This window comes from Alosa pseudoharengus, unplaced genomic scaffold (genome assembly GCF_046254945.1).
Source record: "Alosa pseudoharengus isolate Yale_2024_CS ecotype anadromous, Long Island Sound unplaced genomic scaffold, YU_APseudo_1.1 YU_APseudo_1.1_scf_1, whole genome shotgun sequence".
NCBI classification, from domain to species: domain Eukaryota; kingdom Metazoa; phylum Chordata; class Actinopteri; order Clupeiformes; family Clupeidae; genus Alosa; species Alosa pseudoharengus.
In genome coordinates, this window is record NW_027468564.1 from 52341737 (window position 1) to 52413825 (window position 72089).

The 72089-nt window shown below is 41.4% G+C and overlaps 2 protein-coding genes across 2 annotated transcripts; one reads left to right on the forward strand and one right to left on the reverse strand.

Moving 5' to 3' along the window:
- Positions 1–9260: 9260 nt before the first annotated feature.
- On the reverse strand, positions 9261–29643 carry ppp1r12c (protein phosphatase 1, regulatory subunit 12C). Its single transcript, XM_076292586.1, has 19 exons — positions 29007–29643; positions 28120–28294; positions 27386–27516; positions 26650–26768; positions 24113–24272; positions 20193–20337; positions 19126–19200; positions 18115–18316; positions 17332–17399; positions 15752–15882; positions 15085–15172; positions 14845–14962; positions 14250–14368; positions 13073–13122; positions 12938–12977; positions 11763–11867; positions 11132–11182; positions 10738–10788; positions 9261–10625 (listed from the first exon to the last, which is right to left on the reverse strand). Exons 1-19 carry the CDS (start codon positions 29234–29236, stop codon positions 10539–10541), a joined length of 2145 nt encoding a protein of 714 aa, XP_076148701.1. The 5' UTR covers positions 29237–29643; the 3' UTR covers positions 9261–10538.
- A 205-nt stretch (positions 29644–29848) lies between these two features.
- On the forward strand, positions 29849–34804 carry psmd12 (proteasome 26S subunit, non-ATPase 12). The gene is made up of 11 exons (XM_076292598.1): positions 29849–30060; positions 30717–30776; positions 30899–31027; positions 31360–31467; positions 31585–31689; positions 32019–32168; positions 32301–32435; positions 32571–32683; positions 32893–33067; positions 33638–33715; positions 34134–34804. Exons 1-11 carry the CDS (start codon positions 29953–29955, stop codon positions 34341–34343), a joined length of 1371 nt encoding a protein of 456 aa, XP_076148713.1. The 5' UTR covers positions 29849–29952; the 3' UTR covers positions 34344–34804.
- The last annotated feature ends 37285 nt before the right edge of the window (positions 34805–72089 follow it).

Here is a 72089-nt window from a genome sequence, read left to right on the forward strand (position 1 = left end):
AGAATATGAGACTGGTAACACACCATTTGGATTTGATTATGGGGCGTGTTTTAATCTAGCCTGAAGGCCAGCCTGCCTTTACCCCACCCACAACATTTTAGGATATCAAATGCCTTAATCGTTTTCTGTCTGTCATGTCCCTTCTCCAGCGGCAGTAAACAAAATCGCACTCAGATGCTGTGGATGACTACTTCACTGTAGTTCATCTGTCCATCATTGTATAAAGTCCGCCCAAATTATTTGATTGGCCCAAACACATCTTAATCAGGCATGTAGACTTCTCATTGGAACAACTCCAGAAAAAAAATCCTGACCTCAAGTTTTGTTGGTGGGGTGGCTTCTATTCTAGTCTTTATGCTTTGAATGCATTTGAAACCCAGAAGAATGGATATCATATTTGTATAGTGCGACCAGAATACATTTATTACATTTCCATTTGACATAATGGATAAATCCAGACATACATAACATCTAAATATGTACAATATAAACAGAATACAAATTTACAGTGCTCAGGTTTGACGTGTCCAGATCTCTTGTCTCATTCATCAGCCTCCATCTCCTCTTCCACTGCTCCCAGCGACAGGCCCTGGAATGATTCTACCAAGCCACAGCTGGCATCTTCTGGCATCTGTGAACAAATGTCAACATGAAGGACTGAGTAGTGGAGGGATGGTCCATTAAACATATGGCATTGAATAAAGGGCTGTTTTAAAGTCTGCATACCCAGTCCATCGTCTCTTCCTGGGGAGCCAAGCACAGACTCTGTAATGATCGGGTGACCTCATCAACAGGACCCATCTGAGGTGTCTGAGAAATGTACAAGAGGAACAAACACCTGACTGAATTGTTGACTGATGGCGTATAACTGGGAGCTGAAGTCCTATTGATATGGAACTTGATTCAATAATGTGTTTGGTCTTTTTTGCATTTACACAACACAGATACACATCTTATCACAGGAGGATTTTAGCCATGATTACTATGATTCAAAGTCATGATTATCTAACAGACTAGGTTCCTTGATCTCAAACATACCCACTCCATCTCCTCACTCAGATGCAGTCCCTCCAGCATGTTGGTGATATCATCATGTCCATCCCTAGTTGCCTGCTTTAGTATGGGAATGTAATTGGGCACTCAGATTCAAACATTTTGAAAAGTGGGAACTATTTTATCTGACAGATCTCTGGTCAAACTGGGGTGTGTGCGTTATGCAGGTGAACATACCCATTCCATCTCATTGCTTGAGTCCTCTGATGCAGGGGACTGTCTAAACCCTCTGAGTTTATCCTGGCATTAGAGATAGGGTACATTATACCCTCCTCTAATTTAATAATCTGATAACTCAGATACATTTTATATAGGCCTATTTTAAATATTGTATGACACTAAAAAACAAATGAAAAGGAGACAGAGAGGGAGGACTTAGGCATCACTTCTCAGTCAGGTTGTCTTGGAGAACATGTCAAATGACCACCTGGTACAATTCCTTGTCCAGGTAGGTTCATAATGACTTCCCAAGACAACCGACCAACCAGACCTCCCACTGACACTTGACCCCCAAAGGACGGCTTCTTTAGCAGCAGAGCTCATTGTGAATCTGACTGCCTTGGTACACTGGTCAGACATGCTCTTGGTGTGTGTGTTCCTCTGTCAAGAGGGCTGCTGTCCAGACCAGAGACCAGGTCAGATCCCTGACTGCTGCTGGTGACCTAAAGAGTGGTCCTTGGTTTGCAAAGCTCAGTCTTGATGGTCTGACTGACTAAAACGAAGAAAAGGGTGAGAGGGAGATATGAAGGGAAACAGTCAGTCACAACAGAATAATTAGAAATGCATTTGATCTCATTTGAATTCCTGTTGAATCTTGTACTGGGTAAATGATATAGCATAACTCTAAAATGGATTCCTTCTTACATTCAGACGTTCCACATGCAACAACTTTCTCTCTCTCTCTCTCTCCCACTCACTCACTTTTTCACACACACACACACAAAGATATGTAAAAAATGTAAGTCATTAATATGTAAATGTTCCCAATTCCCACTGCCAGAGCAATGGTAGATCATCACCATCAGAGTGTTTTCCCCCTTAGATGGTTGAGTAGACAGCTGATTCAGACCTGGCCAAATTGAAAGACAGTCAGTGACAGTGTTCTCCATATCGAAACATGAAATGTAATCACATAGAAGACAAACTAAGAACCTTAAGGCAGGGATCACATTAGTCAGCGGCAAGAGTAATGCAACGCTCAGACCATAATAAGTTCTATCTTGTTCCTATGGTAACACAACACGGTTTGCCTTAATCTGACAATTGAATACGCTTGTGTTGCACTTTGAAAGTTGAACCAAGTCCAACGCTCAGCTTGTTCAATGCTAGCATTACGCCAGCGTTGCCACCGTTCCGCTGCCGAACCATAGAGAACAATAGGAAACCTGCCGCTTGCTAATGTGATCCCTGCCTAACCCTAACAATGTTGAGCTGTGTAAAACTGTTACAGATGGAAAGACCAAATATAAATGCTGTTGCAAGTAACTTGCAGCCGAACATAGTTTTCATGTGTGATACATTATAGAAATGCGTAACATTACATATTCAAATTTTGGCAACAATTTGTTTCAGGATTTACAGTAAACTATATTAAACTACATTAAACATTCTCCCACCCAACAGATTTCACTTTTATTTCTTAAAAATAAATCTCACACTTACTTGTGTGTGGGTGGTTGTTGATTTGATGTTGCTGACCCTCACACTTGTACACACAGAGGAGGACACGCTGGCAAGTGGCACTGGTGCTCATAGGCAAATCTATTACAGTAAGTCTTACCAAACTGAATCGAAAGTGAATCTTATTGCTATTGCTCCTGTGCCAGGTATTTCTTTAGACACACCCAGGTACACCACACGGTAACAGATGTTTGTTTTAGGAACCAGACCTGGCAAAGCATGTGAACATGCAGTTATCTCTCGCTCTCTCTCCTTTGGATAATTGAAAAAAGCCAAAACCCAAAATAAAAAAATCTCAATTGTGAAGGTACTCTAAGAAACAATGATCTGCAACTTATTGTGCTCGTTAGGCTTTCATGACACCACACTCACCATGAACTTCATTTACTTCACACTTATTACTAACTTCCTTGATTACTTCTTCTGGTTATCACTTACACCTCTGCACTACCATGCCCATTTGTCCTGTTCTGTGTGTAAAGGTAGTGTTTATTGTTCTGTGTGTAAAGGTAGTATTTATTGTTCTATATAAATGTAGTATTTATCGTTCTGTGTGTAAAGGTATTTATTGTTCTGTATAAAGTATTTATTGTTCTGTATCAAGGTAGCATTTATTGTTCTGTGTGCAAAGGTAGTATTTATTGTTCTGTATAAAGGTAGTATTTATTGTTCTGTGTGTAAAGGTAGTATTTATTGTTCTGTGTATAAAGGTAATATTTATTGTTCTGTGTATAAAGGTAGTATTTATTGTTCTGTGTAAAGGTAGTATTTATTGTTCTGTATAAAGGTAGTATTTATTTGTCTGTGTGTAAAGGTAGTATTGTTCTGTGTGTAAAGGTAGTATTTATTTTTCTGTGTGTAAAGGTAGTATTTATTGTTCTGTGTGTAAAGGTAGTATTTACTGTTCCTTTAAGATCTGCTGTTTACACTGTGGCTTTAATATCAGTCCTCATTTGTAAGTTGCTTTGGATAAAAGCATCAGTGAATAATATGCATGAAAATGTGACACCATTTGCACGTCTGCATTGACTGATTTTTCCACTCTTGTCTACTGGGAGATGTCTCTCCAATATAGACAGACAGAGTCAGTGTCTTTTAAAACATAAGGTGCTACCAGTTTATTCATCTGCGTAAGGGAATCAAAAAATTCTACACCACCATGAAGCTTTGCAGTTCAAGCTGTGTTTTGTAGCTTGTATAATCTTAATGCATTTATGTAAGGGATAATGTATAGAACGCCGGTCATTATTGGGAAAATAAGTCCCGACAGGGTGAACCGCCCTGAAGGGACTTATTTTCCCAATAATGACCGGCGTTCTATACATTATCCCGCTTATTACACGGCTACTTGCTAAAACTAAATAATAAACTCCCCACGATATGACTTTAGCCTACATAGCCTAGCCTATTTGTTACCGTTCATCGTGAAATTTGCTGAGAAACAAATAGTTCGCAACAACACACGCTGAACTTGAATCAAACATTCTTTAGAACACAGCTGATCAACCGTCTGCTTTCACTTTTGATTGAAGTTCCAGTCCTTGATATGAAAGACGTATCAGAAGCACAAAACCCGTTGCCATTGACAGCGGTAATTATATGTTTGCAGCGGTAATTACATGAAAATATTTTACCGTAGAACTTTGGGAAATCCCATTCAAGCCAATGGAGCGTTCTACTTGCCTTGTGAAGAGCCGTGTAATATAAAATGGATAACACATAATTTGACCATTTAATTTCATCCTTTTTTTTGACCCACCACCTCCCCCCCTCTTCGGAGGTCGTCTTTGTTATTGTTAATTTAATATGAGCGCATATATGCAGACATACAAAACATTTAAATATATACAATAATTTACACATTTACAGTTTGACAAAAGTAATCGAATGTCTCATTCATCAGCCTCCATCTCCTCTTCAACTGCTCCCAGCGACAGGCCCTGGAGTGATTCTACCAAGCCACAGCTGGCATCTTCTGGCATCTGTAAACAAATGTCAACATGAAGGACTGAGTAGTGGAGGGATGGTCCATTAAACGTATGCCATTGAATAAAGGGCTGTTTTAAAGTCTGCATACCCAGTTCATCTGCTCTTCCTGGGGAGCCAAGCACAGACTCTGTAATGATCGGGTGACCTCATCAACAGGACCCATCTGAGGTGTCTGCATCATATATTTAAGAAGATGTAATAGAATACAAAGCTGCTTGAGCTGACCTATACCAACAAAATTGCTGGGTTTGTCACCAAAATAACACCGTATCTTTATGGAAATAATGTGACGCTAGTTTGATGACAGTTTCAGTGGACAGGTGCTTTAGTGTGCATGTGGTTGTAACATCAGAGGCATAAACTGTAAACTGAGGGACTCTAAGATGGCCGACACACACGTACCCAGTCCATCTCCTCACTCAGGCACATCCTCTGGATCATGTTGATGATGTCATCCAGATCACCCACAGCCTCCTGTTTTAAAGATTGACACTGTCAATATACTCATGTTTTGCTGAAACAAATTATATGCCCTCTCTATAAACAGAAAATGTGAATGTCGGCACCCTTTGTCCAGTATCACGGGCTGTGCCTATTACAGTAAGCACTGCTGTGGATGTGTAGCTTACCCATTCCATCTCATGGTGGGAACCATCATCTGACCTCTGGCTGCCTGAGAACCCCCTGGACTTTTTCTGTCCAGACAGCAAGAAGACATAGATAAACTACTACCGCTACTACTACCGCTAGTCTAAATATCTACATAAAATATCTGTAATGCAAATTATTTACTTAATTTAATATTACATAACAGTGCAGATATGTCATAACAAACACAATATGTAAAGAAATGAGAGAAAGAGGACTTAGCCAAAGGCTCCTTTAGAGGTCATCGTGGCACTTGGGTCAAGTTGTTTCTCAGAGGCCCCAGTGACTGAGAAGACTGGTATGTCAGGCTTTTTACCATAGTAACTCACAAGGATTTTAGTGAGATCATTTTTACCATAGTAACTCACAAGGATTTTAGTGAGACATCATTTTGCCTCATGGCAAAGTCAGAAAGAGAGAGAGAGAGAGAGAGAGAGAGAGAGAGAGATAGAGAGAGGATTCACAAGGTTTTTTGACTTTGTGAGAGTCATTTTGCATTGCCCAAAGGCAAATTCAGAGTGACTGGTAGTCATTCACAAGGTTTTTTGACTTTGTGAGAGTCATCATTTCGCCCAAAGGCAAAGTCAGAGAGAGAGCAAAGAGAGAGAGAGAGAGAGAGAGGTGTAGGATACAAGAGGGAGAGAGAGAGGTACACAAAAATGGTCAGTTGCTGTATGCATTAATCCATTTAGACTCCACATGATAATTACATCAGACATTGTTCATTGTCACACTACTCCCTTTCACACACACACACACATGCACACACGCATGTACACACACACACACACACACGCGCACGCACGCACGCACACACACACACACACACATATATACAGAGTACAATATTAATTCCAAACCATCACAATTCCAGTGACCTTGCTGAGACAGATCTTGCACATAATTGAGACCTGAAAAAAAGTGTGCACAGGTATCCTAAATGTGTCCTAAAAGCATAGAAATAATATTCCTTATGTAAACCATAGCCAATATGTTCATTTAAATGAATTCTGGTGCAAAGTAAGTGCTAGCCGAACAGAGAGAATTTCAAATCACATTTTTTTTAGGTTAATTAACAAATACAAGTGGCAAAATGAACTGATCATGATTAGCCTAAAAAATACAGCAGACTAGGCTATTTCTGCAGTCCATCCTCCCGCAAGATATGGCTAATAATTAAAATCAAGTCAATAATTAATAATCTTATATAATCACCCCACTGTACCTACCTTAAAGTTATCAGTCGACTGTAAGAAGCCTTTAAACATGCCTATTCGTTTGCACCTCTCAAATGGTGTAGGCTAGTGTGTGCACACCAATAACATTAGGCTACCGCCTATGCATCATGACGTATTGGTTCTTCAAAAACGAAACAGAAAGTAGGCTAAATAGCAACATTTCTCCACAGAAGGCGTGACATCCATCTGACTTATTTTCCTATAACAAATACTTATGGAATGCCATAAGAAACAATAACACAAAAATGGGAAAAACCATGTTGTGTTGGAAAAACAGGAATGGAGAATGTAAATAGTGTTGACTGGCTATGGCCTTTAGAACCTCTACGTTACGTCACCGCCACTATTATGTTTGGCAAATAAAAATAAAAATGGGTCTGCTCCTGTCAGTTAGTTTCCATTTCCTAGGCAAGGGATGTAACCTTTCTTTTACAGTCTATGGATGTCACGCCTTCTGTGGAGAAATGTTGCTATTTAGCCTACTTTCTGTTTCGTTTTTGAAGAACCAATACGTCATGATGCATAGGCCGCCTAATGTTATTGGTGTGCAAGTTGTATTTTTTAAAATTATTATTTTAAATCTTGGACGTGCATTATTTGCATGTTTGCTCTGCTTTCTTCTATTTTTGCCCTTTTTATTGATTCAATGTGATATCAGACCTAACAGTATTGAAGCCACAACTGCACCCTAAACTAAGCTACTAAGACACCTTTTTTGCATGCAGTGACCAATTGCGCAGGAAGTCGTATTCGTAGTAGTAGCCTACCATTCAGGCTATTAAAAATGCACGCATGTTTTCGTTTGTTTGGGGGACAGACCTTCGTTTCCAGTTTTCGGAGCCTGCTGTCTACAGAGACGGGATTTGTTCTGTTTGTTTTACAGGCCTACGGAATGGGTGATGAAATGATTGCTGAATGTGACAAAAATGTTATTTGCTTGAAATTGCGTACGATCGCTGATTGTAGGCTACCTTATGTTCTTATTTCCCCAGTTGCTCCTTTCCTCATTCAACCATGCCACCTTCTCCCTGCCCAATTGGGATCATTGCGTGCTCTCCCTCACCCATCGGATAATGCACCAAAAAATTCGAAACATTACCAGTAAAAAATAAAAAAAAACTTGCATGAACTAGTTATACTAGAAACTAGAACTAGACAAATCACTTGTAAACCCTGCTGTAGGCCTAGGCTACACAGTGCAGTGTTCTGCAGACTGACTCGCTGTCACCAAAAATGTTTATTTCGTCTCGGCTGTAAACATAATATAGCCTACATAGGTGAACATGTTGGGCTCTTACCAGAATTACACAATATGTTTTTCCACATCTCTGAGACCAGTTGAAGCAGTTTCATGTCTCTGTTGCTAAGTTTCGGGGGGTCAGGCAAGATTACCTGAAGCTAATTGAACAGGAAAAATCTTCCTTAAATGACAAAAAAAACATCATCTTGTTCACATCTTTCACATGCCTCTTTGTTTTGCAGGTGCAAGGAAATAAATATGATCCTTATGGAATATGATCTCCCACTTCCTCTAATTACCTCATGGCCTCTCCTCTGTCATGTTCTCCATTCTCATCTCATCTCACAACTGCACTGTCACCTCTGCTCTTTCCTTCTATCTATAGTAAATGGATATTATGGTCAATCAGTCTACAGTTGTGAAAATGCCGATATACGGCGTGTCATGAGTTTGGCACCCATTAGGCTGAGTTTGGTGACTGTCTGCTCTCTCCCTTCACTACGCAGTTGGTGGTGCCTTCACAGTTTTCTCTTTATATGGGACTAGGAGTGTGTTTGTCAGGGCATGAATGTCAGTGTGAGAAATATTCAAAATATCATTTTTGTGACACCTGACCTGACACCCAATATCACGCCACGTGTAGGCTACCTTAAGTAAGAGGAAAAACCTTCCATAAATGACAAACCATCATTTAGTTCACACCTTTCAAATGCCTCCTTGTTTTGCAAGGAAATAAATCCTCATAAAATATTATCGCCCTCTTGAAAGAGAATGCTGCTTTTCATGTGCAGAGGTTCTCAAACTCTTTTGAGCTAAGGTACACCAAAGGTCAAACCAACACACGCAGGCAGACTTCTGGTCATTGATTATTGAAGTGTATGTCACATACATTATTGAGGCTAAAACAGGAGTGTTCAGTCTTATGCCCATACTTGTTCCATAAACATACAGTGTTCATGAGCAGAGACCACATATGCATATGATGACTTTGCTGGTTATAGATCTGAAGCCTATTGGGCTGAAACAACCCCTTTATGACTACCTACTATAACCATGTCATTGATGCGTTTCAAAATACCCCTCTAGCCTACTCCAGAAGCTAGTACAAAATTCCATGGCACACCAGTTGAGAACCACTGGCCTGGTGCAACAAAACTACATAAAATATAGTTTGTTACGCTCGATAGCCTATCCCGAATGTATTTGGGGGAAATTCAAACTGACAGCATGCATAAATGTAATGAAATTGCGGCTTAGTAGGTGATGCTCATTTATAGAGCCTTTCATGGAATTGTCATGCGTTCTATTACTGACATCAAAGGTGTGCCTAAAATAGGCCTATGTCTGAGAATTAGTAAAGTAGCAGTCCAGACTCATTTAAATTTGAAATGAAGGTTTGTTTAACAGAACAGTTTACACAGATATTTTTTTTTTATTTTGCATCTTCAAAATGTTCACGTTTCATATATGGGAATGAGATGACTGAGAAACTGACACATTTCTGTTATAGCACTATCCTGTCCTTTGACAGTCTTTCTTTATCTAAGCAAAATAGAAATATTAAAACAGATATGTAGAAAGGCACATTTCGTTTTTTTTTTCTTTCAAAATACATTTTGGCATGCATTCGCTTAAAAATAACAACAAAAGAAAAGGGCGGTAAACGTTCAGATCGACTCGACCCATTGTGTGTGGAGCGCCACATGAGCCATAGTCACAGTATTAGCACTCTGTTCTCCTCCTGAAGGGGAAAAAATCAAATAAAAACATGAGACCACTAAACCGTTGGCAGAGAACAAGTCCCCTCTGAGAGATTATATACACAACATAAATAACATTCACCGACAGAGTGGAGAAACCATGCAACGTGCCAGTTTGGTCCAGCTGACGACGGACGCGGTCAGCTTGGGCACAGTGTTGACCTAAACTTGTCTCCTGAGAATCACCCTGGCGACACTCCCCACCTTTTCCCCATGGAGACACGCTGAAGTACACAGGAATGGGCGTACATTGTTTTTGGCACATGTAAGTTTTTTGTTTGTTTTTTTTTTTGTCTTTTTGTTTTTACACAATGATAATATCGCAACCATGTCTCCTTGTCATTTGTTTTCTCTTTCAGTGCTAAAAAACCTGACATCATCCAGGAAGGACCATCAAGGTACAGTAGGTAGGCTGACTTGAGCATACACTTTTGTGGTAATCGAAGAAGAGCCGGTGGCAAGACGACCTAAAAGCAATTTATACCAGTACAAAAATAAGCCGTAACCTTAAACTTAACCAGGGCTACTCCCATCAAGAAGTTAGGAAAACATCTGAAGCACAGTGCATTTAAAAGCAGAAAAAACAAAACAAAAATAAAATAAAAACATAAACAGCAAAAACAGAACAAAAGCACCCTGCAAATTCCAAATTGTGCCCTACTGCACAGAGGAGGCTGTGCAGCTTATAGCTTGGATAACAGTAGTTTTTTTTTTCCATATAACTTTTCCCCACATTAAGGGATTGAGAGAAACTTAACCGAGATCGAGATTATGTGCTATGATGTCAGTGCGTGTACAGAGAGAGAGAGATGGGCATTGTCGCTGGGGTCACAGAGGTCATCTGCCCCTTGCCCCCGCATGCAGATGAGGGGCATGCTGGCTCTCATTGCTCACAGCAGAAAAAAAAACCCAACCCTAACGTGGGTGGGCTCATCTGGAGAGCTTGCTGATGACGCGGATGAGCGCTGCGTTCTCGTCTTTCAGTCTCTGGTTGTCTGAACGGAGATCCACCAGGACCTGTGGGATGGGGGGGGGGGGGGGAGTAGGCAGCGCATCAGAAAGACCTGTGGTGTATTTTCCCATAAGCAATACAAATAAATGAAATCAGACTCAAACATCAGCTAGATACCTTTAGCTCATCCTCCAGCTCTGCTGCCTTCCTCTGCAGGACTTTCTTCTCCTGAAATGACGAGAGAGAGAGAGAGAGAGAGAGAGAGAGAGAGAGAGAGAGAGAGAGAGAGAGAGAAAAAGAGAGAGGGGGGAGAGACAGACAGACAGACAGACAGACAGAGAGAGGGGGGGGGAGAGGGGAGGAGAGAAAAAGAGAGAGCGAGAGAGGGGGGGTGGGGGACAGACAGAGAGACAGACAGACAGAGAGAGAGAGAGAAAAGAAGAACACAACATTAGATACAGGGCCCACAGCTCTGGCTCCTACTGGCCCGGTGACATGACACCTGCAGCTCAGGGGCGGGGAGAGGGGGGGGTCAGTGGGAGGAGGGACGAGGTCAAAAGTGGGAACTCACAAACTGCTCCAGCTCCAGCAGGGCAGGCCGTTCAGAACCGTTCTCTTGACTCTGGCATGGACACACGGACCGACGGACACACGGACACACACACACAAACACAACACCGATGATGTTAATATCGTGCACCACAGATGAACACCGATCAGCATTCTCTCTGCACGCACGGGGAGAGAACGCTGCCTGGTGCAGGCACATGCAACAGCTGACCAGAGGTTGCATGACCATGCGTGACCCGTCATGTGTGATTCATCATCTCAGAGGGATCCCTTTCATGCACTTAGGTCATGAGGACAGAGCTGCGGGTGGAGAGGAGAGACGGACTTGGGTGTCCCACGGCCCTAGACCAGACTAGACTAATGACTAATGACTAGTGCTCCTAGAAAACCCACACCTTGGAAACACTGAAAATTCTCTCCCTTTCGTCCTCATTCACCTGTTTTACCAGCTGCAGCTGCGCTTTCATTTGCACCCCCGCCCCCCTCCAATCTCCCTCTTCTTACATCCTGCCCTCTGTCATACACCCCCCCCCCCAGCTCATCTTCCTCTCCCTTCTCCTCTTCCTCTTGACATCTTTCAAACCTCACCCCTCGCTCATCTCCCCTCTCCTCCTCCTCCTCCTCCTCCTCACCTGTCGCAGTCGCTCCAGCTCCACCTTGCTCTCGCTGAGCCGCAGCTGCGTCTCCTGCAGCTTGTCACGCAGCAGCGCGTTCTCCTCCAGCACCTCCGAGTACAGCTAGCAGGACACAGGAAGCAACACACACACACACACACACACACACACACACACACAGTTTCACAAGTGTTGCCTAGATCCAGCTTCTCACTTAAGCAATAGCTGACACAGATAAAAAGGTGTTGGGTTTTCTTGTGAAATCACCCTTGATCTTGTGAAGACACCAAGTAATAAAAAGCCCCTTTCCCCAACTGAACCGGAGCAGGGCTGCCAAATGGCAGCGCAGAATGTCTATGCGCTCATTAAAGGAGAACTACTTATTAATTACTTATTAATTAATACACCGGCCCACTGGCTCATTTGCGTGGGTTTGTGTGCTGGACCCCAGCATGTTGAAGCAGAGGGCAGTCATTTGAGCTTTCAGGAGTATCTCTGGGATGAAAAACGGGGACAACGCAGAGATCTGTGGATGTATGAGTGAGGGAGAATGAAGACTCCTACGTGTATGAGAGGACAGCCCTGAGACTGGTGCGTGTATGAGTGGACAGCCCTGAGACTGTTGTTTATGAGTGGACAGCCCTGAGACTGCTGTTTATGAGTGGACAGCCCTGAGACTGCTGTTTATGAGTGGACAGCCCTGAGACTGTTGTTTATGAGTGGACATCCCTGAGACTGCTGTTTATGAGTGGACAGCCCTGAGACTGTTGTTTATGAGTGGACAGCCCTGAGACTGTTGTTTATGAGAGGACAGCCCTGAGACTGTTGTTTATGACTGGACAGCCCTGAGACTGTTGGGTGCCTGAGTGGACAGCCCTGAGACTGTTGTTTATGAGTGGACAGCCCTGAGACTGCTGTTTATGAGAGGACAGCCCTGAGACTGCTGTTTATGAGAGGACAGCCCTGAGACTGTTGGGTGCCTGAGGGGACAGTCCTGAGACCAGTATGTATATGATGGGACAGCCCTGAGACCGTTGGGTGTATTAGTGGACAGCCCTGAGACCGTTGGGTGTATTAGTGGACAGCCCTGAGAGCGTTGGGTGTATGAGTGGACAGCCCTGAGACTGTTGGGTGTATTAGTAGACAGCCCTGAGACTGTACGGTCTGTATCAGCGAAGGCGAGGGACACTCACCACCCTGTAGTCCGTCGAGGAGTCCTCTGACTGCGGCTCACTGTAGAGGAGACCACAGAGTGACCCATTAGCACACACACACACACACACAGTCATGGCACAAGACCTCACAGAGAAATAAACCAATAGACTTACAGGGCTGTATGGCCTGGGAGGGTATCTTCACTGGGATCAGCATCTTCTGTCTGTAAACACACAAGCCGAACAATGAGCGGGTAGTTCCTTTAAAGGAAAAGTTTGGTGTGATATTGAAACATGATACCGAGTGTGAACCTTTGTCTCATAGCTCATCTCAGCTTTTCCCCTGCACTCCGAAATCTGGCGCTAGTTAGCCGATGCTACCAACAGGTTTTCAATGGGGGTGCCTCGGGCATCGGGCTAGCCATGCAAATAAATCACTGTTTTACACCGTTTACGAGGCTCAAAGTATCTCCACACTTCAGTGGTAGACTTCCGAGGGCCGTGAGGCCCGTGACATTTAAAACGAGACATTGAGAAAAACCACTGGCAGTTTATTTACGCCGCCATCTTGAATTTAGTTACGTTAAGTCGAGCGACGAGTACGAATGAACAGGTATGATAAGGGATCAGATTCCAAAAATAATTCCGTGGAAATGCATGGATTCCAGTTGCTTCCAGAGGAATGTCATGTGTGGGCTGATTGTCCTCGAGGGGACAATGCGTGGGTTGGTCCGGGACACGGAGGTTAACTGGTATCCTCTTGCATTTCATCCAATATTAGGCACATACCTAGGTTAGGGACTCTGGTGTGGGCAGCATGTAATTTCATCCAATATTAGGCACATACCTAGGTTAGGGACTCTGGTCTGGGCAGCTGGTCTGGGCAGCATGTAATTTCATCCAATATTAGGCACATACCTAGGTTAGGGACTCTGGTCTGGGCAGCATGTAATTTCATCCAATATTAGGCACATACCTAGGTTAGGGACTCTGGTCTGGGCAGCATATAATTTCCCTAAACTTGTTTTGAGCTTGTTGCCAGGCTATGACTTCCTAACAGTGACCTTACCCTGTAAGTTCGTAGCATCGACAACTGGCAGCTTAGGACATGTCCACAAACTGACTGTCAGTGGGCTACGGCTAGCAGGGCTATCAAAAAGAAAATCTAAACAGCTGTCAAAATTCTGCTCCACATCAGCTGTGATAGGCTTGCTGTGTGGTGTAGGAGATGCTTTATGTACCCTTGAGTGTCAAAGCTGTATTATCACTGAGAATATCTGAATCCATCCTGTAAGAAATTTGTCAATTCAAATAAAGAATTCAAGTGTGTATGTGTATGTGTGTGCATCACCTCTCCAGTGAGCTGGACCACTCCGGTGGAGCGTCTCTCCCTCCTCTCCCTTTTCCTGCGCTCCCTGGAGGCCAGGCGGTTATCTCCCTCTGGCGCCCCCTGGTTGACTGAGTCTGTGTCTGCAGCAGAGGCAACAACAGAGCCAGACATCACCAGCCGGACGTCAGAACTCCCCACAGGGAGACGGTCATCCGCTCATATGCTAAAAAATATGCTGCGGTGTTTCAATATTATTTTCATTAGAATAACCTTGCCATTTTGTATGTTAGGAGACGTTCATTCTTTTATCCAACCAACATTAACTGTATCTCTGATAGCAATGAACCGTCACGCTGGGTCTTCAAATTATATGTCACCAATGAATAACTGAGTAATCAGAAAAATAAGAATATTTTATAAATGCTGAGATATGACTGGACAGACACCATCTTAAATCCTCCCTTCCTGTCTAAGACATGCTGTTGTGTGAGGAGCCCGTTTGTGTGGAAACACTGCCACCTATCCACTGAGCAGAGACACTACAGAACCCTATTCACAGGCACTGAAGCAATCACTTGACATCAGTCAGTTTGGAGTGGAGACCCTCTCTCCTCACCTCTCTCTGCCGGCGTCACCGTGACGATGGGGCTGACCGGCTGGACGCTGCGGGGGGGTTCTGAGCTGCGGGGAACGATGGTCCGCTCTGCCTCCTTCAGGTCGGTGAGCGTCACCCCCTGTTAATCAGACCACAAACAACGGCAATTGAGTTTAACCCTACCCAGCGCGATATGGATATAAAATAACTGGTACTTCATAGTACATTTAAAAAGTAAACAAACTAAAAAAACAACTGGACCTGTGTGGAGCGCCTGGACTGGCGCATGAGGCGGGAGCGGGCCTTCCTCTGGGACTCGGACTCCTCGTCACGGGCCGGCGCCTGGAACCTGGACAGAGGACGACACCACACACACCCTCCGTCTGACATCGGTCTGGTAGCTCAGCACTGAAGTCTCTCACAGTATACAGTGGGCCTCATTAGCTCTGTATCACTGGACCGTTACAACTACAACAGTAACCTGGACTGGAGCACACAGTGCAAAGGAGCTACCGTGTCTCATGTGTGAATCCCCACCAGATAGATTAGGTTGTCTACTGTTCATTTAGCTCATTTAACTAATGCTGATAGCTTGTAACACTCTAGATGCCACAGTCTGTATATTACTTAACACATTAAGATGTGCCTCATATGTCACATTGTGGAAGTGCTTGCAGGTAAGTTGTGTGGCATTTCATAGCATTTTTTGGGAGTGTATCTAAATTCTTCTGCTTGCCATTTTTTTGTTTTTGTTCTTTATTTCACTAATTATTTGCTTCCTGTTTTGCCTGCACATAACTATTCTGCACCCTCCAACCCTGGACAGGGAAGCATAGGCCCACTAGTCAACGCACAATGAGGATATTCCAACACATATTTATCTCTTTATTATTCTCTAAGGGTCCACTGGGTGGCGCTGGTGTCTTACTTGCGGCCTTCGGCTACGGCGTTGCTGGGGCTCTCGGCGGGAGACTCTCGCTTCTGCGGGGTGGGCTGAACCCGCGCCGTCCGGCTGGACAAGTCCTGGTCCTTCTCATCCGACTCCTTCTCGTCGGCCGTCTGCACAGCAACAAGAAGAGCAAGAAAAACAACAGGACGCATTCAGTGAGGTTCGGCTTCAGGGAAAGTCGTCATTTCTTTTTTTCTTCCTAAAGAATTTCCTTTACTGCAGTAGCTCATTTTGCCAGAGCCAGAGGTGTCTCTGACAAGCCTGCCACTGAAAAGCAGTCCAGGACAAACCGTTAAAAAGTAAACATATCTCTTTAGAAATAAGATACCGTACAGGGCTCCAGACTAACTTGTTGCATTGGTTGCACTGGTGCGCCTAACTTTTTTATTTAGGTGCACCAGCACAAAATTTAGGTGCACCCAAATTTTTCATCGCGGCACCTTTAAAATCACAATTTCAAGGTCCCCTTTTTATTGCTCTCCATATACATTCCGTGTCTGAGCTGTTGTCAGAGCATGGACCAGGAATGACAGTATTGATTTGATTTGGGGCCTCCACCACCTTGACGACATCAGTAATATTGAATACTGTGATCATTCACATCAGTGTCAATGTTATTACAGTGGTGGTGTGTAGGTCGAATTGAGTGCCTGTCACTTTAAGAGGAACGCCAAAGTAGCTTTCATTCTCATGGTTTTAGGCTAGAGGAAAATAGTCGTGCATCATCCAAAGATATATGGATGCAATTCATTATGTTTTCTATGTCATTTGATAAAATAAATGTTCAAAAAACTAACAAGTCAAAGAAAATATTTATGGGATTATAGAAGAGATAAGTGTCTTGCAATGTTAATTTCTATGATTTTGTTGAAATCATCACTACATTAATGATAGACATGACACGTGTCGTGAGCTAACAGTTACCTAGAAGGAACTATCAAGATGTAAACGTTTGCCAATAGGTTGTGTTGCTTATTTCGGAAAACTCAACAGTAGGCCTAAATTAACTAAATTCCATAGCCTAGGCAACACAAACTTGAGGTGTAGGTCAAAATCAACATCGCTACGACAACGACAGCTGTGTGCGTGTGAGGAGAAAAGACACATAGGCTACGGGAAAAGCACGACTGTCATTCTTAAATGTAGGCTATATCGATACTAATACAATTAGGTATTGTGAGGTTTCTAATTTCAGGGTATTGCGATACTTTTGCAGTATTGGTGCACCATGCACCACTAGTCAAAGTAGAACAACCGCTTAGTTCGTGGAGAGACAGCAGATGCGAGTAAAGTCTAGGCGCTCAACCTTATGACATTAGGTGCTCCAGTGCGACCCAGGAAAATTTTTAGTCACACCCTTAAAGATTTTGGTCGCATTTGCGACCAAATTGGTTGCAATCTGGAGCCCTGCCGTATGTTTCATGAATACATCTGCCAGCTGTGACTAAAACCTGACTGCCAGGAACACTACAGAGAGTGTTGAATTCAACACAGGTGAAAAGCTCTGTGGCACTCCGTGGTCTGGTGTGTGCGTGTGTAATGTGCGCATGGTGCCTCACCTTTTCAGCAGGGCTAGTGGTAGAGGTAGTAATACTTTCACTGTCTGGACTGGACACAGTGGAACTCTCTGCAACACACAAATATCACACGTCACAATATTTTACATCCACATTCACACTGATCGGATGTTGCACATGTGCTTAGAAACAGAAAACAAACAAACAAAAACATTTAATCATATAAACAAGACAAAAAAAAGGGATACGATAATCCTCTATTCTTTGGTTTATGGAAGTATTCTACTGTATTTGTTTACACAAATACCTTTAACCCCAAGTATTCTTGGACCCCTATGAACTTAAAGCATTTGTATACCACTGTAATGAAATGGCTGTGGTTTTCGGCATGACTGAGTATTAGTGAGTGGTTGTGGTAAAGCTGTATGATTCAAGGCAAATGTTTTGAGAGGACTGTGTGATCACAGTTAGTAGAGAGAGGGACAATTTCACAGTTGTTTGGGGTGATCCGTCTGTTTTGAGTGCTGCTGACTATGCTGAATACCTTCACAAAATGGGGTGGGGGGTGAGAAGATCTGCTCAAGCAGAGGACAGACACCCTTCGGCTATTTACAAGGGCATTTATACTTTAATTAAAAAGGAGGCTTCTAGGGAAAAAAAAAAAAAAAAAACCTCTGAAAATTCCAGTTAACTCAACTCAACACTTGAACTCAGAGCAACAGAACACGTGTGCCATTCGCATGCATGTGTACAAAACACTGTGTTTTGGGGGTGAGGAAGAGTGAGGAAGACTCTGAAGGAGCGGAGGGTGGGACTGAGTGCTACCTGGGCTGCTCTCGCGCTCCTCGTTCATGTCCAGGCCTCCAGAGATGCCCCTCTCTTTCGACAGGTCCTGCACGTTTATCTTATCCCTGCTGCTCATCCTGCACACAGACGTCCTGCGTCCAGACGTCTTTTTGCCCCCAGCGTTGGCAGCCGTTGACCCTGGGGGATTCTGTGAGTCATTGTTGGACCTCTCCTCTCGCCACTAGAAAGAGTAAAAAAAAAAAGCATGTGTTATGTACGTATGTTGTGTACACATCACACTGTGTCATTGTTGTGCACACCTGATAAATACACCCACCAAAGAAACACTATGCCAACAAGTGGGGATGATCAATAACCCTTATAAGCCCAGGACAGACACACTGTATAATGTTAATGCAAAAAAAAGAGTGGAAAAAACTAAAAGTTTCACAAGACTGCCAAAATTCAGGAGAGTCAGTTTCTTATTTGTTGTGTCTTTAGAATTAAATCACAATTGTAGGGAGTTTTGTTTCACAACAGAGAACATGTGATACTCCACCTTTAAATTCCATCCTAACCACTAATAGAATTTTGAGGCCATTTTATCCAACTGAATTTGAGTCATCCTGGGACACTAGAGAGGAGCTTTACAATTCATTTGCATCAAAGTATCAGCTCACATCGACTACTTCCTGAAAACAGTGGCCAGCACATCAAAGTATCAGCTCACATCGACTACTTCCTGAAAACAGTGGCCAGCACATCAAAGTATCAGCTCACATCGACTACTTCCTGAAAACAGTGGCCAGCACATTTCCTTGCAACAGTGGACTTGCTAAAAATAGCGTGTTGTCACATGTTAGCCACAGCGGAGGGCGGGCAAAAACACCAAAAGAAAAGAGCAACCGTTAGAGAGAAGTGAAGAAGCGGAAGAGAGAGAGAGAGAGAGAGAGAGAGAGAGAGAGGGGGGAGGGAGGGAGGGAGAGAGAGAGAGAGAGAGAGAGAGAGAGAGGGAGGGAGAGAGAAATAGAGAGAGAGAGAGAGACTCACATTAGCTTGGGTTTGAGACAGCTCCTCCAGCAGTACCGCCACGCTCTCATCAGCGACATCAAAAGGGGTCTGGCCCTAAAAGACACAAACAAACGGAAACAGCGACACACAAACACATACATACACACGCACACAAACACATACATACACACGCACACAAACACATACATACACACGCACACAAACACATACATACACACGCACACAAACACATACATACACACGCACACGAACACATACATACATACACACGCACACGAACACATACATACACACGCACACAAACACATACATACACACGCACACAAACACATACATACACACGCACACAAACACATACATACACACGCACACAAACACATACATACACACGCACACAAACACATACACGCACACGCACACACACACACACAAAATCTTTACTGCCATGCACACAGTAGGTTCTAAAGCCACAATATCATCTCTGCCCTAGTGTTGTTCGCTGCCTACACAGTTTCAAAACCCATGTCTGCACAGAGTGCCTAGCTGCGGCTTCTCGGAAATGGGCCCTGTCTGGTGACGGGGCGCGCTGCCAGACACCTCTGATCAGAACGGGAAAAAACACACAGCCTTCTGCATCTGCAACGCCACCATTTACCTCACGTGCAACATACACATCTCTGCTGCCATTACCGTCGTCCTCAGTCTACCCTTTCCCTCCCTTTACTGATCCCTCGGTGTCTGAATCAACACACTTGTCTAATTCTTCCCCCAAGTATCTGTCAGCCTACACAACTATCTACACTGAACAAATACATGAATCGAAATGCAAGCAATTGAAATGTAATTTCTCCATGCTCTCACAATCCTGCTTCCCTTACCATTCTAATTCTATTCTATCTAAAGTTATTACCAGTTTACTACCTATTGCTGATCGACTGACTGCACATATGAGATTACCGGTATTATTATTATCCATATTAATGACATTTTAGTTACTTTATAGTGTAAAGTTTACCCCATTACCATACAAACATATTCCTCCTCACCCCTCCCCTCCCCACCCAACCCCTGTCCCTGATCCTCACCGCCGCGCTCCGAGCCTCCATGTCACAGAGCTGCTCAGCCAGGATGCGGCAGGCCTCCCCCTGTCCCCAGTGGGCCGCCGCGTGCAGGGGAGTCCAGCCGTCCTTGTCCACCGCCGACACATCCAGCCCGCACTGACACAGCAGCCTGGGGGGGGGACACAGCAGAGGGAGGGGGTCAGAGGGGGACAGGGGGGCACAGCAGAGGGAGGGGGACAGGGGGGGACGGGGGGGGGCGCGGCCGGGGCGAACGGAGAGCACCACAGAGACCCAAAGGGTCACCATACATCATGATCACGGCTACAGATCTGCTCTCTGGTCACCATACATCATGATCACGGCTACAGATCTGCTCTCTGGTCACCATACATCATGATCACGGCTACAGATCTGCTCTCTGGTCACCATACATCATGATCACGGCTACAGATCTGCTCTCTGGTCACCATACATCATGATCACGGCTACAGATCTGCTCTCTGGTCACCATACATCATGATCACGGCTACAGATCTGCTCTCTGGTCACCATACATCATGATCACGGCTACAGATCTGCTCTCTGGTCACCATACATCATGATCACGGCTACAGATCTGCTCTCTGGTCACCATACATCATGATCACGGCTACAGATCTGGGGCCTGTACTACGAAGCGGGGTTACTGGCTTATCTGGGTAACTTCAAGAGTAACTTGATCACGTGTGGCGTAAGTTCCCGATTAACCCGTACTACGAAAGGTAGATAAGTTTTAACCGAGGTATGCTGCCATGGCAATTTACGCTGCATCTCAAACCTGCTCCGAGCAGGTTATGTTCTTGGTTAACTCGAGGTTTCCGTTAACCACACCCTTTATAAGTACCACCCCTCTACTAACAATTCGAGACTATGTCGGCGTACCTGGATATATATATATATATATATATTCTCTCTATGAAGATATAGATGGTCAGTCGAGGGAATTCGTTATCTTTGTCAGATGATTTAGGCAGAAGTCTCCAATGTCACCCGTCATAGCAATGCCCTTACGTGGACATTCATGTTTTCCATCTAATCGGTGATGCTGAACATCTGAGCAAGAATACTGTATGTCCGAAAATAAATCGGACATAGGCCTAGCTTAGCCTACAGTATGCTGAACATCTGAGCAAGAATAGCCTAAAATAAATCGGACATAGCCTAGGCCTAATAAATTAAAATCACCAAACAACCATCAAACTTGTTAAATTGAATGTGATATTACTGTACCCTGCACATAAAGGCTACATATTTCCACAGCACCAGAATTCGACCGAATGCCTCCCTCAACCCCTTCCACAATCGGCCTTCCACTATTATTTGCGATGGCCAACTCCTCTGCTACTGTAAAACACTCCTTACAGTAGCATAGTGTTCAAAGACACCTTTTTCTTGTTAGCTGTAAAACAGAGGCCAAGTGAAGGCTATAAGCATACTAGGCCTACATGTTTTCATAATTAAGAAATATTAATGCAAGCTATAACTATATAAACCTACTATTCTGAATAATGTGTTTGTGTTTCATTTTCACCTGCTGCCATGTGCGTTTGGCAATGGTGTTGCATCTGAAATGTTCACAGGACTAGGCATACACTAAATCAGTCAATGGGGGCTACTTAAACATTCAATTATCCTATTACTGTAATCTATGCCACTTCTAAATTGTGTTGCATCTGTAGGCATTTCTATGAACTCAAAATAGGCAATTTAATTATTTTGACTCATTTCAGACATTCCGCAAGCTATTAGTCCTCCGTAACACATATTTGAAGAACATGTGGAAATAAAACTTTTTCTTTTAGGCATAGGCTACCCGATCTGCAATACGTTGCCAACAGCCTTGCCTTGCTTTGTTCACTGCCGACGTATTTGATTTTTGTCGTAGAGTGGGTTTTAATTCCTCATAACTTGGCATAATAATTGTCCTCATCCGTAAAATAAGGTGATCGCGTCATCATTGAAAGTGGTGACTTGCGCTGCAACCCGCCCCTTTTATGTGAACGCGCACAAACTCCAATTAGGTTAACCCCGGCTCAACAAATCAACTTCATAATCAGCGTCGTAGTACCGATTAACACCACTAAAGATAACCAGGTTTTGTCAACCTTATTTTTAACAAAGTAACTCTGGGTTACATGTGGGTAGGTTAAGCTCCCTTCGCAGTACAGGCCCTTGCTCTCTGGTCACCAAACATCATGATCACAGCACTCAGCACTCTGCAGAGCTGCTCTCTGGTCACCATACACAGTGACCATCACCGTCAGTGAGTGTCAGCCACACAGTCAAGATCTGTATGACCATCAGTGAGTGTCCACATCCCATTCAAAAGACACTGATTATTTCACCTTCCACTAAATAAAACACAGCCAAGACTACAACACACCACAATAAACACACCACATTACAGTATCTGCCAGGCTGTCGAATACATCTATCCCATGCTGTGGCAGCACACTGGTTGGCTTGGGGTAACTGCGTCTGTAGGTGGTGACTACTGTTAGAGTGTTGGAGGGGGGAGGAGGACTGGGAGAACCCTCTGAGCACGGATGGAGGGGGTATACTCATTTCCTCAGGAACTTTCTCTCGCTCCAAAACTGCAGGATGTAAACAGCGTCTATTCTTAGCCACGCGCCTCGAAGAGAAGTGTCGCAATCTAGGCGAGCGCGACAGTGGCGTTATCTTATTCGAGTGCCACGCCTCAACGGATTCATTGTGGTGTGTGTGTGTGTGTGTGTGTGTGTGTGTGTGTGTGTGTGTGAGATACACTCGGCCGCCTCTCCCAGCACTGCACTGGCCTCAGCAGTAGGACACTTTACACTGTCTCCCCAACTAGAAAACTCCAGGGACCAACTAACGAAACTCATAACTAAGGCCTGACAACAATTGCAGCGAGTAGTTATTTCCGAGAGGCATTAATAATAGCACATCCTGAGCGAAAACAGCAGGGTTTCCTGTGAGCCGGACCACACCTTGTGTCAGGCCTCCACACTGTGAGGACCACTGTGCTCTGTGACACGCAACATGGCAGGCTATGTGCTACTAGGCACGATCTCATTTTGCTTATTCAATAGCATGCGCACGACCCAATCATGCTTGGGTCTGTCTGTTCACAAATGAGGAAGTTCTCTGTGAATGAATTCCTTTTCCGTTAAACCTCAACAAACAAAGATAACCATTCAACTTCCATCATGTTCCTCTAGATGTTAAAAATGACCACCACTGCTGCTAATTACTCAATCCTTTTATGTTTGACTGTGCTCTGGTCTTAGCACATTTGAATGTTGAATAACATATCTGCCTGGCCAGCCTCCAACTCCGAAGCCGGTTTCCAAAAATCACACTCTCTTATCCAGCTTGGTGCCGTCTTTAAACGATCACAGACAAAAGAGAATGGTACAGCTTTTTGTACACAACCAATGGCGGTACTGATAGCGTCAGCATGACACACAGATGTGTATTTTCGTTGAAACTGAGTCAACTGCATTTAAATCCTTCATGTTACAAGAAAGTGTTTTTTGTACTTCTGAAAGGGTTTAATGTAGCAACATGCCCCTTTGAAATCAAAAGTGCTTTGACAGGGTTCAGACCAATTCTCATTGCACTGTGCACTCTGCACTGCGTCAATACCGGAATCATTGCAAATAACGGCATCATCGCTTATTCTGACGCCGAAGCCTGTCCCGTGGTATCATGCATGTCAGAGCAGGAATAGAAAAACTCTCCACTCAAGTGGTTCTCAGCAGCCACACATGTAAATACCAGGGGTGACACGACAGGAAGGGGTCAGAGGTCTGAAGAATCCTCCACTTAGAGAGAGAGAACAACGATTGTATGGGGCAGGGGATGAGAGGGGCTGGGGATGAGAACGGAAGGGGTGGGAGAGGACAGGACCGGGAGCTGCTCACTTGATGGCCTCCAGGTAGCCCTTGGCGGCGGCCACGTGCAGGGCAGTGGCACCGGTCCTGGGGTTGTGGACGTCCGCGGGCAGGCCCTCCGTCAGCCACTGGCGAGCGTCGCCCATGATCTGCTCCTCCTCCGCGCGCTTGGCTGCAACAAGGTCCACTCCTGAAAAGAGAGAACATTTTAATGACCTTTAGTTCACAGAATATATATGGCAGAAAAAGAAAATCCGGTCCATATCGCCAGTCCCCCTAAGCTTGTTAATGGTCACCTTTGCCCCTCCGTGACTAAGTGAGTCTGCGTACTAGAGGCATTTCAAAAGACATGTTTCAGCCAGCGGCGTTCCTCAGGTGTGATATGTAATGATATGTAAGTAGGCGATTCAAAAAGGCATGATAGAGGGGCAAGTGTGTCCACTCTTAACACTCTGCCCAAATATGTCCACATGATCATTTTGTGTTTGCTGTTACTCGATCACCGTCCTTGCTCCCAACAAGCATTTTAAAAAAAATATATAGCTACCATGTCAAGACCTTGCCTATCTTGGTTAGCTTTCAGGGAGGATTTTAGGAAGCTCAACCTGGGCTGTCCCTCCAAATAAATTGGAAAGAGAGTAAAGGACATATCACTATATTAAGGAAGTAGGCCAGTAGCTAAGCTCACAAATTGAGCGCTGGGGAAGGAGAGAAAGCGTTCTCAAGCTATCAGTGTCGACAACTTTAATGTGTTGCTCCAACATTCCAAACATTCTTGTGGCAAACTGTTCAGTGGTCAGGTGTCAACATGTAGCCTGGTGTCAGAGGACGCAAACATGGTCATGTACAGAGCACTACAATTAGAGCCGCATCATCTTCTCTCTGTCCCCAGCGTCACCTGGACGTAAAGCTTATCTGAGTCTAGATAATATAGTCTACAAAGCATAACACACTACAAAAAACACACACACACACACACACACACACACACACACACACACACACACACACACACACACACACACACACACACACACACACACACACACACACACACACACACACACACACACACACACACACACACACACACACACACACACACACACACACACACACACACACACACACACACACACACACACACACACACACACACACACACACACACACACACACACACACACACACCAGAGTTGGCCAAACATGGCATTTAAGGGCCAGGACAATCTTATCTGAACTGGTGAGCATGTTTTACCATGTGACAAAAGGATCTGTAGTCTGTGGAGGCTCATGATCCCATGATTCCATAACGCAAATACATCACAATATCATCTACGTGCACACATCACCGCTAATACATCACAATATACTCTATGTACACACATCACTGCTACTACAAACCCACCAAAATAATGCTTCACCAATAGAGTCCCCCTTACTACCATTTTCATCTACCTAGCGATGATCAAAGGTAACAGATGGTGTTTTGGCTTTAGTTACAATGTAATTGCTCTGCATTCTTTAAGCAGGTGGTAGTAGTAGTACTAGTAATAGTAGTAGAAGCTTTAAATAGTTTAAGAATAAAATGGGCCCCACGGATGCTATGGATGTTGTTGTGTGTGTCTGTCATGTCGTCCGCACAGCTAAGGGCACGATATGCAGCGTATCTGAGCACGGAGACAGGAGCAGAACTGGGCTGTTCTTCAAGAGACACACACACAGTAACGCGCTGCATGTGATGGCACCATAACAAACACGGTGCTGAGTGAATCCTTCATCTCGTTTTAACTCTATCTGTTGTTCTTAATGTAATGTACCAAACCACAATGACACCTGTGTGTGTGTGTGTGTGTGTGTGTGTGTGTGTGTGTGTGTGTGTGTGTGTGTGTGTGTGTGTGTGTGTGTGTGTGTGTGTGTGTGTGTGTGTGTGTGTGTGTGTGTGTGTGTGTGTGTGTGTGTGTGTGTGTGTGTGTGTGTGTGTGTGTGTGTGTGTGTGTGTGTGTGTGTGTGTGTGTGTGTGTGTGTGTGTGAGTATGTGAGAGTGTGTGTGTGTGGGGGGTTCCACTTACATGGAACATTCCCCATGTGACACTTGCATGGAACATTACCCTACATTTTTGGGGTTATGGTTATGTAGAGCAAAGGCAAAGCCGTGGGTAGGAGGCGAAGCGTGTGGCAACAGAGAAGTCTTCATTGCACCCACACTCCACAGCCAGACCAACTCAATTGAAAAACCACTATGGGTTGGGCTGCATTGCATTACTAATAAGGTAACAAACCATTAAATATCAGTCAAAATCCAGCCTTTCTGCAAAGACACCCTCCATGTTTGGTGAGAGCCTGGTGTAGGTGTTTGGACATGTAGGTTAAGTGCTCTATGCAGAGATGTGTGTAAATAGACCGACTGCTTTTGAGTGGATGGACTCTGCTTCTGTATGTGTGTGAGTGGATGGACTCTGCTTCTGCGTGTGTGTAAATGAACTGACTCTGTTTCTGCGTGTGTGTGTGTGTGTGAGTGGACTGACCCTGTCTCTGCGTGTGTGTGTGTGTGTGAGTGGACTGACCCTGTCTCTGCGTGTGGTCCTGCAGTAGCGTCTCCGTGGCCTCGTCCTCGGCGATGTCCAGGGGCACGTCTCCGTCACAGTTCACAGCACTCAACGACGCACCCTGATCCAGCAGGAATCTGCAAAAAACACACAAAGGATGTAGACGCTCTCAGGACCAACCAGGTAGTTTTGTAGCCTTGGAATCACTGAACATTTCTTGCCTTAACCAAAATCCCGCTTTTACTTTTGTACCACAACCCCAGATAGTTTCACTATGTTTACAATCTCTAAAGGAGGGATCACACTGGACTTAACAAAGCGGCAGCGGTGAAGTGTAACACAATGTTCAGCCCATCATTTCTATCTTGTTTCTAAGCTAAGGTCTACGCTCTATTGCCTTAACTGACCATTGACAACCTTTACGTTACACTTTGAAAGTTGAACCAAGTTCAACGCTCAAATTGTTTCATGCTAGCGTAATGCTGTCGCTCAACTGTTCCGCTGCCGGTCTGTTCTGCTGCTTGCCGTTGGTCAATGTGATCCCTACCTAATGCCTCACAGGAGGACATACAGAGTCATTTTTGAAACATAAGATAATAGACACTGAGATCATAATTTTTTCCCCCCAATTTCTAAATTTAACCATAACCACGGAGATATAAATCAATAACAGACGTTATAAGTCTGTAAACACCACCCATAAACACTACACAGCAGGCATTTCAGCTCTATGTCTCTACTGTCCACAACATACTCAGTGATCTCCAGGTTCCCACAGCTGGCGGCGACGTGCAGTGGCGTCCATCCCTCGCTGTCCACCTGGTTCACGTTGGCGCCCTGGAGCAGGAGGAAAGCCACCACCTCCATGCTGCCGTCGATGCACGCCTGTGGTGAAGCACCGGACGTCAGCACACTCGGGCCTCATGCAGGTTAAAAAGCACTGTGGCTACACACTAGACTTTAGTGAGGCATTGTTTGCAAAAACACACGGATGGATATATGAACACAAGTGGTTAGATAAATAGGTTGGGGAGACAAATCAGACAGATGGGGTGACATGCTGGATAGCTGCGGTCAAGGGAATAAACACTTGAAGCTTCTTGAAGGCAAATTTGTTGTAGATCAACAACTTATAGACAACTGTGAATAATCTGTTTTGACTCTTGCAGTAGAATTCAAATGCTAAGATGATAGTAGGGACCAAGGAGAAGACTGTCTCTCCATGTTTTTTTTTCCCTGCCTTTTTTTTGCTCATACCATACCTAAACACATCTATTCATATCCAGGGGACTATCTGATTAGAGCGATCAGGTGAGTAAGATTAGGCCAGGAACAAAATCCAACAGGAGAGTTAGCTCTACAGAGGGAGGGCTGGTTGGCAAGCTGCAGGAGTAGAAATCACAGCCCTCACACCTCCCAGTACGCTTTCAAAGGTACTAAAGACATGAGCTGGATATCATGACTCAGTGAAACTCAGCAATAACCGACCTGGTGTAAGGCGGTGATTCCATCGGCATTGGAGCAGTTGACGATGCCTCCATTGATCTCCGGGTCCACGATCTGTAGCACTTCGGCCTCTTTCAGCATCTCCCCAGCCTCCTCCGTGTCACCGCTGGCACAGACAGCCAAGAACTCGGCCGTTCTCTCAAAGCGAACTCTTCGCCTGGGGAAGCCATGATGTAATATGTTCGTGCGAAATCAGCTGAGGTCACGGTATAACAGGTCCATCTGAACTCTATGCAGAATAATGCTGATCTCTGACACTAGAATTCACCCTGTCCTGTATTCTGCAAAGTCCAAGTAACAGGAACACAACACTCCACGCCTGTCTTTTGGCAAGGCTGGACTTGTGACAGAAAGTTAAACCTTTACTCTGTAAATACGTACTTATGTCAATTAAATTATTATACATAACTTCTTGTTCTATCACGCCAATTTAAATAAATGAGGTCAGCACCTGACCTGAAGAGATTAACTAAGGACCTAGGTTTCAAACTGTGGCTCACTACTTGCATCCTCATATCTGACAAATCTTGAGCCGTCGACATGTTTGAAATGTCGAAGGCTTGCAGTCATAACAGTGTGACAGCGTCAATAACGACCATTATGTTTTCTCCTTTTCAAATAAATTACACGTATCTGCACGACGGATTAAGTAGCAGAGCAACAGCCGCTAACTCTTTAACTTAGAATCTACAGTGTGTAACGTTGGGTTAGCTTGTGTTCTAACGACAGGGACGTTAACATTGAAGTTATCAGCTAGCTAGGAGTGCTAGCTAGCTGGCTAACTAGCTACCTGCAACAGTAACCTCGGAACTTCATTCCACTGATTCAACAGTAAATTGACTGTGAGATACTTGTTTTATTTATCTTACCTTCGTTTCATAGTTTGCTTTGTTGACCCTTGGTGTTCTACGGTGGTAGATCCGTTTCCATCCGCATCTTGAGATCCCTCCGATTCCTCAACGCCTACGGCCTCCGATTCACCCGAGTCCACAACATCTCCTCGCCACCGCTGTCTGGGTACTGGTGGTTCTCTGTCTGTACTTGATCCGGACCATCGTTTTAGTTGTTCCCGACGTTTAGCTTTCGCCATGTCCCCCATTATTCCCTTGAAAACCCTTTAACTTATAAAAATGTTCACTCGGACACACCCTCCATGTGTACTGTTTATAATCAGTTTACCACTTCCTTGACTGAAGCTGAAGTTCTTTCGTCATTTCCTGTCCATTATGAGGAAGCAGTCAAATCTCAAAACGCTTCTCTCAAAGCTTGCTCAGAAATGTTTGAAAATCACCCTCCCGAAGTTTTGTCTCATAATGCCCGGCATACTAAAAGCTACATAATGTAACACGGCAAATGAGACAGTGGACTTTAAAGTGTAGTGACTCTCTAGGCTATCCAGCCAGGATGAATATGTCCTGTTGCTATTATGGGTGTTTTGGAGCAGTCTGGTTTCAGTGGCAAAGGTTATTTCATGTTATGACACACTTTTGCGCTCCGGGCAAGATGCATCGCGTTCCTAAAAAAGCGGATCTGGGTAGGAACCAGAGCGGTACACACACGAACTGTATCAGACGTCGACGTTCTCCCCTCCGGTCCATGCGGTGGCAGTAAAGTGTCAATAGATAGTTTGCCAACCGCTCTGAACCAACCATAGGAACCAACCAGCTTGATGAGGAAGAAGAGAATCTTTCTGTTGTCATTGGTTGATTTGTCCTAACCTCCGGAACACACACAATCAATGCTAAAGGTTTAGTTTGGGACAGCGAGTAGCTGAATTTCACTGTGACAGAATAGACATTTTTCTGAAGTTTCACAATGTCGGACGATAGAGCAGAGCGGTCAGATGGAAAAATTGTTAAAATGGAGGTTGATTACAGTTCCACTGTAGACCAACGGATACCGGAGTGCGAAAAAATGGCTAAAGTAAGCTGAATGAAAAGCTCGGCTGAGTCATGATGTAGCTTTAACGATGCACTAGCATGCTATCAAGATTGCTAACTGCCTTACTTAGCTAACCGTTACTTTGTAATAGTTACGGCAAACGTTACCCGTATAACGTAGTGGCTACCTGGGTCTCAAAATAACGTGTGTTTACTCTGAAAAGTAAGGCACCTAGCCTTCATTTGGCCATTTTTTCTTGATGGTAGTTAACCTACGCAAGTACGCTAGTTAGTAATTGTTAGCTATAACGTTAGCTAGTCCATCCCAGCTTGTCATGTTCAGTGCCTGTAACGTTAACGTTAGACATCACTTCAACAATGCTGATTTTGTCCATCAGAGTCAACTAACGTTAGTTAGAATAACGTTGTCGTTCAGTCCATCTAATTAGTTACACTCAGTATACGGGGCGTCTAGGTGCTTTATTTGACATCAAGTTTCAACTTAAAAAGTGAACGATAACGTTAGCTGTCGAGCTACATTGATGCCTCATAACAGGGCTAGTGCTAGTCGGCTAGCCTACCAAGCATCTAACTTATAACGATTGTTGGTAGAAGCTGTCAGTTACCGGCTGCCAGGTACTTGTGTTGGCAACATTTACATTCTTATGTAAAATCTTGTGGTTACATTTCACATTATAGGAAGGACGTCTTCAAGAAGCCGTTGAAAGTCTGCTGTCTTTAGAAAAACAAACAAGAACGGTGAGCAAGCACTTTCTTACAGCATCAATCCCTTGTACTAACGAAATGCTATGAACAGTCATGAAGCAAGGATGTGTGTCTTCATCTGAATGTATGTTTTGTACCATCTCGTTTATCTTTAGGCCTCTGATATGGTTTCGACGTCCAGGATTTTGGTGGCTATTGTGCAGATGTGCCATGAGGCAAAGGACTGGGATGCACTTAATGAAAACGTTATGCTACTGTCAAAGAGGAGGAGTCAACTGAAACAGGTAAGAATGCGTATATTCTTTGACACAAACAAACGTCACACAGACCACTTGGAGGTGCAAACAATATCGGATTTATGGTTTCCTTACTATGTGATCTCAATGGCGATGCAGCGTTTGTTTGCACCTCCAACAGTATGGCGTAACTGGTTACCTCCCAAAAACTCCCTCAAATGCCTGTATGTTTGTGTGAAAGAATACTATTGGTTAACTATGCTGTTTTGGCACTCATATCTTACTGGGATTACAATTAACAAAAAAGTGAATCTGATTACTGACAATCAACCAAATATTTATGATGTGCATCCTATAATGCTTCTTGTCTTTTAAACCAGGCTGTGGCAAAAATGGTGCAAGAGTGCTGCAAGTATGTTGATACTTTGACTGACCTTACCATCAAACTAAGGCTTATTGATACCCTAAGGACTGTCACTGCTGGAAAGGTACAGTCTCTTCTTCACAAATTATTCATATACTTGTTTCCCTGAAGTTTACATGTATTCAACATTTCTCCTTCTCCTTGATTCAACAACAGTAGTAACTTGGGTATTTTGTCACAGATCTATGTGGAAATAGAGCGTGCCAGGCTCACCAAGACCTTGGGTACCATAAAGGAGAAGAATGGTGAGGTGAAAGAGGCTGCCGCCATCCTTCAGGAACTGCAGGTATTCTAATCTTTACGTTCTTCACATGTTTTGAAACTGATGGGTCTGATTTATTGTTTATATGTAGTCAGTGAGACACCTCAAAAACTGTATGGCAAATGTTTTAGGATTATTCAGGATTATTCATATTATTTCATATTATTTTAAGAAGCTGCATTTCTCTCCAAACCTCAAACCATACTGTGCGTAATATCAAAGTTATAAAAGTGAACGGTGTAAAGGCTCACCCATTAATTCATACATTTAACTCAGATATTTGAATATTTACAATAGAATGTGTGCACTTTTGGCCATCTATTACAGTGTATTCTATACTTGTTTTGCTGTAGGTGGAGACATATGGCTCCATGGAGAAAAAGGAGAAGGTGGAGTTCATTCTGGAGCAGATGAGGCTGTGCATCGCCGTTAAGGACTACATCCGCACCCAAATTATCAGCAAGAAAATCAACACCAAGTTCTTCCAGGAGGAGGGCACAGAGGTAAGAGAGCTTCACTATTACTAGACTAACTGGAGAACTTACCTAGAGGGTCTCCGCTAAATGTTTACTCTCCTTTGAGCTTGGTTTTCGGTATTTTGAAATATCTTTGCATGGTGTTTTAAATATCTAAAGGAGTCAAAGCTGAAGTACTACAACCTGATGATCCAAGTGGACCAGCATGAGGGATCCTACCTGTCCATCTGCAAACACTACCGTGCCATCTATGACACCCCCTGCATCCTGGAGGACAGCACCAAATGGCATCAGGTATGGCACTCCAGCTGGTGAAAATCAGGCTGTTTTGTGTTCATCTGCTTCAATTCTCTTTCATAAGATTTCTTAATCTTTTTTCCCCCTTCTGATACATGTTGACCATCACTAAAGGCAGTTTGTGTATTGCAGGCCCTGAAGAGTGTGGTGCTTTATGTGATTCTGGCACCTTACGACAACGAACAGTCTGACCTGGTCCACAGAATCAACACTGACAAAAAGCTGGAGGAGATCCCCAAATACAAGTAAGAATCTTAAGGAGATCCATGTCCAGCGGTTGGTTAATGTAGTGCCTGGTTTGCTTTTGTCTTCTTGTCTTTTATGTAACCTTTTTTACGTCTGTTGTCCATCCTGGTCTCTTTTCTGTGCTTGTGTGTGTGATAATCTTGAGTGTATGCACGTGTTGCCCATCCTGATGGCATTCTTGAGTTCACGGCCCTCCTCCTCCCTGCAGGGAGCTCCTGAAGCAGTTCACCACGATGGAGCTGATGCGCTGGGCTTCCGTGGTGGAGGATTATGGGAAGGAGCTGAGGGAGGGCTCCCCGGACAGCCCCGCCACCGACGTCTTCACGTACTCCGAGGAGGGCGAGAAAAGATGGGGCGACCTGAAGAACCGAGTGGTGGAGCATGTGAGTTCTTTGGAGGGTTCTTCTGACTGAAATGATGACCGTTCAGAGTGGGTCAGTAAGGGGGAACGGCCTATAGCAGAATGTAGGGACATCTAAGTAAGTATGAGTATGTATGTATATATACTCTTTTGATGCCGTGAGGGAAGTTTGGGCTCTGCATTTATCCCAATTCATGAATTAGTAAAACACACAGCACACAGTAAACATACAGTGAGGCGAAGCACACACTAACCCGGAGCAGTGAGCTGCCTGCTACAGCGGCGCTCGGGGAGCAGTGAGGGGTTAGGTGCCTTGCTCAAGGGCACTTCAGCCGTGGATGTGGGCATGGGAGAGCAGTGCTCAACCACTTCCCCTGCCCACATTTTTCCTACTGGTCGGGGATTGAACCGGCGGCAACCCTTCGGTTACAAGCCCGAAGCCCTAACCAGTAGACCATGGCTGCCCCAAGAATTGTGCCCCGTGTGAGGATCTGTGAACATCTGTGAACGTGAAACAATTCTGATTCTGTATTAATGTGAATGCAGTTTAGAAGAAATTAAGTGTTCACTTGCCTTGTGTGTCTCCTTTCAGAACATCCGCATTATGGCCAAATATTACACAAGGATTACCATGAAGAGGATGGCAGGCCTGCTGGACCTCTCCATCGATGTAAGTTCTGTGTTTCCTGTTTCCTGTGGTCTTTGGTCATCTGGGTTGTCAGTAGACAGTCCCCTGGTGCTCCCTTCCTACTGAGTGGCAGGGAGTACACACATTCTGCTAAAGTCTTGCCAGTTTTATTTTTTAATTGGCATATTGGTGCGCTTTATAGATATACATGTACGTACTAGTTTGTGTGTGGTTTTGACAAAAAATGCTAGTTTAAATAACTATGCAACAATTGCTATGGGTGTGATTTCACTATAGCTGTTATAATGATAGATGTTTTTATAATTGCTGCTTCAGTGTGTAAGCTGATTACATACATTTTATCAGATGCTATGCCTTCATAGTTTGAGTTGGGGAGGACCAGCCAGTGTCGCCCTCTTCTCTTCATGTTTTAAAGTCTTTCTCTCTTCATTTCTTATAGGAATCGGAGGAGTTTCTGTCCACTCTGGTGGTTAACAAGACCATCTATGCTAAAGTGGACCGGCTTGCTGGCATCATTAACTTCCAGAGGCCCAAGGACCCCAACGACCTGCTGAATGACTGGTCCCACAAACTGAACTCCCTCATGGCCCTAGTCAACAAGACCACTCACCTCATAGCCAAAGAGGAGATGATCCACAATCTGCAGTAGTGTCCATTTTGAAGACCCTTTGGGTTGTCTGTCTGAAATGGCCTCAGGAGATACGTGGGAGGCTGTAAAAAAAAAGCAAAATCCTTTTTGCCTTTGGAAAAACGTCTACAATTTTTTGGACTGTGAACATCACAACCACCTAATATAGTACGAAGGTGGCACACTCTAGATTGATCAATTGTCAGTTCTGCAGTATAATATTTGTTACCCTTTTGGTTTGGAAAAAAAAATGTTCAATGTGGCCTGCAGTCGATGTCTAAAGCAGTCCCTTTAGTTTGTCTGCATTATTAAAGGTATGTGGTCCATTTCTAAATGTTTGCAGTAGTTCCATCTTCCTCTGATGAGGGACAAAGGATCAGTTTAAGAACATCTCAGCTGCAGGCTGTTTTAAAACATAACTGTAAGCTTGTGCTTTTTGATGTATAACCTTTGCAATACAAAATATAAAATCGTAACAGTAATTTCTGTTTTTCTGATGATTTTCATAGATAATACAGTAATACAGAACTAACAGCATTGAGTTGTATTATACATAGTTGTACATCTGAAACACATACCAGTGATAGATCTTCCTTTCATGGGCCAGTAGAGGGCACCATTGTAACTAAATGGTAAATCGCAACATCAAAGCTTCAGTCAGTGACTTCTTTGGAAGATGTCAGATTTTGTAATGACTGCTCCATTTGCAACTTTGCAGAGAGAAATGGTAGCAAGGAAGGTGCCATTAAAAAGACTGATAGATATGACAGCAGAGAAACATCAACTGTTTATTACCAAACAAGCTGAAACATGCAGTCTGCAGAAGGCGCTCTTTAAGCGTGAGACAGCTAAGCAGTTTGCTCAGCTCCAATGGGCACTTTAGGCCAGAGCTTTCAGCTTTACCATAGCAACACAAGCAGTCACTGCTTGCAGACCTTCACCCCTATCTCACAATGGAAAAGAAAGTGAGACCAAATTGAAATTCCAAAATATGGATCCTGATCTGTCTAAATAATCATGTAGGAGATACTTACACAGGTTATCTTAATTGAGCCCCTGAGAAATATACCATGGGCTATGTTATTTACCCCTGATATCTGAATAAGGTCCCTCAGTCAAATAACACAGTTCATGCTGTGATGTGATAATCATGCTTTCCACAAAACTCGCCAGAAGTCATCATTATAGGTTTTTTTTCAAAATGTTCTCCGGATGGGCAGGCCACTGGAACCTCCTAGCTTAGCTGAGCTTTCTGAAGTGGGCCGCATTTATTTCAGGCTCATGCTTGACACATTACCTTTTGTGTGAGGTTGGGACACCCTGTCCATTGGTACCCTTTTTGTTTTTTCGCCCCCGCCCTTCAAGAAGTCTGTGCACGCCACTGGTCTGAGGTAGTAGTTCAGTACAGGGTACAGTGTTCGTCTGTAGTGCAGGTCTTTAGTCAAAAGAGAACTCAAGGTATCTTAGTCAAGTTTTAGTCAAAACATTTCTGATTTCAAATAGTCTTCACACATCTCAATTTTCCCCCAATATTTTATGTCTACAGGGCTTCTCTTCAGTTAAAATGACTTATTCTGACTTTTTGTCAGTCAGTACGTTTACGTGCACAGTTAAGTCGAGCTACACATAGCTCGGCTTGGGGATTTGACTGGACCACTGTCCGTTTACATGACGAAAGAAAACCCCTTTTGTAGACTCAAGTACGAATGTTTTACTCCGCTACGCTAGATGGTGATATGTGCCCAAATGCCACACATTCCCCAAACTTTCCATATTAGCTTACTTGCTACCGAACTTTGCATCATCAGTGTAACTAGTTAAATTAAATAGTTGATGAGTACTTGCTGAAGATTTTCGTAACAGCTAGATAGTCTGTCTTCAGTCTTCTCATGTTGTAGACGAAAATGGAGAGATATTTTATCTTAGTTTTTATTTCATGCAAAACATTTTAGTCTCGTCTTTTTTTTTCTGCAACAATAATGCATGTTAATATAGTCTTAGTCAGTGTTTCAGGACATTGGTGCAGTCTCATCGTCTCGTCTTAGTCATGGAAAAAAAGGTTGTTGACGAACATATTCGTCTTGTCTTGTCTGACTAAATTAACACTAAGCTGAAGCCTTGTTAGTGCAGTAGGTAGGCTACTGTGTCAGTCTCATAATCTGAGTGAGTTTGATCCTCACACAGGGCATGATGCTTTTTTTTAATCAACTATAGTGATAAACCATGGTTATCATGGTTACCCAAAAAAACATAGTAAAACCATGGTTAATCCATTTTCGTAAGGGTGAGACCTGTGACCTGTGTGGTATTGCTGATAGTCCTAGAGCTCAAGTCACACACACACACACACACAAATACACATACACAATATGTACACAAAGTTAAAGAAACCAATCTTGCTCCAGCAGCGAGATCACAACACATGATTGGCACAATGTCTTCACAACACACCACATTATTGGCTCAATGTATTAACATGTCGACGTTTTGCCGCGGAAGGGGTGTGATATGCGTAGACAACTGCCGTATTGGCGTTACAAACTAACCCCATGCATTTCTATGCTGGATTTTTTGAGTGCTGTGTCTCTTCATTAGAAAGTCTCTGGTTTTACTTCATGCGGGTCGGGACGGGTGCAGAATTTAACTAGGTCTGCTGTTGGAAAACTGGTCGGGTGCGGATTTAAAAAATCGGACCTGTGCAGGACTCTGTCCAGTGTTGCCCGAACCACCCCATTCTGTTATGTGAATTTGTGTTCACAATGTGTCTCTTTGTGTGTTCCAATGTGATGTGTTTGCATTGGGAGGGGTTGGGATATACAGTATGTTACATGATATATGTGTCATGTGCTACATTTTATGTGTCATGTTGGGATATATGTGACATGATATATATGTCATGTGCATCATTTTATATGTGAGGGGTTAGGTGCCTTGCTCAAGGGCACTTCAGCCGTGGATGTGAGCATGAGAAAGCAGTGCTCCACCACTTCCCCCGCCTTTTTCCTACTGGTTAGGGATCGAACCGGCACCCCTTTGGTTACAAGCCCGAAGCCCTAACCAGTAGGCCACAGCTGCCCCAAACCAGTAGCCCGCCCCAACCCACACACACAAACATTAATAACTCATTGGTTTATTTGGTAACACTTTACTTAAAGGTATCTACATATGTTGTGACAAAAAACAAATGACACTAACCCTAACTCTAACTTGTCATGAGAAAAACCGAATGACGTTTGACAGACAGGCGAGTGACAAAAGCGTTATGTTATAAACATTTATGACTTGTTCATAATGTTTATGAGACGTTCATGACATTGTCATCTCACTTTTATGTAGATACCTTCAAGTAAAGTGTAACCGTTTATTTCAAAACAAGATTGGCATTATAATGCTATGTACACAGTATTGCAATGTAGACTTGGGTCTAATTCCATTGTGTTGGGGCCCAAGCTGGGATGAACTGAAACAGTGAATTATTAAAGCAGTGGTGTATTAAGTGGAGTTTAGATTGGGTAAAGCACAGTACTGGGACTGAAGTTCACACACTAATGCAGTTAGGTCTGTGGCATAGCTCAAGATTTTAACCTTTAATTGTTAATAAACAAACAAATAATGTTAATTCACATTTATATACATTGTTGATAGACAATAATAGTCTTATAATTGTGTGTTGGGGTTCAGACTCTGATAGACTGGGTCCTATTGCATGGTGTTAGGGTTCAGGCTCTGATAGGCTGGTTCCTGTTGCATGGTGTTGGGGTTTAGGCTCTGATAGGCTGGTTCCTGTTGCATGATGTTGGGGTTCAGACTCTGATAGGCTGGTTCCTGTTGCATGGTGTTGGGGTTTAGGCTCTGATAGGCTGGTTCCTGTTGCATGGTGTTGGGGTTCAGACTCTGATAGGCTGGTTCCTGTTGCATGGTATTGGGGTTCAGACTCTGATAGGCTGGTTCCTGTTGCATGGTGTTGGGGTTTAGGCTCTGATAGGCTGGTTCCTGTTGCATGGTGTTGGGGTTCAGACTCTGATAGACTGGGCTTGTCACAATGTTGGGAGGAACTACTTCTGGAATGCTCTAAACACAATCACACAGACCATATCACTCAACGTGCAATTGACTTAGATCTCTCTCTCTGTCTGTCTCTCTCTCTCTCTTATTGATTTGGTTCAGCGGAAGTTAAAGGTCCACTGTGTAACGTTTTCAGTTGTTTGTTAACAAATTCAACATTTCCCATTCATAAATGTGGCCCCATTCATGTTAATTGCCACCATCACCAATTCAAAGCATACCTGACTAAAGGGCCTATCACATTATACGCGGTATGCGCTATTAAATGCATTATTGTCACGCTGTCAGTCGTTGATATTTTGCACTGAGCCCAGCGGCAAGCACAACAAAAATCTTTGGGACGTTACCTCAACCAAGAGCAACCTAGCGGCGAGCGCAGCGCATACCGTGTACAATGTGATAGCCCCATTAGAAATCCTTATTTACATATACATAGCTGGGATCGACTCCCCATGTACATGCCATTTTAAAAAAACGGTGACCAGCAAGGGGACATATGCGAAATACAGCTGATGATCTCTGGCTCTGCATGCAAAGAAAAAAATATCCAACAAATAACATAATGTAATATAGCTAGCAAGCTCATTGCGTGATTAGCACTTTGGTAACATTATGGATTCATCTGCAGAATTGCTAGAGATGTGAGCAATGACATCTAGTAGCCTACCAAAATAGCATCGACATAGCATTATTATGTACTGCCTTGCATGAAAGCTATTGTAGAATTACATACCATATGATTAAATTCAATTTCGACATTATAACATTAGCTAAACTAATGAACCTCATCACCCCAAGGAACATCCAACGAGGTTGTGGTGGAAGACATATTTACTTTTTGACATGTGACGGCTACCGTAGCTCTAATACAGGGATGTAGTGGTAAAATAAGAGGTGAATAAACTGACTTCTGTGATCACAGTGAGGTGGACTGTGCCATGCGGTATCGGACTTTTAAAAAAGACATTCAGAACATGTTTGATGATGGTGGAGGTTATTGTCCAATGTTTAGAACAATACCAGTGGTATTAAATTGTTCCTAGTGTGTTGATGAGTGTACATATTGTGAATGTGGATAATACAGTGTCATTTTTGAATGTTAAAAGTTGCAATTGGTGAATAAACTCTTTTGAGGTAGATAAACTCTAATTAGAGGTGGATAAACTCTTTTTCTGAAATTTCAGAGGTGGATAAACTATGTGTACTATTATTTAGCCTCCACTATCCCTGTCTAATACATACTATGAACAAGGATGCACTAGAGAGGTTGGTTGCAATATAAGACCTAACCACTAGATGGGAGAAATTCTCACACTGGGTACCTTTAAGTTGAAAGCATTAGGCAGGTAATAAGACGCATTCCTTATTGAATCATTTAAGTGCATCTAATCAAATTACAGCTATACACTCTCTTATCATTTCTCTCTCCATGTCAGCTCACCTGTGCGTTGTCACGTCTGTTCATAGGGTACACAGATGTAGCAGGTTCTGTTGAAGTGAATCACACACAATTTCCATCATGTTTTTCAATATTTAAATCCAATGCATCATACCAATAGCTATTATTGTCATCTGTCTGTAGGGTTTCTGTAGGGTTTTGCATGTTTGCGCCTCTAACAAGGTAACAGAATTTCTAAACCAACCTGGAGTGTTTCCTCTGTTCCCGTAGAGCTTGAAGACTCCAACCACCACCATGACCACCATGACCACCGCGATCCCCACAGTCACAGAGAGGATTATGAGGGATCCTGCATACCGAATACCGGTGTCTGTGAATGAGATACAATACATAATTGCAAAAGGGTTCTCGACTGTTGTAGAAAGAAATGGCTGTTCTTTAATGCAATATCTACATTGCCCATTATCAGCAACCATTGAACCAATGTTCCAAAGGCACATTCTGTTTACTAATCTGATATCATCTTAAAAAGCTAACTGAGAAAACATTGGAGAACCCTTTTTCAATTATGTAAGCACATAATGTAATCTGAAAACTGCTGCCTTAGTTAAAAAACAATACAGCTGATCTCAGCTGGTATTCTGTCTATTATGGAGTGGAATGGAAATGTCTACTTTTGACCGGTGTATGACAAAACCAAGTCTGATGGTGACTGTCCTTTGCAGACATTTTCTTGCTCTCATCTTTTCCAGTCTCCTTCCTTAGTAGAGGTCCTGGGAAAGATTTGTATGCACTTCATTTAGCGGAGAATATCTCAACTGTTATAGACTAATATGACCCCATTGAACAACGTGGGATGTGTGCCAAAATCGCTACCCGGGACGAAAGTTCTGAAAATTACCACAATAGGTGACACTATTATCACATTATAGGTGAATGGGACTTTTTTTTTCCTTAATAGATATTCTCATAAACTTCTACCAGTTTAATCTTAAGAGAAATACTTTTTGTATTACACTTTGTCTTAAAAATAAAATAAAATATGCAAATTAGCCAATATCTCATTAAATATGCGTACATAAACCCTAGCCTGGGTGTTCCCATGCTGCCTTGCGCGCGATTTGATTCACGCTGCTAAGGCAGCCTGGAAACTACCGCCCTAATTTTTGCCTCAGATAGGGAACCAATCACAGAACAGGGGGGAAAGCAAGACGATGATGAGCTATGCACAGACGCATTTGATAGACATCCGTGGCACCCAATAAACGGATCTGGGCATTTTTTTCAAATACGAGAAAATGAACGTTTGGTTCCCAGACCACGTCTCATTGAGAAGTGGTGGCGCTAGCCAGGCTACATAAACCCTTGAAGCTATAGATTTTCTGAGGTGATCACAATGTTCACAATGACCATGATTGTAAGGTCATAGTGTAAGCATTCTTATTTGATATAAGAAAATGGCTAAAAAACAGTCAACCAATTGCATAGCCTACAACTAGCAACAAACAGGAATTGCCAGTTATTTATTAACCTAAACTTTAAAAGCTTACATTTCCTATCTATTCTTAATATTGCTGTCATCACCACAACTTTTTTTTTCAACAAAAGTTTACTTGGCAGCCATAGTGACCTGAGATCATAGCAGAGCACATGGCTGTCAAGCAAGATGACTTGTGAGATCAAGAAAAGTAAGGAAATCTACTCTTTATTCTTTGTGTTGCTGTGTACACTTATTACATGTCATTATCATATGAGTTGTAATTTTGTGTATTTAAATAATTATAATGAATTTGTATCAGTTTTAGATGCTCATTGAGCTCAATGCAAATGAAACCAGCTAATAGGCTAACTGAAATAACACCATGCCAATCTCTAGGTATGGTGAAGGGTATGTGATGATGTGGGGCTATTTTAATTCCAAAGGCCAAGGTAACTTTATCAGGATGCACAGTATTCTGGATCCATGAAATAACTGGCCTTTAAAAATAAAAATCTGCCTGTCTCTATGGGAATTTAACATAGGGGTGGCAATACTTATGACCCCTGTATTTTAAGGAAGAACATTTATTTATTTATGATACATTATTCATTCACTAAGAAAATTGGTGTCCTTTTTTCACTTAAGGCATTAAGATCAATTTCCAAAAGATGATTTTATATTCCTCTTTTCAGTCAACTTTAGCATGAGTGCCAACACTTTTGACCATCACTGTAACAGAGAGTGCAATACAAATGGTGGAAACATTCTTGGTTAAATGTCTCAAACCATCAACAGACATGGAGACATTTGACAACCTGCGCATTGCTCCGTTTGATAGTCATGCCCTTAAGATGGACTTTGAGAGGACCGCTTGAACCTCAACTAATGCAAGAAAACATATACCTATAGCCCAGTGTTTCTCAAAGTGTGGTCTGGGGACCACTGGTGGTCTGCAAGCTATCCCAAGTGGTCCGCGAGCAGACGTGGTAAAATATAATATAGATGAGTTGTTTGCAATATTGAACCAACTTGTATGTAAATCCAAAAAGTTCTGCAACACTTTCTATGTAAGATATGCCAGTTTAAATCGTATGAATTCTCTGACACAATTAGCAAAGTGTAAAGACAATAAGCAAGGTGGTTCAGTGAGTAGGCCTATTGTGTAGGCTAATATAGGCTACTGTTGAAGTGGGTCTAATCTTTTTTTTAGCTAGGTGGTCCGTGCGTTTCTTTTTTATTGGTTAAGTGGTCCTTCGTCTGAAAAAAGTTTGAGAAACACTGCTATAGCCTAGCCTATTATCAACAGCAACTTTGGGTCCAAGCACCATTTAGAAGCCACCTCGATCTTAAATGCAGATGCTTATGGTTTTGTAAGAAAGGGGAGTTTATTAGTCCCTGAGATTGTAATCTCAAAACCTGAAGGTTTACCAGATCCCTGCTTGTGTGGCATGTGCACACAAGAATGGCTGTCCCTGTCAGCTGGTATCCATTGCTGCAAGTACTGCAAATGTAAGGGAGGCAATAGTTGTAAAAATCCTATCACTGAGTTCTCATTATAATCCCCATACCTGGACTCTGTTGAGAAAAAGTTGAAAGTTTTACCTTGCAACACAGGGAATAAACCTGTTGTTCTGTATGTTTCACTTTAAGTTAACATTCCAATGATAATAGCATAGTTATATTACATTTCTACAGATACATTACATTGGTAACATCTACAGAAACACAATTAAAAAGTATCAAACCATAATTCTTACACCACATGGTAATTGAATAACATTGTGATCACCTTAGAAAATATGTAGCTTGAAGAGTTTATGTATGCATATTTAATGAGATATTGGCTAATTTGCATATTTTATTTTATTTTTAAGACAAAGTGTAATACAAAAAGTATTTCTCTTAATATGAAGATTAAACTGGTAGAAGTTTATGAGAATATCTATAAAGGGGAAAAAAGTCCCATTCACCTATAGCCTAATGTGATAATAGTGTCACCTATTGTGCTCATTTTCAGGTCTTTCGTCCCGGGTAGCGATTTTGGCACACATCCCACGTTGTTCAATGGGGTCATATTAGTCTATAACAGTTGAGATATTCTCCGCTAAATGAAGTGCATACAAATCTTTCCCAGGACCTATACCTCTGATACTGGCAGGTGATGGAGACAGACTCCCTGTTACCATGTCTGCGAGACTGGTAGAATGCAAGTTGCCGTCGCTGGCAGTAGGCTACTTTTCTGATAAGAGCTAGATAAACTTGAACGTTAACAATATTTGCAAGCTTCCAAGTTTGGTAGCAAATCTATGATTCCATGGTAAACCAGAGTTGTTGGAGTTATATTTTCCAGATTCATGTCATTTATTGTACATGCTACCTTATATTTTAGGCTAGTGACAATAGCCCAAATTTTTTTAGATACCCCTACCGGAGGTAGAACTAAACCCAACAATGTTTTTCCTCATCTCTAAGGTCTCCCATATATGAAATGGATTCTTAGCTAAAAATATTTTACTGCTAAGATTGTTAAATTAACAGATATTGTTATACACCCCAAAACCAAAAAAGGACTAAAATATAGCCTGTCCGTATTGGAGTTAAGGCATGTAAATTAGTGCAGATCAATCACACAAGCTCTGAGACCTTTGAAACTTGGCATGTTTATAGTCAGGAAGTTGCTTTACCTACTAGAAAAGACTGGATGTGAATATCTTAATGTATGGAATGAGTAGAGACATGTAAACATACACCTAAAATAAGCGGACATGCAAAAAATTAATATCTATGCAGAATGTTTTCATTTACTTTGTGGCTGCTTTGCCAGGGATTATCATAGAAACACATATGATAGCTTGTTGGAAAGGTGGGGTTGTACTGAATCCAACAATACCAAATATATAAATATAGTATGACGAATTAGGGTGTTCTGTCACTCAATGTATGAGGTGTCCAAAATGAAAGAAAACGGAAAACTGGCAAAATACAGTCTCAAGTCCAAATCACATTATCAGTGGTGAGAACAATGTTGACAAATTCATTGTTACTGCAAGGTAAGTTACATAAGGTAAGTGCTGCTCTATATTTACATTTAATAATGATACATTTCATATGTCCCAGTATTAAACAATTCATATGAAACACAGATCCAATTGAATCAGGTTAACATTGGGATGGAACACCTTTATTAAAATATTTATATTCACTTGAATTTTGTTTTGGTCAAGTCATTACTGAATAATGGAAAATAATATTGTTAGCTTTTGTCTGTCCAGACCAGCAGTGGACAGTAGAGCCTACACTGCTTACTTCACCCCTAAGTAGCTAAACAGTTAGTTGTAGAAACTACTTTCCCTAGCTAAGAAAGTACTTAGCCCTCTGACCAATGTTGCATGTGTAATTCAACTTTATTTGCATTTCAATGAAAATTCTGAAATGTATATCATTTTTCCTTTTCACTAGTCTTTTGAATTATGGAGAATGTCTTACAGGCATTGGATCCAAAGCTTTGTATCATTTGTGGAAAACATTTTGAAAAGGGCAAGAAAAAAGATCGATCCCTATGTCCAAAACCCCACAGTAGAAGGCCTCCAACGCATACTTACCCTTGCTCAGCAGAGAGAGAGATGGTGATGTCCATAAAACTCTGGCTCCATATACAGATGATATTTCCTCCAATATCAAAGTTTCATACCATGTATCATGTAGAGCGAACTACTGCAGTAAGACAAAAATCAGTGAGCAGCAGCAAGTTGCAAATGTTGAGAGTGAGAGCACATCTGCACCAAGAAGGCGGAGTAAGGCTGACACAACATCATTTCAAATATGGAGAGATTGGAGCAGGACCGGAGCACTCAATGCTTAAAGTGATTTTTATTAGTGCAAACTGACTAACGTTCCGACGCCCATGCGTATTCTTCAGAGTCAAAACCAAAGATGATGAACCAAAGAGGATGAAGATGTACATCTTTGAATTCTTTCATGCCCAGATCTCTTTGCAAATACCAAATACCATAAAATGCCTTGCACACTACATATCTAAATTAAATATAGCAGAAGCCATAGAAAAGAATACAAAAAGCAGACCAATGTCTATAACAAAGCCTTTATTAAGCTCACTGAAGACATTGATAAAACAGTATTGTCCAAAGGTATGAAAGTGAGGACTCTCAACTCGTTCACTGATAGCTATGAAACATACTAAAGACCATTGCTGAGCAAGAAGGTGTGTCAACACAAGAAATATAGATCAAGGACAGTGGTGTCTACATCCCAACTGTTCTCACTTGAGACGCTGAACATGGAATTGTTAATGCAGCCATCAACAACTTTTACCAAAATGAAGACACCCTGGATGGGAAGCATACAACTCATGTTATGGCATCGTTGTGTTCCGAAGAGGCCAAGTCTCCACAGATAAATGCCTATAGCACAGGTTCCACAGAGGTCCCTCACCACCTTAAACATGTTTGATATGAATGGAGATAAACTTTACAGGTACATTTTGTCCATTCTTTTGTCCATTCTTCACATCCAGGGTGTCTTCATTTTGGTCAAAGTTGCTGATGGCTGCATCAAAAATTCCATGTTCAGCAACTCCAGTGAGGCCAGTTGGGATGTAGACACCACTCTCTGTCCTTGATATCTGGTCTGCTGCAACAGATATGACAAGTGCCTGACTTCTGTATAGGAAACACAGTGCCCCATTGCACTGAGCTCATTGATGACTGGCTTACTACCAAACTCATGATGTATCAAAATGGAAGGTCCCAGTGCGATTGGCGTATGGATGTGACAGCTCTGTTCAATGAGATGATGACAAATTGCGATAACACACAGATTCTCCTTTGAAGCTGGGTCATCATCACATGTTTGGTAATCTCTGTGGGCATGTTAATCAACACACCAGTTCACAAGTCATACAGGATGTTGGGTACATATTTGCTGCATTGGAAACATAATAGACAGTCACTGCTGACATATTACTCACTGTCATACTCTACCTGATCCATGCTTTCCCTCAATATGTCTGCCGCCCTGTGTAATATTTGGATTTTATGTCTGTGAGTTTAGCAGCTTCCCTCAGTGCACAATATGGTCATACTATCTGAGCAGATCAGATCTGACTGTCCTGGACGTGGAACAAATGCAAGCCTGTCTTTGTGCTGTATCACCTTTTCCTTTAGTTTCCAGGATCTATATTTCTTGTGTTGAACTATGGACACACCTTCTTGCTCACCAATGGTCTTTAGTATGTTGTCATAGCTATCAGTCGAAGAATTGAGTCCTCACTTTCATATCTTTGGACAATACTGTTTTATCAATGTCTTCAGTGAGCTTAATAAAGGCCTTGTTATAGACATTAGTCTGCTTTTTTGATTCTTTTCTATGGCTGCTGTTATATTTCGTTTAGATATGTAGTGTGCAAGGACATTTTATGGTATTTGGCATCATATGCAAAGAGATCTGGGCATGAAAGAATTTGAAGATGTACATCTTCATCAAGCCTTTCAGAAGCTGCCCGAAGGACCTCGTCTCTTGTACTGGGGACAGCCGTGGCCTACTGGTTAGGGGTTCGGGCATGTAACCGAAGAGTTACCGGTTCGATCCCCGACCCAGAAGGAAAAAAAGGAAAAAAGGTGGGGGAAGTGGTTGAGCACTGCTCTTCCATGCCCACATCCATGGTGCCCTTGAGCAAGGCACCTAACCCCTCACTGCTCCCCGAGCGCCGCTGTAATAAAGCATCTCACTGCCCTGGGTTAGTGTGTGCTTCACCTCATTGTGTTCACTGTGTGCTCTGTGTGTTCACTAATTCACGGATGGGATAAATGCAGAGACCAAATTCCTTGTATACGCAAGTACTTGGCCTATACCTGTACCAGTCGAAATGGCTGTCAGAGGTTCTGATCTAGAGCTGGCATTCCCACAAATGAAACAATCTCTCCGTATTTGAAATTATGTTGTATCAACCCTACTCAGCCTTCTTGGTGCAGATGTGCTCTCACTCTCAACATTTGCAACTTGCTGCTGCTCACTGATATTTGTCTTACTGCAGTAGTTCACTCTACATGATATGAAACTTTGATTTTGGAGGAAATATCATCTGTATATGGAGCCAGAGTTTTATGGACATCACCATCTCTCTCTCTGCTGAGCAAGCGTAAGTATGCGTTGGAGGCCTTCTACTGTTGGGTTTTGGACATAGGGATCTTTTTTCTTGCCCTTTTCAAAATGTTTTCCACAAATGATACAAAGCTTTGGATCCAATGCCTGTAAGACATTCTCCATAATTCAAAAGACTAGTGAAAAGGAAAAATTATATACATTTCAGAATTTTCATTGAAATGCAAATAAAGTTGAATTACACATGCAACATTGGTCAGAGGGCTAAGTACTTTCTTAGCTAGGGAAAGTAGTTTCTACAACTAACTGTTTAGCTACTTAGGGGTGAAGTAAGCAGTGTAGGCTCTACTGTCCACTGCTGGTCTGGACAGACAAAAGCTAACAATATTATTTTCCATTATTCAGTAATGACTTGACCAAAACAAAATTCAAGTGAATATAAATATTTTAATAAAGGTGTTCCATCCCAATGTTAACCTGATTCAATTGGATCTGTGTTTCATATGAATTGTTTAATACTGGGACATATGAAATGTATCATTATTAAATGTAAATATAGAGCAGCACTTACCTTATGTAACTTACCTTGCAGTAACAATGAATTTGTCAACATTGTTCTCACCACTGATAATGTGATTTGGACTTGAGACTGTATTTTGCCAGTGTTCTGTTTTCTTTCATTTTGGACACCTCATACATTGAGTGACAGAACACCCTAATTCGTCATACTATATTTACATATTTGGTATTGTTGGATTCAGTACAACCCCACCTTTCCAACAAGCCATCATATGTGTTTCTATGATGATCCCTGGCAAAGCAGCCACAAAGTAAATGAAAACATTCTGCATAGATATTAATTTTTTGCATGTCCGCTTATTTTAGGTGTATGTTTACATGTCTCTACTCATTCCATACATCAAGATATTCACATCCAGTCTTTTCTAGTAGGTAAAGCAACTTCCTGACTATAAACATGCCAAGTTTCAAAGGTCTCAGAGCTTGTGTGATTGATCTGCACTAATTTACATGCCTTAACTCCAATACGGACAGGCTATATTTTAGTCCTTTTTTGGTTTTGGGGTGTATAACAATATCTGTTAATTTAACAATCTTAGCAGTAAAATATTTTTAGCTAAGAATCCATTTCATATATGGGAGACCTTAGAGATGAGGAAAAACATTGTTGGGTTTAGTTCTACCTCCGGTAGGGGTATCTCAAAAACTAAAGCCCTTTCTGACCATTTGTCACTAGCCTATTTTCCAGTTTTCAGCTCAGCAACCTCGGTTTTGCATATTAAGCTAGGCGTAACTGCTACATTCCCAGTGTTAGCACACATTAGTCTGTTGACATGAATATTTGCAAACCTCCAAGCACAGATGTCACACTTTACATTCTACCTGTTGCCTTTCACCATCCACTTATTTAACTGCTGTCGCATCCCTTGACATGCCATCTCCGTTTCCCTTTCTTTGTCAGCTTTTTGGCTTTATCCATCTTTTCCCATAGACACAGTACTCGCTCAGTGCTCAAGGCGCCCCCGCTCCCTCTTCTATGTCAAAATTCTATGATGAAATCTAATGAGATAGGGCACCTATCTATATGTAAGTCCTCTAAAATGTTATATAACAATCCTTCGCATTAAACTTTTGTTTACAAAGACGTAAAACTCACCGAGTGGTCAGGGTTGTTCACTGATATGCTCACACAAAAATTGCTGCAAAAGATGCTTATGTCCAAATTTCAATCTTGACCATTCTATTTCATAAACAATCTGAAAACAGTGCTTTAAGTGTAAAATACCGAACTTGTCCTTTAATTATGACCGGTCATATAGGGATTGTCAAAGTTTTTTTTTCCGTCATCTACTTCCTGAATTTTTGGTCAACAATACCCGGGACACCGGGACATTTGCTGGGCATGTAGCCCCACTACACTTTTACGGAAAAACACGGCTTTATCCATCTTTTCCCATAGACACAGTAGGCCTACTCATACCTGCTCGCTCAGTGCTCAAGGCGCCCCCGCTCCCTCTTCTATGTCAAAATTCTATGATGAAATCTAATGAGATAGGGCACCTATCTAGCCTGTAAGTCCTCTAAAATGTTATATAACATTGAGGAAATGCAGAAATGATTTAGAAACGCACAACAGCGTCACATATAGCGCATACCCACTTGCGCCACTGTATTACTGCATCAATTGTGTAGTAGTGTAAACATACTCTCAATCACTTTGTAAAGTATGACTAATGTAATATTTTTCAACACACTTATTTGCTTTAGCCAATATCTGCAGCTCATTATGGACATTGTGTATGACATCATGACTTGTTCTCTTAACTCTACACTGATACTTCTCATTCACCCTCAGCATTCACCACTGTCAGTCAAAACAAACGCACCAAATATGCAGTAAATACTTTCAGTTACTTTGTAAAGGCAATATGAAAAAGTAAGAAAAAGTAATATGTTTAAACACTTACATTGTTTAACCAACACCTGCATTTCATTACGGATATCATCATAAATGTGTCCACACTCATACTTCCCAGAATCCTGAGCATTGAGTCCAGTGATGGTCACAGTGAAGACTCTAGCAGTGGCATCATTATACAGAGAAAATCTCCCTTTTGTAGCAGTGTCTGGGGCCAGGAGGTCTGAATGAGAGTGTTTGATTCATTATGAGGTGATCCCACTCTATTCAAATATTTCCCATTGTTCTCATACCCTCTCTCATAAGGGCAATGGACCCTCAGTTCTCCTCCTTCATATCCAATCAGAGGAGTCACATGCAGCACTAAGGGAGGAAGTAGAGAGTGGAGATAGAGAGAGATGATGAAGCACAGACACAGCAGACACTGAGGCAAACAACAAACAACACATAAGACAGAGTGTGACAGCATGATATATACCAAAGGTTTTCACTCGAGTTATCATATTTGTGATAATTAGAGACTCGACTCCACACCAGTACACAGCTGTGTCTTCCTCGGTCAGCTTACTCATGCTCACAACCAATGATCTTTCCTCTCTGTTGTAAGTCATGGTGAATCTTTTGTTTGTCTCTGATGATGAACCAGTAAAACGAAGAATTGTGGGACAGGTGTCTCCTTCCATCTTACAGAAGGTCTTGGGGTGGTGCTCATACTCCTCAGGGTACTGACAGCTCATGTCCACAGATCCTCCCAGAGCTCCAGTCACCGAGATCAACTCCACATCATACAGACCTGCCCAACATTCAAATGGCAAAGCCAAGTCACATACAACATTAAAGGACAAGTTCGGTATTTTACACTTAAAGCCCTGTTTTCAGATTGTTTCTGATGAAATAGAACGGTTGAAATTTGGACATATGCTGCTGGTCTGAGAGTTTTCGGTCCCCCCCCCCCCCCCCAACCTCCACAATGGCTGCATATAGGTGCACTGGAACAATCCTTCCTAAAACGCATTAAACTTTCGTTTACAAAGACGTAACACTCACCGAGTGGTCAGGGTTGTTCACTGATATGCTCACACAAAAATTGCTGCAAAAGATTTTCATTTCATAAACAATCTGAAAAGAGGCCTTTATGTGTAAAATACCGAACTTGTCCTTTAATTATGACCGGTCATATAGGGATTGTCAAAGTTTTTTTTTCCGTCATCTACTTCCTGAATTTTTGGTCAACAATACCCGGGACACCGGGACATTTTCTGGGCATGTAACCCCACTAGAAAAACACGCACCCCCCCCCCCCCGAACCAAAAAATGCAGTTTTTCCTGTTGCAGGTAGGCTACTATCTTTCACCTGCTTGATGTTATATCCACAGGTAAAATAATGTTATTATTCCTGATAAATATTGCAAGAATGTCATCTTCTCACAGACATCAAATGTGTACTATGTTATTGTTGAAGCCAAAACAGATGTTAGTAATATAAAAAATGTAACACTACAACTTCCTTTTAAGTTAATCATGATTATGATCTAGAGTTTTATAAGAACAGACAGTTACCTGTGAGCAGGTAGAGGGTGAAGAGAAGGAGCCTCATCTTCAGATGCAGTATCTGAGCTCAGGTATATCAGAAACGTCTTTTCTGTGTCGATGATTTCGGTGAAGCGTGTCTCTGTGTCTCTGATGGCTGCAGTCGAATGTCCCTCATTTAGTCATTTTGTGTTTGTGGTTTAGCACATTAATCAGCACATAATCAATATGTCTGCATCACTTCTCCATCTCTGGTAAGTTACTGTTCACAAACTAAAACAAACAAACTAATAATTAAGAAAGCTGCTGAAGTTAATTTTGGGATGAAGTCTGTGACCAATAGAGAGACAGCAAGCTGGATGATATATTGTAAGTAAAGGAAATGACATTAGTGTCGTAAGTGTCATTATCTCTCTCATTTGAGTACATCCTCCCTCCATATGTGTTGTCCTCTTTTTTAACCGCTCCAAAACTATTTTTGACCTCATAAACGCGTCAAAATAGCTATTTATAAAACACTAAGAAGGCTTGACACAACATGAAACTTTGATCAAAGTATTTCAAGACTAAATTTCAGTAAGGCTTTATATGTGATATATTTTTTGACTGGGGCTGTTGCATCCTGGGAACAGAATTGTAGAATTTCTTCTGCTAATTGTGTTTGGGTTTTAGACTTGTTTTTGTAAGTTGTACCAACTCAAGTGTGCCTTACTGACAATTTTGAGTCTGTGTTAGTTGTGCCAACTTAAGTCCTCCTTACTTACAATACAGTTTAGTCCTTAGATTAGTTGGTAGTTGAAATTACTCAAAAAACAAACAAACAGTGAAATAGGTTGACTTTCTTTTTTTAAGTAAAATCAGACGACGGTTTTTGCCTCTAGTGTCTCCCCTTAAATGTCCAGATCATGGAAGGTGCAGCCTTGTGCCTACCAGGACCTCATGCCTTGATCCTAGTGCTGCCCATATCAACGTATGAAGATGTGCCTTCAACTGAAGAGATTCACACTGCATGCCAACGCATAGAGCTTTTGGCAGAGCTTTGAGGTGGAGGAATCTGTCATTAGTCGGCATGTGAAGGCTACAAAGAAGGTTCTCGAGAAAATGTGATCGTCGGCATTTCATCCTCCAGAATGACTCTCAGTTTGAGTAATAATCAAGGAACACCAATGACTCTCTCCAGCGTAATAATCAAGGAACACCATGGGCGCAGCAGCACAATGATATCATGCAGCACCTGAAAATAGTCCCCGTATAGGCTAACTTCCAGCAACAAGGTTGAACTGCAGCAGATGAATTGGTTAGTGACTGGATCATTATGCTTGAATGAGAGTATAGTTCCATGTTAAATCAGCCTAGAAAATCGCCACGTTTCATTTTCCGTTGGTCTTATTACACTTTCTAACTTGAGAGGAGACAAGTTTTAAATAGGAAAATTACTGGAAATCGTAGTCACTTTTAAACGTGATGATAGCAGGCGAGATGCTAATGGTCTAATCCGATTCAATGACCTATGCTAGGCTGGAGCTAAAAGTGGTATCGCCAGACTGAGAGAACGGCTAGATGAACTGGAGAAAGGTAAAAATCAATTGTCTAACTCAAGGGGAGGTGGAAAATGAGGGTAATTCCCCAAATGGTGGAATATCCCTTTAATATGGTAACTATTACTGGTGTCATTTACAGATTTTTTTTCATGGTATATATTCATGTAAGAGACATACTGTATAGACACACTCACTCCAACTATAGGCATCTTGGGGTTTCATTGCAGTATTTATCCAGCAGAGGGAGCTAGAGGCCACTCACCTGGTTGATGAAGTACCAGCAAAGTAGACCACCACTAGAGGCACTACATCACTCACCCATACCAGATGATCAGCACACATCACCCCCATTCTCCATCAACTCCATTGGCTACCAGTTCCGTCCCGGATCAAATACAAAGTACTACTACTCACCTTCAAAGCCCTCCACAACCCTGCTCCCCCCTACATCTGCGACTTCCTGACCCCTTACACTCCTTCTCGCTCACTCAGATCCTCTGACCAAAACCTCTTGGCTATCCCCCGCTCCAGACTCTCCACCCTGGGTGGCAGGTCCTTCAGTGCCTTGGCCCCCAAACTCTGGAACTCCCTCCCCCAACCCCTTCGTGCCTGTCCTTCTCTTCCTTTCTTCAAAGCACACCTCAAGACCTTTCTGTTTAATGATCACTTCTCCACATCGTTAAACATAGTTCCTACAGATAACTTGTCTTTGTTGTATTGTTTGTTTGTTTGTTTGTTATTGTGTTTCCCTGCCTTTGTCTCTGTTGTATTGTTTGTTTGTTTGTTTGTTATTGTGTTTCCCTGCCTTTGTCTCTGTTGTATTGTTTGTTTGTTTGTTTGTTATTGTGTTTCCCTGCCTTTGTCTCTGTTGTATTGTTTGTTTGTTTGTTATTGTGTTTCCCTGCCTTCCTACTTTGTAAAGCGGCCTTGGGTTTGAGAAAGGCGCTATATAAAATAAACTTATTATTATTATTATTTATCAGACCGTGAGGAAAAACACAACCAATCACAACACACACACACACACACACACAAAAACACACAAATGTCATTCATGCACACATACAGACATCATCTTGCTTATTATATATCACCACACATGATAGTACACACTGTCCTGCTTGTTATAGGACGTGGACTAGACACTATTCTGTATATCACACAGATGGGGAGAGAGAGAGAGAGGGAGAGAGACATGAAGAGAGAGAGATAGGTTTTTGTTTATTTATTTTTTAGTTCCGGGCAGCTATCAGACGGGTTATTTTGATTGGATGACGAAATGATAATCACATGATTGGACATTTCCACCATTCTCATGTAGGCTTTTGGTGATGGAAAGGACGAGATATGTGTAGACAATGGCCATATTGGCATTACAAATATTCCATACATTTCTATGGAGGATTATTTGAGTGCTCTGTCTCCTCATTATAAAGTATCTGGTTAAAACTCATGTGCATGTAGCATTGTTCAGGCTTATGATATAATCTAATTAGCAGGCTTAAAACTTAAAATGAAGCTCGGTAAACAAGACATTCTGAATCAGCTCCCAACTTTATGTGAATTAGGCTGTTCACTGACTTTTCTTCAAATGTGTTTCCTAGATGTTTTTCATAGAATTGGTCCTGGTCTGTAAATTGATATTGAGAAATTGAAATTTAATTGAGATAGAGAAAAACGGGTCCCCTCTCTGCCAGACCACATATAACTTTCAGCAGATCTGCAGATCTGATCTTGCTTCATACTAGAGCCCTGCACTCCCGCGGGAGTCCCGCGGGACTCGCGGGACCCAACGCAAAGCAGTGCGACGCGGGACAAATATTGAAAGCTCCTTGCGGGAGCGGGCGGAAGGGAGAGCGCACAGCGCGGGTGCGGGCGGGAGCAGTGATAAGCGGCAGTCCCGCGAATTAAAAAAGTGTTTTAAAATGTAAAATAAAATCATAAATTACCTATTGGTCAATGTATATCATATATATAACACAATGTGCTGGATATTATATTTGGTAGCCTATCTATTAATAAACATTTTTGAATGTAGATTTGCAGATGTGTAATCTCGCACACATTTCCGATTCCGTTCTGCTCTTCCGTATTCTGGCTCTTCCGTTCTGCTCTCCGATCATGGCAGAAGAGCAGAGCTCCTCTAGCGAAACAACACACAATGCTTCAGAAATAAGTGCTGGTCTAAAGAGAGGTACATTCACCGTGAAAAAATCGAAAGTTTTGAAATCAGATATTTGGAAGTCATTCTCACTCGTGTATGACGCAGAAGGAAATCAGTGTTTAATTCCTCAAACCAATGTCAATAACTGTCTTGAGCAGTAGGTGAACGTCGGAATCACAGTATTACAGTTGCGGGCGGGAGCGGGACTGAAAATCATAATTCTTTGCGGGAGCGGGCGGGAGCGGGACTGAACACTGCGGGAGCGGGCGGGCGCGGGACTGGAAAATCTGTCCCGCGCAGGCCTCTACTTCATACCCACCCCCCACTCCATTCCCCACTGCTCAATGGCTCACTCTTTTTTAACCTGTTTTACTTTATCTGCCTCTTACTTTATTTATTTTTATTTTACTTATTTATTGCTTTTAACTTTGTTTGAATTTCCACCACTTTTATTTTCCTGTTTACTCTATTTTACCTGTTTTACTCTATTTTATTTTATTTTATTTTCTTACTTTATATCATATTTATATTTAATTTTACCTATTTTTATTGATCTAATCTTTGTTAAAATTGTACTACTTCTCAATTATACTCCTGTAATACTATTATATGTGCTATATAAATAAAAGTGACTTGACTTGACTATGGGGTTGTGAACTTTGACAAAAAATGAGGCCGAACTAAATCGACACCCTCCCCCCCTCCCCCGTAAAACTGTCTGTAACTTGGAAAGCATCGATCTTACATAAAAATAATTTTATAGTGTGTCTCCTGGGTAACATAGGTACACCTGGTAATTTTTTTCAGATTTTTTTGAGACCTAAGTGTGTGGGCCCTGGTTGAATTGAAGTGGAATGATCCATTACAGTGATACCATGGTCTTACTTTGCACAGTCAACAGGTATCTTTGTGTAGTGACATTACAAGGACAAGTGGTAGACCTTGGACATCTAAAATAAACTTACTGGGTGCAAAGTATAAAAAAACAGGGGAGGTCTTTTAATGAATGATCCAACTTTACTTGTGTGACTATTCCACAGATCCTCTCTTAAATCATTGAGAGAGAGAGATAGGTTTTTGTTTATTTTAACTATTTGTTAATAAATTATCATTTTATATACAGTTATTGATAGTATTAGTATTATTGTTATTAAGTATTTAATTATTTATATTTATCTATATTTATGTGCTTTGACAGCACAAGGAGTTCTCCAATGCTCAGATTTCTGTACTTGAAATGTATGCTAATTAGCACTTAATCAATAATGAATCAATGGAATAATACCGTATTTACATATTAAACTTAAAATGAAGCTCGCTAAACAAGATATTCTGAATCAGCACCCAACTTTATGTGAATTAGGCTGTTCACTGACTTTTCTTCAAATGTGTTTCCTAGATGTTTTTCATAGAATTGGTCCTGTTCTGTAAATTGATATTGAGAAATTGAAATTTAATTGAGATAGAGAAAAATGGGTCCCCTCTCTGCCAAACCACATATCATTTTCAGCAGATCTGCATCTGATCTGATATGTGGTTTCACAGTTTTCTAATTCTTATGCCATAAAGGTTGGGTATGTTTGCAAACCACTAACCACAAAGACTTTCCATACTAGCAAAACATTATCTTATGCCATCTTAACAGATAACTGCTCTCCTTAAGGATGCTTAATGGATCGTAATAAGGCCTTAAGGTTGCCAGGGGGCCAGGTCAGGCCCACCAGCAGCAGGATTCATGCTGCCCCCCAGATGTTTTGGGTAGAAAGAGAAAATTAGAGAAAAAAAGATATTCACATCCAGTTGTCTTCAACAATGCATAATAAGCAATATCTTTATGATATGATAAATTGATTAAACCATCCTCAAGAAGGAAGTAGCTGAGAAAACTGACATGGAAGTGAGGAGAAGAGCGGTATATGACAGCAGTATACATGACTTTTACTGGTTTGCGCAGAGGTCGGTATGCCTATATCATCTACACTCCATGCAGAAAAATGAAAATGACCAAGACAATGACGGCCCCCGTGAGGTCTCATTCCAACAAGTCTGGCCCACTGCCTGCCTGATATGAGTTTGACACTTCTGATTCAGACCAAATGTGATGATTTTGCTACATACTACTCCTATTATGTACAGTATGCACAAAATTTGAGCCTCCTGGTTAGCTTAATCCTGCAGAGCCTCAACCCCCCATTAGCAGCCATATCTAGCACTTTGTACCAGTTTCTTCCTCTGAGTTGTCTCAGGTAGTCTCATAGATGAAGCCCACTCACCACCCCTCAGATGTCATTCCCTCTCAGCTCTTCAGAGGTATCTTTTCCAATATCTGTCCTTTCATTCTGGCAATAGTGAACATCTCACTAGCCACTGGTGTTGTCCCATCCACTTTTAAGAATGCTTAAAAAGACCCATCTCAAAATGGCCTTTTATCTCCAACATATTAGAGAAAGTGGTTTTCCTGCAGCTCACAGCAAAACAATGTTAATTTATTAGATACATTCCAATCTGGTTTCGAGCTATCCATAGCACTGAATCTCAGAGGCGGACAGAGTACACAGCTTCCCTGCTAGGCTGTCCCGATCAGTGGCACCTGCACAATCCAATCACGTTTGAGAGGGAAACAACAAATTGAGGGTTTCCGAGATTTTTATTTTTTCCTTTTTTTTAGAAGTAGTAACGGGTACTCACAGTTATGGATAGAAATGTAGTGGAGTAAAGAGTACAATATTTGCCTCTCAAATGTACTTGAGTAAAGTCATGAGTACTCCCCAAAAATGATACTCGAGTAAAGTACAGATCCCTCAAAATTGTACTCAAGTACTGTACTCAAGTAAATGTACTCCGTTACTGTCCGGCTCTGCTGAATCTGCCCTATAAAGTGTATAATGACATTCTGCTCTACACTGACTCTGGTTCCTGCGCCATTTTAGTTTTATTAGATCTTGCATTTGACACCATTGACCATGATATCTTGCTGCGCAGGCTGGAACATAGAGTTGGTCTGCAGTTTTATCAACTTAGAGTAATAGCTAATCTCAAGTCCTTTTTATCCCAGAACGATCTATTCTTATACATGCTTTTATTACCTTATTCTTATACATGCTTTTATTACCTCCAGACTCTATTATTGCAATATTTTATAAACAGGTCTGACCCAATCCAACATTCACAATAGTGTTAATTTTGTCACCTATTTTTAATTTAGTCTTAGTCTTAGTCTTGTGACGAAATGTCCTTTTTAGTCTTTGTCATATTTAGTCATTCAAATATAATTTTTGTTAGTCAAGTTTTAGTCGACTAAAAGTCTCGTCATTTTAGTCTAGTTTTAGTCAAAAGAAAACTAAAGGTATCTTAGTCTTAGTCAGTTTTAGTCATTTTAGTCTTTTTTTATAACAAATTATTTCTGATTACCATTTGAGTCAAATAGTGTTTCACACATCTCAATTTTCCAACAATATTGTGTGTCCACAGGGCTACTCATCTGTTATAATTACTCATTCTGATTTTTTGTCAGTCAGTATGTTTACATGCACAGGTAAGTCAAGCTACAGTTATTAGAGGGAGAGCAGATAGCTAACAAACGTTCAGAAAAAGTCCTGTTGGCAAATTTGAGGAAAAGTCGGTAAAGGGGCTATTTCACACACTTTGAGGGTGCTGAATTCAAATATTTTGTTTACCAAGCTCAATTTTGAGTTTTAAGCTTGCTAATTAGCATAATTAGCATAATTCACATACTTTTTGGTTTTGCCATCAGATATCATAGGAATTGCAAAAAAATAAGGCATTAATATACTCTTTATGTATCAGATATGTTGTAGGACAGGACAGGAATTACCCCAATGACCCTCAAGTAGCAAATGAAAATAAGATAAAATTAAAATATAAATTGAAATAATAGCTAAAATTCAGTATGACGTTTAGAAGCAAAATAGATTCCTAGATAATAAATTGATAGAATAGTAGGTGACTGCTCATTTTTCTGTAGGAAGTACTTTGTCACTAACTATTATGAAGAGTTGTCAGTCTTTACAGAGGATTTTATACTGTATTTTTTTACTGTAAAGGCGACTGTGCTTGCCTAGTTAAAACATCTCACTGGTGCTCTTTCCTATCATTCAAATCCCAGCCATGCAAATAAATTGTGTGCATGTTTGAGGGTTGCTGAAGAGTGCTATGGAGATTGCATTATTTGCAAATAAAAATAAAATTTAGACAAGATATCCTTTATAGTGCAACAAAAAGAAACATTCTCCAGTGCATCATTACTGCATATGATGCTGAAAGGGAAGTGTACCTAGGACAAATCCTCAGCTATGAACTGATTAATGTCCCTGTACTGTAGCTATTGCAGATAGCGATGGTTATTTGTGAAGTGGAAATAAGTCATCCTCACTCAAGTGCTGTCTAGCAATGTGGAATGTCCAGTAGTGATCACTACAAAAACTGCTCATTCAACACCGGTAATAGATGCTCAAGATCTAGTTATGTCTTTAGGGCACCCATCTGACTGAAGCACATTAAAGAAGTATGCAGGAAAGTTTGTAAGAAACTTTTGTAATGTTATTTGGTATTTGTTATGTGGTAGCAAATGATGTTGACTATCAAAGAAATAGACCTAATGTTGGAATGCACACAGATATTGCAACAGATACGCTCAGGCCAATCTAAACTTTTCTCTTCTGTTGTTCCTCGTTGGTGGAACACACTGGCAGTTCCTCCAAGGGCAGGGTCATCCCTCTCCATTTTCAAAATAACTCCTGAAGACCCAGCTCTTTAGAGAACATCTCCTCTCATAGCACCACTTACAACAAGTCTTGCCGATCCTAGCACTTACCAGCCATCTTGAACTGACACTCAACTGTTTAAAAACAGCACTCACTGATGCTTACTCACTTATTCTTACTGTACTCTACAGTTTTTAAATTGTCCTAAAATTGTTGAGAGAATTGCTTTAAAACTTAACTGTTACCATGTTGTAATCGCTTTGGTTAAACATGCGTCAGCCAAATGTAATGTAATGTAATGTAATAATGGTGTAGGCATATCTGATTAAGACCCAAAGAGTGGTTGAAACGTACTTATTAAATTACACTGGGAGCAAAGAAGACTATCTTCACTTTTTTTCCTTTGCAACTGTCAAAGAAATCCCATAAACACAGGAAGGCCTAGGGTAGCCTACATCAGATGGCCTAAAGATTAGGCTCTTCTGCATAGCATTAAGTGATTTGCATGCAATAATTTGAGCACTGACCTTGATCTACAGTAGCCTACTTTGGCTATTTAAAGGTAATTTATTGCCAAAACATCACACAATATAAATGAACTATAACAAACAATAAAGGACTTAATCACACACAAACTACTATTTTACTGACTACAAAAATAATAATTATGTAGGAAGTTTAGAAGTTTAAAGTGCACCAAATTCAACACAAATGACTCAATACACTTGGAGGAGGCCTGCATCCTTTCTTTTCCAGATATTTTAGGATTTGGATATCGCTTTAGTATCGAGTATCAATATATTTATGGCAGGTATTGTATCAAAGTCATAATTTTGGTATCGTGACTATGCCAGAGCCACTCTGTTTTCTAGATGTCGAGGATCCGAGGCTCTACCACCAACAAGTGATGCTGCTCAATGGCATATTAGAAGAGCACATTATCAAGAGGCAAGCACACATACCAAATCCAGTGTTACAAGAAGTAAAATGTTTTTTACTTGACGGTTGTTGCTGACGGTAGATGCAGTTCTGCATTAGGTTTATTACTGCTATCTAAGTTCATATGTACTGTAAGATATATTCTGAGTTGAAGGTTATCTGTGCAATTTGTTATTGTGATGAAATGCATTAAACACCACGAGTGACTCACTATGTTAGCAATAAAAATATGGTTGTGTTTTGATTAGAATTTCCGAGTTTATTACATGTTAACTGTAATCATGTTCCCATTAAATATGTTAATAAACTATAGTATGGCTTATTTAAAGCTCAAACGTGTATTTAGAGAACACTTTTCTTTGGTTTTAGAGATTACTTTTGAAATCAACCCAATTTAGGGAAAAATAAGCAAAAATAATCGCTATTTTATGTTAAAATGCTGATTATACAGCTTAGAACTCAGAATTGAGCTTGGTAAACAAAATATTCCGAATCATCACCCTCAAATTAGGTAAGAAAGGTGGTTTACCAACTTTTCCTCAAATTTGCCGTCAGAAGTTCTCTTCTGTGAAGCTGCTCTCCCTCTATATAGCTCGGCTGGGATTTGACTATAGACAGTAAAAGATTTGACTGGACCACTGTCATATTCGTACACCAGTGTTTCTCAAAGTGTGGTCCGGGAATCACTGGTGGTCCGCAAGCTATCCCAAGTGGTCCGCGAGCAGACGTGGTAAAATATAATATAGATGAGTTGTTTGCAATATTGAACCAACTTGTATGTAAAAACAGTTCTGCAACACTGTCTATGTAAGATATGCCAGTTTAAATCATACAGTACGAATCCACACAATAAGCAAAGTGCAAAGACAATAAGCAAGGTGGTTCAGTGAGTAGGCCTATAGTGTAGACTAACTAGATGTACCGCAGAGCGGTACAAAATATGACCGCCGCCCAGTCCAGCACATTTTTTCCACAAAAAGAAATCACGCTGAAAGGCCTATATGATTCTAACTGTCTCACTAAATTGCATTATCCACACTCAATTCTCACTGGTATCTGCTAGACAACAAGTACCAAAACATGATTAGTTCATAGATTTCACATGTAAAATTCATTTTATACAACCCCACCTCCATCTTGCCTGTTCATAATTCTGAGAAATTCTTGATTGTTTGTGTTATGTTTATGTTATGTGTGTGGGTGTGTGTGTGTGTGTGAGTGTGTGTGTGTGTGTGTGTGCGTGCTTGTGTGTGTGCCTGCGTATGTGCCTGTGCATGGAAGCGTACATATGTCTACTGTGTAAGTATGTGTCATACGTATGATTACTGTGAATGTGTGTGTGTGTGTGTATCTGTTTGTGCACATGTGTGCACATGAACTGGGTTAACATGACCCCTGGAGGCAAATATACGGAAAAAAATGGTCATCCTAGGCCCTACAGTTCTCAAGATATTCACAGAGAACTGTGTCTGGCCTACCCTCCTTTCGGGGGGTCCAGTCCAGCGGGGGGGCTACAGATCAAAACGAAAAATGACGGTTCCATGCTATCCATGTGGGGGTACATGCCCACCAAGTTTTGTGTACCCCGGTCTTTCAGTGTCCCGGGAATCCTTGTTGGTGTACGTCACTAAATGTACACATAAATTATTTTATTGTAAGGCCCCCCATGAACGAAAGTACACAAAACTTGGCATACATTCGGAGGGTGTCATAATGATCCTACACTTTCAATTTCGTGCAGTTTTGACCATGTCAGCCAGAGATATTGTGATGAAAACACCTAATTTTTTGTTTTTTAATTTTTAACTAGGTGGCGCTATACATGAAATAAGTGGTATTGGATGGGTTGACATGGCCCCTTGAGATCAACATACAAAAAAAAGGTGGACCTCCTAGGCCCTACGGTTCTCGAGATATTCACAGAAAACTGTCTCCGGCCACCTACAGGCCAGTTGGTGTATAGTAACATAAATTAATTTATTGTGTGGCCCCCCATGAACGGAATTCCACGAAACTTGGCGTGCATTCAGAGGGTGTCATAATGATCCTACACTTCCAATTTCGTGCAGTTTTGACTATGTTAGGTCACAGATACCTGCGATTACAACACCTCATTTTTACTTTTTTGTGTTTAACTAGGTGGCGCTATACATGAAATGAGTGGTTATGGAATGGGTTGACATGGCCCCTTGAGATCAACATACAAAAAAAAATGGTCCTCCTAAACCTTACGGTTCTCAAGATATTCACAGAAAACTGTGTCTGCCCTACCCTCCTTTCGGGGGGTGCAGTCCAGCGGGGGGGCTACAGATCAAAACGAAAAACGATGGTTCCATGCTATCCATATGGGGTTACATGCCCACCAAGTTTCGTCTACCCCGGTCTTTCAGTGTCCCAGGAATCATTGACGGAAATTTGGACATGCGAAAAAGAAAAAAAAAAAATTCTGACTAAACCTATATGACCGCCGCTTCGCTGCGCGGCGGTCATAATTATAGGCTACTGTTGTAGGTCTAATCTTTTTTTTTTTAGCTAGGGTTAGTTACAGTTTTTTACAATTGTTTACACACGTTTTCAAAACTCTGTGTCTATTTTTCAAAACTCCACACACAAAACCCACAACTGCTCACACAAAATGCAAAATGCCCCAAATCTCCAGCAAAATGACACACAACATTCAAAATGTCAAAAACACATGTTTAAAGCAAACATTCGCCTCACATTACAAACACTTTTGTCATAATATGACATTTTGGATACATCATGTACACACTGTTGCTCAAAACCTAAAGCTCTTCTGTCTTAGGCTTTCTATATGTATTTCCATACAAGAGTGAAAGTTAAGGTATCAACAAAGAGAAGTTGAAATACACAGTAAAAATGCAAGCAATATTGAAACCAAAAATAGTAATGTTTCCCAAATAATTTGCTGTTGTGAATACAGTTTTTTACAGCAAACAAGAAAAAAAGCAAAGAATACAGTGACCACCAGATGTACATGGAGTTTTGAAAACACTGATTTTGTTTTTTTCTAAAGACAAGTGTGTGTGTGTGTGTGTGGGGGGGGGGGTCGTGTACAGTATGTATTCATAGGCCTATAGACCCTTTCAACTGCAGAAACAAACAATTCTACAGTAAGCGTTCCTAAGGCATTTCTGGAGGCACAGAAAATGTATTGAGCTAATGGTACTGTAACATGGGGACAAACAAAAATAGAGTAAAAAGACAAATTTTACATACAGTAAAGTCAACTTTTTGTAGAACATTACTGTAAGCTAAAGTCCGATTACTGTAATTTTCAGCATTGGTTCTGAATATTTCAACCGGAAATCCTCTAGGAGCAGATTGAAAGGGTCTATACCTATATAGAGAATATCTATTCATAGACCTATACTAAGGCAATGATTGGATGGTGTTCAGTAAAGTAAAGAGTGTTTGCACATATGAAGAGAAAGAGTGAAGCACTGGTGATTTAGTGTGGCATTTTGATGGGTTGTGTTTGAAGAACGAAATCAAGTTACTTCCTGTTAGATTTTTGTGTGTTAGGTAGAAAATTGTGTGTGGTGTTTTGCAAAATGTGTTTTAGTCAATTGAAAACTGAGTCAAACACTGAGAATTAGTGTATGGTTTTGCAGATTTGGTGTCGGGTTATGATGTTTGGAGGACATGTTTAGAAAATTGTGTGACAAGCAAAGATTTAGTGTGTAAGCAGTTGAAAAAAACTGTAATACACCCCCCTCCATTCCCCACTGCTCAATGGCTCACTCTTTTTTTAACCTGTTTTTACTTACTTTATTTTATCTGCCTCTTACTTTATTTATTTTTATTTTACTTATTTATTGCTTTTAACTTTGTTTGAATTTCCACCACTTTTATTTTCCTGTTTACTCTATTTTACCTGTTTTACTCTATTTTATTTTATTTTATTTTCCTACTTTATATCATAAATTCATTTATCTCCAACATATTAGAGAAAGTGGAAAGAATTAAATTCATTAATTCATCATTACAGTTTTTTCTGATTGCTTAAGCACATTTTTTGTAACTATGGCTTTTTTTGCAAAACTCTACACACAAATGGCAAAACCTCTCACACTATCAGCAAAACATTGTAGTTCTCTTGCAAAAGCTAACACACCTTGCTTACAGTTTTTTCTGATTGCTTAAGCACATTTTTTGTAACTATGGCTTTTTTTGCAAAACTCTACACACAAATGGCAAAACCTCTCACCCAATCAGCAAAACATTGTAGTTCTCTTGCAAAAGCTAACACACCTTGCTTAACTCTTCACACCTTCGTAAAAATGGTGTTTTCGTATCTAACAGTAAACACAAGCCATCACAATAGTAAGCACACAATGTGCCAACAACACACTGATGGTATGAATATAAAACACAACTGGCTTTTGCTTTCTTTGTGCACAAGGTAGACTATGTCAGTTTGAGGTCATACTTTTGTCATAGTTCTGTAAACATACAGGGATCCAAACTTCAAGTATTAGTGTTTATTTACACACATCAAAACAAACACAAGTGTGTTTTTCCAAGTCAAAACACAAAATAGCATTTCACTGAGACAAAACAAATCAGTCTACATCGGGTCGTCTCTCTCAAAATTCTGTCTACATCACATGCAATGTCCTAGTCCAAGGCACCAGGAAAAATATATTCTGGAATGACGTATCCAGGCCTGACATGACAATATCCCCACATGTAGACTGTTTTTTTGTCTGTAAAAGGGCTATTTCTTTCTCTTCTCACTCTTCCTGTTGCCTCCATTGTACCCATTGTACATTACCTGTGGCTTATTTATAGTGCTTAGGCTGATTGCAAAGTGAACTAATTATCTAAAACAGTTTTCACATGAGAAAGTGTGCCAGAGAGTTGGCAAAATAGTGTAAATAATAGCCATTGTGCCTACAGTTGTGTAAAGTGTGTTTTACAAAATTGCAAACTGAGTGCAAAGCAGTGTTTGTGCTTTTAGTTTTGCGAACTCAGTGAGTGGTTTTGCCATTTGTGTGTAGAGTTTTGCAAAAAAAGCCATAGTTACAAAAAATGTGTTTAAGCATTCAGAAAAAACTGTAACTCTTCACACCTTCGTAAAAATGGTGTTTTCGTATCTAACAGTAAACACAAGCCATCACAATAGTAAGCACACAATGTGCCAACAACACACTGATGGTATGAATAAAAAACACATCTGGCTTTTGCTTTCTCTGTGCACAAGGTAGACTATGTCAGTTTGAGGTCATACTTTTGTCATAGTTCTGTAAACATACAGGGATCCAAACTTCAAGTATTACAGTAAAGTACTATTCAAGTATCAAAACAAGCACAAGTGTGTTTTTCCAAATCAAAACACAAAATAGCATTTCACTGAGACAAAACAATTCAGTCTACATCGTGTCGTCTCTCTCAAAATTCTGTCTACATCACATGCAATGTCCTAGTCCAAGGCACCGGGAAAAATATATTCTGGAATGACGTATCCAGGCCTGACATGACAATATCCCCACATGTAGACCGTTTTTTTGTCTGTAAAAGGGCTATTTCTTTCTCTTCTCACTCTTCCTGTTGCCTCCATTGTACCCATTGTACATTACCTGTGGCTTATTTATAGTGCTTAGGCTGATTGCAAAGTGAACTAATTATCTAAAACAGTTTTCACATGAGAAAGTGTGCCAGAGAGTTGGCAAAATAGTGTAAATAATGTCCATTGTGCCTACAGTTGTGCAAAGTGTGTGTTACAAAATTGCAAACTGAGTGCAAAGCAGTGTTTGTGCTTTTAGTTTTGCGAACTCAGTGAGTGGTTTTGCCATTTGTGTGTAAAGTTTTGCAAAAAAAGCCATAGTTACAAAAAATGTGTTTAAGCATTCAGAAAAAACTGTAATTTCACCTATTTTTATTGATCTAATCTTTGTTGAAATTGTACTACTTCTTAATTATACTCCTGTAATACTGTTATGTGTGCTATATAAATAAAAGTGACTTGACTTGACTATGGGGTTGTGAACTTTGACAAAAAATGAGGGCGAACAAAATCAAACCCCCCCCCCCCCCCCGGTAATTTTTTCAGACTTTGTTGAGACCTAAGTGTGTGGGCCCTGGTTGAATTGACGTGGAATGACCCATTACAGTAATACCATGGTCTTACTTTGCACAGTCAACAGGTATCTTTGTGGACCAACATTACAACAAGGACAAGTGGTAGACCTTTTTAGTCTTTTACAGTTTTTTCTGAATGCTTAAACACATTTTTTGTAACTATGGCTTTTCTTGCAAAACTCTACACACAAATGGCAAAACCACTCACTGAGTTCGCAAAACTAAAAGCACAAACACTGCTTTGCACTCAGTTTGCAATTTTGTAACACACACTTTGTCAGAAAAAACTGTAACTCTTCACACCTTCGTAAAAATGGTGTTTTCGTATCTAACAGTAAACACAAGCCATCACAATAGTAAGCACACAATGTGCCAACAACACACTGATGGTATGAATAAAAAACACATCTGGCTTTTGCTTTCTCTGTGCACAAGGTAGACTATGTCAGTTTGAGGTCATACTTTTGTCATAGTTCTGTAAACATACAGGGATCCAAACTTTTACAAGTATTAGTGTTTACGTATTTACACACATCAAAACAAACACAAGTGTGTTTTTCCAAGTCAAAACACAAAATAGCATTTCACTGAGACAAAACAAATCAGTCTACATCGGGTCGTCTCTCTCAAAATTCTGTCTACATCACATGCAGTGTCCTAGTCCAAAAAATATATTCTGGAATGACGTATCCAGGCCTGACATGACAATATCCCCACATGTAGACTGTTTTTTTGTCTGTAAAAGGGCTATTTCTTTCTCTTCTCACTCTTCCTGCTCACTCCATTGTACCCATTGTGTAGGCTGATTGCAAAGTGAACTAATTATCTAAAACAGTTTTCACATGAGAAAGTGTGCCAGAGAGTTGGCAAAATAGTGTAAATAATAGCCATTGTGCCTACAGTTGTGCAAAGTGTGTGTTGGAAAATTGCAAACTGAGTGCAAAGCAGTGTTTGTGCTTTTAGTTTTGCGAACTCAGTGAGTGGTTTTGCCATTTGTGTGTAGAGTTTTGCAAAAAAAGCCATAGTTACAAAAAATGTGTTTAAGCATTCAGAAAAAACTGTAAGCAAGGTGTGTTAGCTTTTGCAAGAGAACTACAATGTTTTGCTGATTGGGTGAGAGGTTTAGCCATTTGTGTGTAGAATTTCGCAAAAAAAGCCATAGTTACAAAAAATGTGCTTAAGCAATCAGAAAAAACTGTAATAGGTCTTTTGCTGAGGTAGCTAGTCTAACGTGCAGTACAGAGCTTTGGACTAGTAAGCATCATGGGTGGACAACAGTCACTGAATCAGGACCAGATTGATAAGTTGACACATGGGTTTTTTAAATATTTACCAGAAGAGTACAGTACATTAACGTGGGAATTGATGACTCCATACTACCCCACCAAACTCTACTACAAGGCTGAATGCATATGTGGCGTATCCAAAACAGGTGACCACATTGGTCATATGTTCATTAGTAAATAAATATAATCTCTATGTATATATATATATATACGGTCACTTTAAGGAGTGGCACAAGCAGTTGCGTTCCGGTTGCTATGGGAACGGACCTCCGCTCGCTCTCAGATGCAATTTGGGAGAAAACATAAAAAGCTGCTGTGTCTAAATCCCCTTTTATTTTACCTGTCTTTCAGGATATTTTATCTTTGTTACTACAGTCCCATATTTGGGACCTGTAACACATACGCTTCTGGGCTACTAAGTGAACTACAAGGTCAAGTTCCAGACTACGTTGAGAGGGTTGGTGGTGAGCTGTCCGGTTTTTCTGCTGTCCCCCATGCGGTAGGTGTGGGCGCCCTCGTCATCTCCATAATTCTACAGATTGCCTTTATCGCCACCCAAGCTTTGCCTGAAGACCCCACCAAAGCTTCGAGTATGGAGGACAGTCAGACAGACATGCTGAGGCGCATCTTTGCTAATGAAAAGGCCTTCGGGGTTCGTGACCTGATGGAGGAATATCTGAAGCGCTACAGGATGTACCTGAGAAATGATGAGCAGTTGCTGGGGGAAACCAGGCACCTGGAGAGAGATCTCAGCAAGAACCTCACTGTGCTGAAAAACGTCATGCTCGTAGACGGACACTTTAATTCACATGCTCTTAATCAGTGGATCAACAGAGCTGCTTTCCATGCACAGATGCTTATTCACATGGCACGCCTTCAGAAAAAAAACCTGCAGAGTTTTGAGACGGCTAAGAGTGCTGCCAGAAGTGCTGTAGATACTTACAGTTATGACATTTTAAAAACTGTTGAAGAAATACAAGGAATATAAGACCTCAGTATTTAAACTACAACCCACTGGTGTTTGTGGTGGTACCTCATCTGGTGGTGCTTGTTCAGTTATTGAATGTATATTCAACTTCAGTCATTGGATAAAAACAGGGGAGGGTTGATGATTACCCAACTTGTGTGCATATTCCACAGATAGGTTACTCACTTCACCCACTCTCTCTGTTCTGTTTGCAGTGTACAGTCTTCATCTGTAGTGCAGGTCTTTGCAACAGTGATCATGGGCGGAAAGCAGTCTCTCAGTCAGGAGCAGATAGATGAGAGGACAAATTATCTTTTCACAAATTTACCAAAAAAATATATCAATGTGGGAATTGATGACTCCCTACTAAACTTTTCTCGAATAGATTCGAATGCTGTGCTGAATGCATACGCTTCTGAGCTATGCAGTGAAGTAGTTGACAAAGTTCCAGACTACATCGAGAAGGTTGGTGACGCTCTGTCCGGTTTTGATGCTGTGCCCCATGCGGTAGGTGTGGGCGCCCTCATCATCTCCATGATTCTACAGATTGCCTTTATTGCCACCAAAGGTTCTCATAGTATACAGGACAGTCCAGTAGACATGCTGAGGCGCATCTTTGCAGAAGAGAAGGTGTCAGAGGTCCGTGACCTGATGGAGGACTATGTGAAGCGCTACAAGATGCACCTGAGAGACGATCGGCTGCTACTGGAGGACACCAGGCACTTGGAGAGAAGCCTTAGCCTACAGCTGACACGACTGAAAAACTCCATGCTCTTAGACGGACACTTTAACACAAATGCTTTTAACCAGTGGATCAACGGAGCTGCTTTTCATGCACAGATGCTTATTCACATGGCACGCCTTCAGAAAAAAGACCCGCAGAGTTTTGAGAGTGCCAAGAGTGCTGCCAGAAGTGCTGTAGATACTTACAGTAATGACATTTTAAAACTGTTGAAGAAATACAAGGAATATAAGACCTCAGTATTTTATCTATATCCCATACATATGTGTGGTGGTACCTCTGGTGGTACTGCTTGTGGAGTTGTTGGATGTAAATTCTATGATGTAGACATTAAGATACAATTTTGTGATAAACGTCTAGACACTCACTACTACACTGACTTTATTTTCTCAAAACATGAGAAAGTTATTGGATTGAAAAGCTACTTTTTGGACATTAAAAAGAATATTGCTGATCACTGTAATGAAGAGAGCACCTTTCATTTCAGACTTAATGCATGACAGCGATATTGTTATAATTAATCACAGCCTAGTCCCAATATCAGTATCACTTCCCCACTATTACTATCGTGTTATTGTAATATGCAAACTACCGGACTGGACATTTATTTGTAAAGAATCAAAGTGATTGCTTTTGAATGCTGTAATGCATTAAATTAATGTTAATAAAAGCTTTTCTACTACAACCTGATAGAGTCTTCACTTATGTGTGGGTACTTGAAAACTGCCTAGACATAGAGAATAAAGAGAATAGAATAATTAGAATAAATAACACACCGGTCACGGTTGACTAGGTTTGAGCGACTTGTTTAAAGTACTATTTTAATGATACAATGATTTGTGACTAAGCCATTGGCTTTGGAGGTTAAACAAATAACTCTGTTGAGCAACAGGATGTTAAACAAATAACTTTGTTGAACAACATCATAACAAAAACAAGTGGTAGACTTTGGACATCTATAACAACCTCAGTCATTGGATAAAAACAGGGGAGAGTGCATTGTGTGCATATTCCACAGGTACTCACTTCACCCACTCTCTCTGTTCAAAAATCACACTAACGCCGCTGACTTATGCCAACGACCATTTCACTTTGATAACAAACTACATTTTCGTATACGATATATATAAAGCAAAAATAACAGAATTTGGATAAGCAATGACGAGAAATCTTATGCAAAGTGTCAACTCCTAACAATGTGCGAGACTGCTGCAAGTAGTGCTATAGGCACTTACAACAGAGACTTTCTAATGAGGAGACACAGCAATCAAAAAATCCTCCATAGAAATGCATGGGGTTAGTTTGTAACGCCAATATGGCCGTTGTCTACACATATCCCACCCCTTCCTCGGCAAAACGTTGACATGTAAATACATTAAGCCAATCATGTGGTGTGATGTGAATATATTGAGCCAATCATATGGTGTGTTGTGAAGACATCTTGCCAATCATGTGTTGTGCTGGAGCAAGATTGGTGTTGTGAAGCCTTGCGCACGCGCATTTCTGCTGAATAGGATACCCGAGTGGAGGGGCTTGCCTAAAAGGACTTTGCTTACAATCATGAGATTTCAGAACTGTTGAAGATATACAAGGAATATAAAAGTTCACAATTTAAATTAGTGACAAATTTAAAGGTCTGTGGTGAAATTGGGAAGTCCTATTGTAATCAAATGAGATGTTTCTTTAAAGATGTAGATTTACAAGTATTCTTTGGAAGAACATTTTTGGAAGAACATTTTTGTAAACCATCACAACAAGATTACATTGACATATTTTCTCGAACTACGCCCAAATTATTGAATTGAAAAGCTACTTTTTGGACATTCAAGAAAATATTGCTGATCTCTGTAATGAAAAAAGTACCTTTGAATTTAAGACTTAATTTATGTAAGTGATATTATTTTTTCACAGTCTGGTCCATATAAGTATCACTTCTCCACTATCACTGTCATGTTATTGTAATGTGCAAACTACTGGACTGGACAAACATTTATTTGTGCAGAAAGAATCAAAGTGATTGCTTTTAAATGGTCATAAATAATACATTAACCCTTAAAGGTGTAGGTTTTTGAACGTTCTAAGTTCCGCAACAATTGAAGGTTCTAAAATTCTATGTTGAATTCAATGAACCCAGATATTCTTTAGAACGTTCATTTCTCAACATTCCCGTCACACTGGTGTGACGGTACTCCTTTAAGGGTTAAATGCATTTTAATAAAAGCTTTTCTACCACAACCTGATAGTCTTCACTTATGTGTGGGTACTTGC

Excerpts from the sequence above, each read along its gene's own strand:
- ppp1r12c (XM_076292586.1), bottom strand. The coding sequence starts at position 29,236 with ATGGGGGACATGGCGAAAGCTAAACGTCGGGAACAACTAAAACGATGG. Across the intron at positions 24,273-26,649 it reads GGACCACACGCAGAGACAGG|GAGTGGACCTTGTTGCAGCC; the intron begins GTCAGTCCACTC and ends CTCTCTTTTCAG. Across the intron at positions 14,963-15,084 it reads AGTCCAGGCGCTCCACACAG|GGGGTGACGCTCACCGACCT; the intron begins GTCCAGTTGTTT and ends TCTGATTAACAG.
- psmd12 (XM_076292598.1), top strand. The coding sequence starts at position 29,953 with ATGTCGGACGATAGAGCAGAGCGGTCAGATGGAAAAATTGTTAAAATG. Across the intron at positions 30,777-30,898 it reads TAGAAAAACAAACAAGAACG|GCCTCTGATATGGTTTCGAC; the intron begins GTGAGCAAGCAC and ends GTTTATCTTTAG. Across the intron at positions 32,684-32,892 it reads GAGGAGATCCCCAAATACAA|GGAGCTCCTGAAGCAGTTCA; the intron begins GTAAGAATCTTA and ends TCCTCCCTGCAG.